At 31.9% G+C, this 64,866-nt stretch overlaps 2 protein-coding genes and 2 long non-coding RNA genes across 8 annotated transcripts; 1 reads left to right on the top strand and 3 right to left on the bottom strand.

Moving 5' to 3' along the window:
* Positions 1 to 13,438: 13,438 nt before the first annotated feature.
* Positions 13,439 to 19,846, bottom strand: LOC148234032 (uncharacterized). Its single transcript, XR_015809868.1, has 2 exons — positions 19,316 to 19,846; positions 13,439 to 15,425 (listed from the first exon to the last, which is right to left on the bottom strand). It is a non-coding gene; the product is annotated as an uncharacterized LOC148234032 (long non-coding RNA).
* Positions 19,847 to 21,529: 1,683 nt separating this feature from the next.
* Sdhaf3 (Succinate dehydrogenase assembly factor 3) lies at positions 21,530 to 25,569 on the top strand. 4 transcript variants are annotated; one of them, XM_088187407.1, is made up of 5 exons: positions 21,536 to 21,590; positions 21,712 to 21,863; positions 21,979 to 22,174; positions 22,812 to 22,989; positions 24,871 to 25,295. In XM_088187407.1, exons 3-5 carry the CDS (start codon positions 22,001 to 22,003, stop codon positions 24,969 to 24,971), a joined length of 453 nt encoding a protein of 150 aa, XP_088043533.1. In that variant the 5' UTR covers positions 21,536 to 21,590; positions 21,712 to 21,863; positions 21,979 to 22,000; the 3' UTR covers positions 24,972 to 25,295. The 4 variants fall into 4 exon arrangements, with proteins under 4 accessions (XP_088043532.1, XP_088043535.1, XP_088043533.1 ...); XM_088187406.1 differs by lacking the exon at positions 21,712 to 21,863 and having other exon boundaries at positions 21,530 to 21,590; positions 24,871 to 25,569; XM_088187408.1 differs by lacking the exon at positions 21,712 to 21,863 and having other exon boundaries at positions 21,555 to 21,674; positions 24,871 to 25,569.
* Positions 25,570 to 25,934: 365 nt separating this feature from the next.
* LOC148234030 (aquaporin AQPAe.a-like) lies at positions 25,935 to 51,557 on the bottom strand. Its single transcript, XM_088187405.1, has 6 exons — positions 51,472 to 51,557; positions 46,977 to 47,152; positions 28,654 to 28,878; positions 26,920 to 27,057; positions 26,770 to 26,850; positions 25,935 to 26,367 (listed from the first exon to the last, which is right to left on the bottom strand). The coding sequence occupies exons 1-6, from the start codon at positions 51,482 to 51,484 to the stop codon at positions 26,239 to 26,241; spliced, it is 762 nt and encodes a 253-aa protein (XP_088043531.1). The 5' UTR covers positions 51,485 to 51,557; the 3' UTR covers positions 25,935 to 26,238.
* Positions 51,558 to 60,811: 9,254 nt separating this feature from the next.
* Positions 60,812 to 62,224, bottom strand: LOC148234029 (uncharacterized). Of its 2 annotated transcripts, none has more exons than XR_015809993.1 (3): positions 61,850 to 62,224; positions 61,704 to 61,768; positions 60,812 to 61,604 (listed from the first exon to the last, which is right to left on the bottom strand). It is a non-coding gene; the product is annotated as an uncharacterized LOC148234029 (long non-coding RNA). The 2 variants fall into 2 exon arrangements; XR_015809992.1 differs by having other exon boundaries at positions 60,813 to 61,768; positions 61,850 to 61,893; positions 61,962 to 62,224.
* Between the last annotated feature and the right edge of the window lie 2,642 nt (positions 62,225 to 64,866).

Genomic DNA, 64,866 nt, shown 5'->3' with positions numbered 1-64,866 from the left:
CGGAGACCCATAATACATACATTACGATTTTTAATATGTGTCACCCTTTCTATTTATTTCTTTTCTCTATGATGCTGACAGTATACGATTTAATTAATCTAGCTAAACAAAAATCAGAATCAGACGTATATGATTTTGACAATTTAGAGCTGTGGCAGCAAATAAAACACAATTTTGTTAATCCTACTCAATATATTTTAATTTAAGCAATGTTTTTATGTCATTATAATGTTTTATGTTGAAGAAATATGCGAATTCACAAAATAAACTCTGTTAGAGCGTCTCCGTTCCTCAGCAATATTTTTCTTACTACCGTCGGGTACCAAAGTTTCAATATTCATTAGTGTGTGTTTTCAGATACATAGAACTCATTAATGTTTAATTTAAAACAAAAATTAAATAAAAGGCAGTTTTTAATCTATCATATGTTTATTCTTTATTTAATTACATTTACGCAACATACAAATATATTTCTTAATAACTAAAATGTCGTTAACTGACGGATTTTCAATTTAATTTTTTATAAGGTTTGCTGGTTGATTATTTGAGATAGACCAGAAAGCAAGACCGTACATCAAATCTAAGTTTATTATCAATAAAATGTGAATTAGCAAATAATATATAATAATAACAGACTCAGCTAACGCCATAGTATGAAAAAATTAATACTAAAAATTATTTATCAGTAACAATTAATAGTGAATACGCTAATAATTAATAATTTTAGATATAAAAAACAAACATTAGTAAAAATATAAGATAAAAAATAAAAGCACGAAATTTTTATTGTAATGCAAGTGCAATGATTATTTTTAGACAATAGAAAGTTTTTGCGAAATTGTCAAAATGGGAAATTTATAATACAAAAAAATTAATCTCGTGTTTTTTTGTTTTCGTAATTTTGTTTAGAATTTATTTCATTTCAAAAAATATAATTATATTTATTGAAATATATAAATTGTACATTTATATATTTCAATAAATATTATTATTTTCCCTCTTCTCCCTTTACGGTTCTACCGTAATTAAATAATGCAATCATTTTGTCAAAAGAAAGTTCAATTTGCTCGCCGCCGGTTGCGTACGGTTTAATCTTACAATACATGCTATGATCTATATCACCTTTTAAATGAACATATCTTTGCTTAAGCTTTTTGCGCATCTTCTCCCTCACTTGGTCGTCTACGATGCATCTAGTAGTGTAGTCTATCGCTACGGCTGCAACGGTGGCGTCGGAATTAGGGAGATATTGTCCTTGGCTTTGGCAAGACGCATTTATTGTAACCAGCGTGTCTACCGCGCTCTTCCCTAGGATTTCCGCTATCGCTGGAATATCTTCTTTCGAAAATACGGCACTCGCCAAACGTGTCATATAGAATTCGAAGTTAGGTTCCACCGCAACAAGTCTCACGATCCTTTCGAAGGTTTCAAACGCGATCAGTCCTGCTTGTTCTAAGTTGATGATGAGATGCGTAGGATGATCGACTATATCATGGTTTTTGTCAGATACCACATAAACCGTATGTCCATTTGGAAAATTAAATCTATTAGCGGTACCTTTAAGCAGGGGACCGTTTTTAGGGAAAAGTATATGTGTGCTGAAATCTAACGCTTTCGAAGCGACGTTAAGTCCCAACTCGTTGCCGAAATCGTAACAATGCTTTGCAAACTTTGCGTAAAGCTCGGCTATATCGAAAGATTTATTTTCGAATGATGTTCTTTCGAAAGGTATCTCTTCGTAAGATATCTCTGCATAGTTGGTCGGGCGGCTCGTCATCATCACTGAGTGATAAAAGAATACAAACATATAATAAGCATTAAGAACAACAAACTACTTTATTAGTGTATTCGAAATTAAAAATAATATGTTCACATTTCTAATTTTTATAAAATAATTTAAATAGAATGTAAAAAATTATAAATTAGATAAATGGCTATATTAACTAAATAAATTAATATTCAAAAAATATTGATTAGTTTTTGTCATGTATGTATGTGAAAAATTACCGTTTTAATATTTTCCCTTGCGGAGCATAAAAAATCCGTGACGTACATTCGGTGTACGTGGGAAAAATTAAAAAAAATAGTAATAAACACAAATAAGCAAAAGCATGTGCTGAAAATGATTTTAATTGACATTGAAAGTATCGAATATTTATCTATGTGCTTGTTAATTATATTGGTGCCACGCTCAAAAACCAATGCTTACGAACATTTGTTCTGCTTTTGGCCCTAACGTCTGCGAAAATGGCCAACAACTTTTTGCTACATAAATACGTTTTAAAATTTAAAACGTCATGTGTATCGGTTAATTGCGATATTTGGGGAATAAACACTCGTACCGCGATAAAAATTTTAAAACGTTGCTGGCCACTTTCACAGACGTTAGGCTCAAAATCAAAACAAATGTTCATAACAATCTGGTTTCTAAACATGTCGTTGATATATTGTCTACTACAATAAGATTGAAATTTTTTAAATTATTTTATAAAGTGGTATGCTAGACCGACGCAAACCACACAAAATTTAGAAAGATTATTTTTCAAACGCATTCTAGAGAATTTCATTAAAACGTAATAATAATAAGTATCCATGCAACATTTATATAATACGTGTTTTTTATTTCAAATTAAGCCTTTTAAAAATTAAATTGAACAATTGGATAAATTCATTTTATTGCACTCACGTGTACATAATCATTTGTAAAGCTTCTTTTGCAGCAGCTGCAGATAAATCCAAATATAATACATACTCATATAACATTTATTACAATTCGCTGAATAGCAGTGGCTACACCCTCGTTTATAATGTCCGCCTAATTGAATCGATTTGATGGATCCGCCAGCAAATTACTGGCAGAAAATTTAATTTTTAAAAAGATTTTTTCAATTGAATTCATTATTGGCGAATACGGTAGTAGAAAAATTAGAGTATGATTTGTATTGTTATAAATCTATCGATGAAAATCTATATTTATCGGTTAGGAGACTGACCGACCGTATAATTTGAAATTATTTGACGGAATGCTGACGAACAAAGTAAATTTCGCTATTTATATAATTATGTTAATTAGTAGTTACAGCATTACGAAAAGGGGTAATTAATTAATTTAAAAATAAGTATGCTGGTTCAAAACTAAACCCGCCGCGTAATGCCCTCAAAACCCGATTCTAAACCCCCGGTTTCGGGTAGCTAGAATTTCAAGTGTTAAAAATTAAATATTTTTTTTTTTAAATTAATATGCATTATTATTACATTTAAATTGTTTTAATTGTAAAAAAACAAGAATAAAATAAATAACTTTAATATTCTACCAACGAGTGCGCGTTTGAAATAGGTTTTTATTGTACTCTCGCTAAGCAACCTTCTGTGAGACGGCTGCGACGCCTCGATGATTCATTCGTTCATATACATATGACCTCTGAAAAGGTTTGTGCATAACCCGGGCGAAGTACACCATAACAATACTATAATTAGATTCTTGAACCGATTGATTCCTGGCTAAAGGGCGGAACACAACATAACTTGTAAACTTTATGTAAGTAATGATAAATCTTTTAAAGTTGTAAAATTCGCATTTTAAAAAAAAATGAATTTTGACCCGGACCGAGTTTCTTAAATTTTGGACCCGGAATCGACAAGTTTTAAAAAGGAGGAAACCCAATTTGTGTGTTCAACAAGCTCACGGCACTTCCTGGGTATGGTGAATATTTGCGTTGTCATAAACTAACCAATATTCTGCAATAATCTGCTATCAAGTCTTCGCACTGACAGCATCTTATACACTTAAAAAATACACTATATAATTTGGAGTGTATAACCTTTCATCCAACATCCAATTGTTCAATTTAATTTTTAAAAGGTAGAAATAAAAAATATTTAATTCGAATTGAAAAGGATTTAATTTGAAATATAAAAAGGTTAAAATTGAAATTAGAAACCAGTATAAATAAGATTACTCAACTGATAATAAACGTATGTATATTATCTAAAAGTCTACATTTATGTATTATCTAAAATATTAGTGAAAAGTATTACGTTAATTGTGGCTTTTAATTTCGTCGACCAACGTATTGAACTTTCGATGATAAATAAAATTTACAAAAAATATGTAATCATAAAATTACCGCCCGAACAAACGAGTCGCTTTGATTAGTGACATTGAGAAAAATTAAAATACATATATTTTTTTAATGAAAAACTAATTATATTGTTTTAAAAAGACTCACGTTTTCGCTCTTGAAGTTGCGCAGTGCACTCTGGCCTAACGTCTGGCGGCTTCTGTCCGCATCTCGTGCGCTAATACGGGGATCTTTTTTTTGGTCCGAAGGCAACGCTAACTTCACTAAGTCGGGCAGGCCAAAAGCGCCCCACATTTTTTATAAATAAAGCTTTTCATTTAAATAAAACACATTTTGATTGAATTATATCGGTGCCAAGCGTATAAACCAAGTTGTTATGAACATTTTCTCTGGCTTTTGGTTCTAACGTCTGTGAAAGTGGCCAATAACTTTTTGCTACAGTGAGCAGCTACATAAATGCGGTTTAAAATTTAAAACTTTGTTATTCAATGTGATCGACGGTATTGATAATTTTGATTTTTACTGATATTTGGAAAATAAACATGCTCACGGTGATAAAAAACAAAGGTGCAAACTTTAAAACATATTTATGTAGAAAAACGTTGTTGTTTGGTAAATGTTAGGGCCAAAATCGGAACGTTCATAACTAGGCTTACCATATTATGAAATTCTAAATCAAGACAATTAAAAAATATCATTTCGGAATTTTTTACATTTTGGGATGCTGAGATGTGCTAGGTTGGAATGCAGAATGGATGGATTGTCTCACATTTCTATTTTAACCCTTTCACCGCGATTGATATTTTTGCGCGCCTTTTAGAAGTTCTCTAATATGTGCGGAAGCTCCTATTAATACCATAATTTATTTAAATATCATTTCAATAAATTTAAGTGTTTTGCAACCTTAAATTATACAAAAAAAACATATTACAAGTCTCAAAGGTGCATGATACTTTCAAATACTTCATACATACTTTACCAAAAATTTGGTGATTTTCTTGATGTCTTCTGCAGGTGTCATCCGCGGTCAAGGACCAAGGGTTAAGAACATTCGTTGATTCGTCATTGTTGTTATTCATTATTGAAGTGCAGTGTGACACGGAACGTTCTTAATCTTCTTTTCTATGATTTATTTTTAAAAATAAAGATAATTATTATTATGAAAATTAACTTTGTTGTATTATTGTGTTTCGATTAGGTTGATTAATTATGGTTAATTTAATACTTTTACAATAATGTCTAAGCTCGAAAAGTAAAAACTTCTTTCCGCGCAATCCAAGGAAATAAATCATAATATTTACCAATTTATGAAGGACTCTTTGTTATATCATAAATCTATGTTAAATAAATATGTATTTTCTTTTTAAATAAAAAAATAATAAAATATTCTGGGGGGAAATTGTTTTGAGCCATAATGTACACGCATACAACCAGGTCTGCCGAGAGAGGGGGGGGGAAAAATATCTGGGCCCGTTCTCCTTGCAGGACCCGACTCAGGAAAAAATCATAGCAAGAATATATGCATAAAAAAAGTAAAAACCGACTTCAAATAATGAATCTGAACTAAATTATTAAGTATTTTTTGGTAAATTAATATTTTTACTAGTAAAGTCCAAATATATTTTCACCAGAAAATATAATTTAACTGATAGGCGCTGTAATGCTGTTTATTTATTTATTTTATTAATTTATTTAGCTTAATAGCTAATCTTTACATCTAACAAATTTAGTAATCATGTATAAAAAATATATAAAAAATACATAACAGAAAGAAAAAATAAAAATATACAATAATAAAGACTTAATATTATAATTTATTTCTATATGTACGAAGGTGTTTTTTTATTCCATTTATGAAACCCGTTATATTTTTGCTGTTTCGGATTTCTCTTGGAAGACTATTATATAAATCAAAACCTCCGTACATAACTCCCCTAGCCGTACTCGTTTTCTTATACTTAATTATCTTTAAATTTTCTCTATTTCTAGTATTATATTTATGTACATCTTTATTTCTTATTAAATACTTATTAAAATATTCTGGTAACATATTATTTTCTAACTTATATATAAATACTAAAACATTCATACTCAATATTTCTTGAACATTCAACCATTCTAATCTATCAATCATACTTTTACAATTAGTTAATCTATTTTTATTTAAGATTACTCTCATTGCCCTATTTTGTAATTTTTGCAACATTTGTTTGTCTAATTTATTTAACATATTTAATAGTGTTGCACAATAATTAAAATGGGGCAATATTATACTATTGTAAATTTTTTTTTTTGTATTTATACTTAATATATTTCTTAATCTAGATAATAAACCTATTTTTCTACTAATTTTTTTTAATATGTAATTACAATGTTCTTTAAAATTTAATTTTGTATCAACAATTACTCCTAAATATTTTATATTATCCACTATTTCTATACTAGAGTTATTTATTACTATTTTGGTACTATTATCTAACACATTTTTATAATTAATAAACATACATTTAGTTTTATTCTCATTTAATTTAAGTACATTATTCTTTAACCATATTTCTAATATACTTAATTCATTATTTAAATTATTTAAAATTTCTTTAATGTTATCACCTATGCAATACATTAATGTGTCATCCGCAAATAGATGAATTTTACATTTTTTCACGTTATTAACTATATCATTAATATACAAAACAAATAACAATGGTCCCAATTTAGACCCTTGTGGTACTCCATAAGACACTAATTTCTCTTCAGAATATACATTATTTATTTTAATTTTTTGTTTTCTTTTATATAAGTAATTATTAAACCATCTTAAAACTATATCACTTATACCTATACTCTCCAATTTCTTTAACATTATTTTTCTGTCTATTGTTTCGAAGGCTCTCTTGAAATCCAAGAAAACTGCTCCAATGATTTTGTTTGTATCCTTAGCCAACAGCCAATCATTTATCACTACTTGTAATGCAGTTTCAGTGGAATGCTTTTCTCTGAATCCCGATTGCTGTTCACATATTATGTTTTGAGAAGTAATGAATTCCTTTAATTGTTTGATTACTACTTCTTCTATTATTTTTTCTATACACGGTAGCATGTTGATTGGTCTCATTTCTTCAACTTTTTTACTATTTTGTATTTTAGGTATAGGTACAATAGTAGCAATCTTTAAATTTTCAGGCATTTCTCCTAAGGAGAGTGCTTTATTTATTAAATAATTTAATTTAGTTCCTATTATTTCCCATGTTTCTTTAATTATATTTATATCTAGTTCATCAGTACTAGTTCCTTTTTTAAATTTACATATTATGTTATGAATTTCATCTAATGATACTGATTTAAATTTACTAAATTTTACAATTATTGCTTTATTATTATATTGTACTAAATTACTAATCCTTGGTATTGAATTCACAATTTCTTCTATGCTCTCAATGTAATATGTATTCATTTTTTCTGCTATTATATAAGGATCTTGATATATATTTCCATTAATTTCCATTTTTATTATGTCGTTTTTCTGAGTTGGATTAATTTATTGTTTTATTGATTTCCACATCTTATTTGGATCATTTTGTATTTCATCTATCAATTTTTCATACCATTTCTTTTTAGCCATTCTTAATACTTTGACTGCCATATTTCTACATTGTGTGTATGTTTTCCATTTTTCATTAAATACTTTATATTCTATTTGTTCTGTTTTTAATATTTGAAAAATTTTGTATGACTCATCTCTTTTCTTTATAGCATTTTTAACATCATTAAATTAAATTTATTAATTAAATTAAAGAATTAAATTAATAAATTCTCAAATTTTTCCTTCGATTGATATATATTGAAATATATCTAAAGAAGAACGACTAAAGCAAAGTTAATTCAACGATTGAAAAACGAATTTGTCCAGTCAAATAAGGATTTAACCATGGAATGAAAGATAGAAAGCTAAAATTTTGCACAGACCCTTATGTTAACGTTCTTAAGGTGAGCTGAACAGTCTCAAGATAAGCTAGTCAAGATAATTTTTTGGCAAACATCTAGCTTCATATTAGTTGCGCGTCACTTTACAAAACTTGTAGAGAATAAAATTTTATACAAGTTTAATAAACTTTTTTTAAATGATTAGCCGTTTTCGAAATATAGCACGGTGACCGGAAGCGCACACCCGTTTATACTATAATATATAAATGGGTGCGCGCTTCCTTGTTGGGGCTGAATTGGACTAGTTAGTTTTTTTTTTTTTTTTTTTGTGAGGAAAGGAAATCTTCGAAAGACACCACCAGCCTCCAGTTTGCTGGTGATAGTGCCGGATTCCGCTGCTAACAGCGACCTACCGGCTAAAACCTCTCCCCAGCCCTCTCCTGAACGGCCGGTAGTATATTTCAAATATTGCACTTCGACTTGTCTAGTTTAGAGACTCTGTCCCGTTAGGGTCGGCTTAAAATTATTGTGTTTATCTGAAAGCTACGAAACCGAGACCTTCGCTTTCATAAACTTTCAGGTAAACACGCTGGTATAATAGCACTGAATTCAAATTTACAGCTTATCTTGTATTTTGGTATAGCAAAATATTTAATAAATAAACGACAGCAAATGTGTTCGTCATTATAATTTTATTGAAATATTTAAAAACAAATATATTTATTTACCAAAAAATAGTTCTTTTGTCTGAGAATGATATACAGAATATAGTAATGATTGATTATGGTTATTTGGTGTATTTTCACGATGTTTTGGAAAAAGTGGTGTGACGAACAGAGGCGGCGATTGTGTTCACTCGCATGACGATGGTGGAGGCACGCTACAGATTTTTGGCGGCACGCAGCATATTGGCGGCGGGGGTGGTTCACAGCATACTGGGGTAGGAGCTGTGCAGGGTGGTGGTGGAGGTGGTTCACAGCATACTGGTGGTGGAGTAGTGCAGGGCGGCGGTGGGGGTGGTTCACAGCACACTAGTGTAGGAGTTCTGCAGGGTGGTGGTGGAGGTGGTTCACAGCATACTGGAGACGGAGTAGTGCAGGGTGGTGGCGGGGGTGGTTCACAGCATACTGGTGTAGGAGTTATGCAGGGTGGTGGTGAGGGTGGTTCACAGCATACTGGGGTTGGAGTAGTGCAGGGCGGCGGTGGAGGTGGCTCACAGCATACTGGAGATGGAGTAGTGCAAGGTGGTGGCGGGGGTGGTTCGCAGCATACTGGAGATGGAGTTGTGCAGGGTGGTGGTGGGGGTGGTTCGCAGCAAATAGGGGTTGGGGTAGTGCAGGTTGGGGGTGGTTTACAGCAACACCGAGGCTCCGTTTTCGGGCATCGGTCAACACATGCCGAGAGACCTCCCTGTAATTACATATTGGAAATTAATATTTTATTTCAATAAAACAATGTTTTTTTGTAAAAATAAGTAGGTCTTACTTGGATCACTAGAAGGACGAGGAGCCCGCAGAGAGATGCTTTGAACGCCATCTTCGTTGAAGAGGAGAGAGCAGATTGATGACTTCTAAGGTTTGACTTCGCCTTTTATAGCAACCGTGAGTGCTATATGACGTAGGTAAACGTGAAAAAATGCGCTAAACACTATCAATAAAACGTTTTCTACGTTACCATTTGGTATCAATTTGGCACACATGAAAAGTGTTTTGAGAAGTTGTTATCTTCGATGCGTGCCTAACGTGTCATATGCTTTTTCAGCAATCAGTTACAGGTTGCAATAGAAATCTTACTTATTTTTTAGTATAGATCATCGAAAAATTAATCCCCTGAAATGTTTACTATTCCTTACTTTGACTAGAGAAAAGCACGAAACGAAAAATGAGTTTAGAGTACCGCGGGTTATGAATTGATTCTTACATTTTAAATTGCCATAAAACTTTTTGCCACAAAGACGGAATGTAATACCACTAAATATAAAAAAAACGATTGCACTGCATTCGGTTTTTTCACTATCCCATATATCTTTTCAGCTATATATCGTTGAAAACATATTTGTGCTTAGCAAGCTCGTTGAGAATCTGAATGGCTTGTGCAAGAGAAACGTTCTCGAGCGCTGGCGTCCTGACCGCAGGAATAAGGGACGTGGTAGAGACTTTCTAGCGACTTCTTCGCCATCACTGCTATAGATCATTAAAAATTCATAGATCATTAAATAAACTTTATAGGATAACGCTACGTAAACTACAGAGCATGATGCCTAGTACACTTTACAAAGTTAAAATATTATAAATTTATAAATAATAAATTTATGAGACAGTATTAATTAAATTTTTAAATTAATACAATAAAATTAAATATTTTAAATACATTATAAGTAATAAATATGATTTGTAAACAATAAATAACAAAATAATACATTCGTGTCCACACCACCTTTGAGGTAAGATGCAAGGTGCGTTTTTATTTAGACAGAAGCTACAATACTAGGTCCACCTCTAAATATCATCACCAGTCGGCATGCTCCTTTTTTGTATTTGTCCTCGTCTTTTGGTCTCCCAAATTCAATTTCCGGATCATTATCGTCATCCTCGTTTTTCGTCACTTTTGACTCAAGGACCGCAGGAACAAGTTCACTTTCTCCATCAAAACCAGTTGATTTTAATGAAGCGATGAAGCATGCTTGTTCTTGACACTAGCCACAAACTTTAGAGCATTGTAACCCTACTGTCTATAGATCGCGCCACAACATTTCTTACAATTGTAAAAGATTCAATAGTTCGTCCGGTGCTGGCGGCAATAATGTTGTCGGCTCCAGGATCTCGTTCTGTAAAACCCACCTCCATTTCTAAGGTTGTAAATCCTTTCCTAACCAAATTTGGACCTAGAAGTAGATCCGATTGATATCCTGACGAGCTGCTTCTCTTCTTCTTCTTTCATGTGGAAGAGATGATAATGGCACCGGTCTTTGTCAATTGATCTGGTGAATTGTGTGTACATCAAATTTTCAATACTATGTTCTGGTTTTGAAGCATTACACATTGCTAAAAGAACACGTATTCCATTTTCAAATAACATATTCGCAGGACAGTTCTTCAGTTGAAATAATTCAGCTGATTAGTACAAATTGGGTGCTTCTCGAACATATTTATAATTTGCAGTTTTCCTTTATTAAACACCGCGGATGTTGTGTCAAAATAAGATATGTTCTCTAAAACGAGGATATTGGTCTCCAAATTTCCTAAAACCAATTTTCTTTCAGAAATTTTTTTGCTGATGTGATTAGGTTCGTCTTATTAAAATAACTACCAGATCAATATCTTCTCCAACGATGATGGCGGTCTTTTGTTGTTCAGATGCTCCTCTATTGCTTTTATGTTTTTACTGTAGTCTGAGTATGCATCGAATACAACAACAATATTTAAACCGAAATGCGTTTGCAAATATTATAGTGGACGTTTTTATTGAGAACGATGGACAAAATACCATCTTCAGTCTATACGACGCGATGCAGAAGAAAACCACCATCAATGATGTATGTTACATTATCCTGACCAAGTTCGATATTAACAGGTTCCATGTTATTATACAATTTTGCTTTTGTAGTCTTTTGCATGCCAGCACTGTCAACTAGTGATGTTGGGTATAGACATAATTCATACATACTGTAGATATTCTTTAAGATGATCGTCAAACTTTTTGTTTACGGTTATTCTCTGAAAAAGTAGCAGTTTACAGCAACTTTCTGGTAAATATCTTGACTGATTTGTTAACCGTAAATAGTGGTAGAATTTTTTCTGCACACTTTAATTTTATTTCATTAAATTTTAATCCAATTATTTTTAACATGGTCAACATCATGTGCTTTGTGGCAGTTTATTTTGTCATTTCCCATAATTCCAGAAGCTATGGATACTATTTGCTTTATAAGAAATAGTAAACATTCCAAGAGATGATTGCTGAAAAAGCATATGACACGTCAGGCACGAATCGTAGATAACAACTTCTCAAAACACTTCTAATACGTCCCAAATCGATAGCAAATTTTTACGTAGCAAACGTTTTGTTGATAGCTTTTAGCGCATTCTTTCACGTTGACATACGTCATATAACATTCTCGATTGGTATAAAAGGCGAAGTCAAACTTTAGAATTCATCAATCTGCTCTCTCCTCTTCGACGAAGATGACGTTCAAAGCAGCTCTCTGCGGACTTTTGGTCCTTTTAGCGATCCAAGTAAACTCGTATTTTTTACAAAAAAATATATGTTATATGAAATAAAATATTAAGTTGTATTGTGTAATTTCAGGGAGGTCTATCAGCATGTGTTGCACGATGCCCGAAAGCAGAACCTCCTCGATGCTGCTCCCCATCACTAGCAACATGTGCCACTCCACCCCCAATTTGCTGTGAACCAACAACCTGCACTACCCCACCCCCAGTTTGCTGTGAACCAACAACCTGCACTACTCCACCCCCAGTTTGCTGTGAACCATCAACCTGCACTACTCCACCCCCAGTTTGCTGTGAACCATCAACCTGCACTACTCCACCCCCAGTTTGCTGTGAACCATCAACCTGCACTACTCCACCCCCAGTTTGCTGTGAACTAAAAACCTGCACTACCCCACCCCCAGTTTGCTGTGAACCATCAACCTGCACTACCCCATCTCCAGTTTGCTGTGAACAACCACCACCACCACCCCCATCACCAATATGCTGCGTGCCGCCAAAAATCTGTTGCGTGCCTCCACCATCGTCATGCGAGTGAAAACAATCCCCGCCTCTGTTCATCACACCACTTTTTCACCTAATAACACCTAATAACCATAATCAAGCAATATTATATTCTGTATATCATTCTTAGAAAAAAACAATTTTATTGTTAAATAAATATATTTGATTTTAAATATTTCAATAAAATTATTTTGACGAACATATTTTATTTATTAAATATTTTGAATATTACAATACTAGATAAGTTTTAAATTAGAATTCAGTGCTATTATACCAGTATGTTTTTGGAGTGTTTACCTGAAAGTTTATGAAAGCGAAGTTCTCGGTTTCGTAATGCGTGCTGCTGTCTTGCTGGTAAACTCGCTTGTGAAATAACTAACCAACTTAACTTTTATATTATACCTAAAAATCATGCAAGTTTTCATAAAGGTGAGTATCTAAACCATAATTATCCCTCTCGTAATAATGGAGATTATGGGAACATGCTTCCATACGACTGACTTGATTAAGTCGATTATCTGGTCAGCTAACTTCACCCTGATATACATCGGAAATGGTAACGTTTCTTTATAGCGATAAATAATAAAGTGATGATGAGACGCAAGGGTGACTCTAGACTACCCGATCCAATTCATCCTGTTGCGAGTAGGGATACGCGTGCTGGTTAGTTCTTAAGTCTGAATCCAAAAACACGTGTGCTTGTGTAAAAACTTTATTGAGCTCGGCGTGGTCCGATCGGAGCCGAATGGTATCAAATCCGGGGACATTTCCGAACGCTGTATGACGTCGTTCGCGAACGCATACAATAGCCCCCACCATGAAACATTAGTTTCATAATAACGGGCACATCAGCGAGCCTTACAAGTGTTTGTCCTCATATTACAAACTCTGTGAGGATGCAATGTTTAAAATAATAACAAAACAGATTAGTAATTAATGTTAAACTTAAATAAACATAAGGAAAACATGAATGTTAGTAGCACAGTATCAAAAACGTAAAAGATTTATGTTAGTAACACGATATACATGACACATCATATACATTTGGATTGTTTGTACTAGGTCGCTACAAAATACAAATTGCAAGCTTTCGTTCATTTTTACACGACAATAATTTAAATGTAAATTTAAAAAAAATAATTTAAATGTAAATTATAAAATACTACAAATAGTTAAAAAGGTTTGATACCCAACTAAATTAGCAGATAATGACTCAAAAATGAAATGTTTGATACATGGCTAAATTATAATTATTTGGTTTGTTACATGGCTAAATTATAAATTTAATACATGCAAGAAACATGTTACACATTTAACTTATCCATCATGAAACATAAAATATCTTGCACTGCGCACACTTACACTTTTGCCACTATTTGTTTTTGTCACTACACGAATTAGTTCATCGGAACTCTGTAACAAGGATACAGGTCATCTTCCTTAACGAAGCCTTTAGAGGCTTTGTGAATCCGACTGCAGCTGTACTCTCCATCCTTGTAGCTCTGACGGGAGCTCGGTAGACCAACAGGTTCAGAATTCCTGCACCAGATATTGCATCTGATGGTACAGCTGCGTCTTCCTGTAGGCCGAAGAGTCCTGCTGTGGAAGATCTGTTGAAGTGTGCCGATCAGGAGGAGGTCAAGGATCAGGTTTTTGTTTATGAGCAAGGAAACAATGTTTTTCGATTGTCTGCACATAATTTGTAACAGTATCAGTCTGCCTGTGCGGTACCGACTCGAATGTATACGACGATACAGGGGGATTCGAATGATGTACTTGAGGATTTGTTTCCTCAAGCTGACTGACATTTTGGTGCGCAAGGAAACAATCTTCTTCGATTGTCTGCACATGATTTGTCACAGTACCGGTTTGCCTGTGGGGTGCCGACTTGAATGAATGCGACGATGCAGGAGGGCAATGAAAGGATTAAGCTCGTAGAGTGAGGAACTCCATGAGCTTTCCGAGAGTAGGCTGAACGGATTCTGTTTGCCGACTCTCACATGCCTGTTTGGACAGATTATCTAGAAGCCGAACTACCATAGACACCACCGTGGTGTCCTCGATGTCTTGCCCTAACTTTTTAGAGCAGCAAAGTTCTTCAAGACTGTTTCCACCAATTCAAATAGGGACTGCGATGAAGCTATCTGAATTGGTTTCAGGTCCTGAAGAGCAGCAAGATGTTTAAGAACAGTTTGTCTAAAATCAAAACGGCCTAGAAGTCTTTCCCATGCGGAATTGTAGTTCTCGGGACTAAGCCGAAAGAGTTCTATGAACCTGGCTGCGCTACCTACAAGTGCATTTTTTAGGTAACAAAATTTGTGAATTTCACTTAGTGCCGGGTTATTGTGTACTAAGTGAGAAAAAGTGTCGCGGAAGGCCACCCACTTAGTCCGAGAGCAATTGAAAGTTGGAATGACAACTGCTGGCTGCGTTAACCTGTACTGGTTAAGAATTGGTTCCCAGTTTTGCCAGGTTGAGAATATTATAATAGCTATCCTTCGAATATTGATGGGATCAGCGGTTAACAGTTTGCCAAACCTAGTTAACTCGCTTTTGAGGCAGCCCTGTGGTTGATCAACAACTCCATGTTGTCGTTGACCGAAATTGATACAAATTATCTATAATTAATTAAATATGTAAACAACTGTTTTTTGGAGAGGAAGTTGGGTTAGGATGATCGACACTAACTGTAACGGGACCTCTCACTCCCGCGGTCTCCGACCAACTGAACTCCCGTCCACGTGCGCGTCGCTCCTACACCGTCTTGGCCATAACACCACACGCCCTCCTGATGTCTACATCACGAAGTCTTCCAAGCGGTGTGGGCGTCTTCGACTCCTCGCTGGTCGAGCGGTGGTCTCTGTCTTCTCGGACTGCGCCGTGGACTCCGCTTCTGGATCTTCCATTGCTGGTTGCTCGGATTCGGGTTGGAACGGCGCGCTCCACTGCAGCCAGGATCCTCGGGTCGTGTTAGTGTCTTCCGGTGGAGCCCGTCTCAGGTCTAATACGTGCCGCGGTACGCCATCGACAACTACATTGTTCCGCGATGCGATGTCCGTCACGTACCCTGAAGTCCACTCTTCCGTGCACGACGGGCGCGTAGGCTTGATCAGGACTCTCTCGCCCACCGTGAAAGGTGATTGCACTGGGGATGGCTCGGGCCTTGGTGCTAAGGGGTGTCTCCATTCGTACTTGTGTAGCAGCCTCGCTGGGGTAGAGTCCTCCTCCGCCGCATCTCTAGCTGCTATATTGTACCAGAAGACGGCCTGGAGTGGAGATATCTTGCTCCTAGCTGCGGTCCTCTTTATCGTCCTATGGTGCCTCTCTACGATGCCGTTTCCCTGCGGTCGGTACGCCGCTCTGAAAAGACGCCGTGCATTCCACTTCTCGCACATGACCGCCGTCTTCTCTGATCTGAACGACGTACCGTTGTCCATCAGCAGCTCCCGTGGGGGGCCCCTCTCCAAGAATATTTCTTCAAGGTGCTGCACTATCTCCGTCGCGCACTCTGATCGGAGTTCTCTCCAAATGCCGAACCTGGACGGACCGCAGTCCACGATCGTCAAGAAGCGACGACCCTCGTAGTGCGTCACGTCGACTGCCAGCCTCGTCCAATTTTCGTTCACGTTGAGCGCTCCAGGTTCGTGTGTGACCGGATGAGGATCGATCATGCGGCATCTAGCGCATTCACGCACACACTTCTCCACTTCTCGGCGCGTTATAGTGCGGTCCACCATCCGGGCAAGTTGAAGGCTGCGATCTACGCCGAAGTGGTGCAGCTCGTGCAGATCCTTAACAGAGGCAGCACAGACCGTCTCGCTCACTCTCTCTATCCAGCTCTTCTTCACGCGCGTCAGCGCATCCGCTTTGTTTTTCTCTGATGCGACGTGGTAGATGGTCACTTTTAATCCGTACTCGTCGAAGAGCTCTCGCAGCACGCCTATTCGTCTCTTCACCAGCATCTCCGCTGCGCCGGATGCTTTCGCTCTCGATCCCGCTCCGCAGGCCGACCGCAGCCAACTCACAACGGTTGCGGAATCTGTCATGATGTCCAGTCGCTGGACTTCCCATTTTATGGCGAGATTTACGCCTCTCACGACCGCGTCTAACTCCGCAACGTTAATGTGGCTCGCGTCAGTCGGCTTCCTCAACCATGATGCGTCTTCGACGATTTCTCCACCTACTTCAAGCGCGACGCCAAACGCAATGGAGCTTGCGTCACACCAAATTTTGGCGTAGGCCGTGTTCACTACGCCCCACGGTCCTCGCACCGGGTCCTCCTTACGCACGCGCTCCACAATCTCGCCAAGCATACGATATGCCCTCTTGCCGATCGCGTCTTCCCAGGCCTCCCCTTCGCACGCTCTTTTAACGTAGCTACACGCCACTCGTAGCCAGTTACCTACTGGGTAGTGGCCAACCAGCCTTCCGCATATAGAGAACAATTCTCGTCTGGTCATTGAAGGTCCTCCCTCTACATCTGGCACTGCGTTTCCCCGCCTGAACTGCAGCCGTCCGCTTCTGTCTCTCTCGATGCGGAGTCCCAGCGCTCGCCCTCCTTCCAGGCTCTCGGTAGGTTTGGCCTTAAGGCCGTACGCACTAAGAAGCGCCTCAACTTTGCAGACCTTCACGACGCTCTCGTCGACAATTATGTCGTCGATGTAGCTATCCGTTCCCCGACGCACATCTGGGTCTTGCGCCAGCACGTATTCTACGATCTTCGACATAATTTTTGGTGCGCTGCTTAGCCCAAAACCGAGCCTTGTTAGGCAGTAGGTGCGCCCTCTAAATCGTACGAGCTGGTGCTTCCAGAGGTCTTTGTGAACGCGCACCTGCAAATACGCCGCTTGAAGATCGATCAGCTGCAACGGCCCTTTCATACGCCTCCATTTCCGGAGCGTCTCGTCGCACGCCGGCGCGTCCATCCCAGGGTTGCACTTCACCGTGGCGTTCAATTCGCGGTAGTCCAGAACCGGTCGCACTTTGCCCTTATTAGGCTGCGCCACGGCCATAAGCGGCAGAACTCCGCCTTCTTGCCCTCTCCACGGTTGCAGCAGGCCATCGTCGATCCATCTCCTCACCTCAGCGTCGAACTGCTCCCGCAGCTCCGGTCGGTCAGTGCTTCCATAGTTCGGCACCTTGTTTCTCAGCAGTGCCGGCCCGTCCTTCCACTCCCACTTGATGGTCCACGCGTCACCGTCAAACTCCGCTTCGAAATCGCCGTCTTGAATTATCGCCCTCTGAGACGTCACTGCGGCTGCGGATATTTGTCTCCCTCTCGGGCGGTCCTCCCAGAACTGCCCCGCCGATCGCCGATCCCTTCCTTCAAGCACTTGTACGCCGTCCCGGTCGATGGTCACTCCTCCTAGCGACGCGATAACGTCCATCCCCAGCACCACGTCTGCCCCCGCAAACAATTCGCTGATTATTAGGTACGACGTACGAACACTTCTTCCGAGCACCTGTGTATCCGTTCGCACTGTTCCAACGCACTTAACCCGGGAACCGTCCACCGCAATGATTGACACATCGCCCTGCGTCGTCGCCCGACAGAGTCCCGCGCGCATCACACTTCGCGAACACCCAGTGTCTATGAGCGCCCGCACTCGCCGTCGACCGACAATTGCGTCAACGATCGGCAACGCCGCTATTCCCGCACCGAAGAGGCCGCCGACGCACCAGCCCCCCGCAGCCCGTTTCCCGGCTTCTTGCAACCTCTCGAGACGTGGCCTTCCTCTCCGCAACGCCAACACCGGATCACTTCAGCGGTCGACTGCGCCTTATCTGCGTCCCCGCACACTCGGGCCATGTGCGGTCCGCCGCACCGGTAACACCGTAAGCTCGCTCGCCGCGCCTGCCCGCCGGCAACGTCGCGTCCCGGCTTGCTTCGCGACGCTACCACCGCCGCCACGTTGGCGCTCTCAACGATATCGCCGCGGAAACCCGAAGGCGGCCCCTCGCGATGAGGATCCCTAGACGTACTCCTCAGCAACGGTCTCGTCGCGTTGATCAGCTCCGCCGTCGACAGTTTCCAGTCGGGGTCGCGAACTCGGATGGCGTTCGCTACCTCGGCGGGCAACCCGAACAGAAAATGCCGCATCAGGAACGCCCCGTCCGTGATTCCGGCGTTCGCGGCCGTGCGCCGAAGCTCCTCCATGAACACTTCGGGCGGTTCCCCGTCCCACCGCATCCCCTGCAGCTTCCTATATGCGTCAAGCGGTTCCAATCCGAACGCCTTGACCAGGGTAGCCTTCAGTTGCGTGGCATCCGTTCGCACACCTTCGACCGCTTGGGCGTAGACGACGCTCGCGCGTCCTTCCAGGAACAGCGGCACGATCGGCGCGATGTCCAGCACGCCGCGCAGCTTCGCGGCCATCTCCAGCTTCGTGAACCACGCGTTCACGTCCCCCTCGCCGTCAAACGGCTTCACAACGTCCACGAATCTTATCTCGCCCGCCATGACACGGCTGCCGAAATAGCTTGTAACGGGACCTCTCACTCCCGCGGTCTCCGACCAACTGAACTCCCGTCCACGTGCGCGTCGCTCCTACACCGTCTTGGCCATAACACCACACTAACCTTTCTCTCTTGCTGGATGCGACTGCTTCCCGGGACTCGGTGTCCTGGTGGTTCTTCAGGTGATTTGACTGCAGCTTAGTTTCGGGGTCAGCTGTTGGACCCAGTTTCACCCAGTGCGTCAGTTTCGGGGACCAGCTGGTGGACCCGCTGGCTCGTGCTACGAGCGACTTGACGCTCCCAAATTTCGATTCTGCGAACTCCCGAAATGGCGGTCATTTTTGATTTGAAAAATACTGTTGCGGCAAACGGCGTGTTTTCCCAGGAGTGTCTCGACTGAGGCACCCGACTGGCGTATTGTCGTAACCTGACAGCTGTAGCTTCGCGACGTGTAAACATCGTCTAACGAATCCGGGTAGAAGGACCAATGTGTTGCGTGTAGGGATACGCGTGCTGGTTAGTTCTTAGGTCTGAATCCAAAAACACGTGTTCTTGTGTAAAAACTTTATAGAGCTCGGCGCGGTCCAATTGTTCCGTGACGGCGATCGGAGCCGACTTGTATCAAATCCGGGGACATTCCCAAACGCTGTATGACGGCGTTCGCGAACGCATACAATATAGGCGAAACGGGCGTCAACACAGCCCCATCACAACTTTGATCGCTATAAAAATCTTCCAGTACGTTTGCTTCGCAAAGGCCACTCTTAAAAAGTATAAACGCAATAATTTGTATGTTACTCGATGTTTCAGATGCCAAGCGTTTAGCTATGTCTCAAAGAACTACCAGAGCGTCCCCATATGCGTAAAATGCACCGGCAACCATGCCACAACCAACTGCACCAAGAAGGATCGCGACACATCTACAAAACGTACTGGATGCGGAGGAGATTATCTGGCCAATTTTTTCTCAGATCAGATTTGATTAAAACGCAGAAGTGACGGCAATGAAGAAATCACCAGATTGATGCCGAACGTTGGCGGACCCAAGTACAAAATATGAAACTTGGACAACGAAGTGACCCACTCCATCTTACTATATGGGGCCTCTGAATGAGTAGACTCAACGAAAGTGGAGAAAGAGAGAGTCAGTTTAGCCCGAGTACAATGAAGGAGCGCCCGCAAATTAATATCGGGGTACCGTATGGTGTTAGAAGAGGCTACTCTAGCGATAGTGTGCATCCCGCCCATCGACTTACTTGCACTGGAAAGGCAGGCAACATACAACTGGCAGGCTAAGAAAGAAGCTAGAGAGCTGACCATGAGGAAAGGGAAGGAGCGGTGGAAAGAGTCTGTGGACTCATTGCCTCATTACAAACCTGTAGACGTGGATAAAAAGAGAGCATAGCGTACTGAACTTACATCTGACGCAAACGATCACGTACTACGAGGTTATTTATTTTTGAAAGCCACGGTCAATTTTTAAGGGACTTGCGAATCAACGTTCAATCTACCTGCGCAGTCGTTTTCTTCCAGTTTTTGGCTTTGATTTGTAAGAATAATATTCGTAGAACTGTTTTAAAACATTTTAAACAGCTTGGTGTGAACAATTAATATGCTTATTAATTTCTGATATATTAAATCAATAATATGCAATATGGGAATGCAATCAAATTATATTCGCTCTTTTAGCTTCACTTAATTTGCATTTTTTATATTGTTTAAAATTATAACGACAAATAAAGGCCGAAACTACGCAACTGAACTTAAGTGCGACTGAATAATTAGACCTGCAATTCTTTTTTAAAACTCAAGTAAACAATTAAAAACGACAAATTTCTTTGTATAGTTCTCAGAACTACGATTAAAACCGCCTGCTTAAATAATTCGGCCAGACTATGCACGTATAAGGAGTTACACACCTTTTTAAGGGGTGCCCCAATATTATGGTCAAGGCTGTACATTTATTTAGGTTTTACTATGACCGAAACTTGCCGACACTCTGGTAGCACTGATGTGACGTACACATTTTCTTGGCGACTTTGGCGGACTCGTATGGCCGATGCGTGCCTCGTGCATCATTCACCGAACATCCAATAAAAATACTACTGTAGCGGCTCAATCTATATATAATTGCTACCCGTCACCATCCGTCGCCAAAAATCTACCACTATGAAGCAAAACAAAACTAGTGACAACAATGAGATTATATAATAATTTACAATAGTATATAGTTAAATCTACATTAGGTATACATTATACATAATGATATTTTTATTTTGTGTATATTATATTAAATAAAATATTTTTGCCATGGTCAAAAATCATGCTGTTAGTTACAGAGACATTTATGAAACGCTAAAGATAACCTCTAACGTCTGACAGAAATAGCTAAGTAATAAATTGTGCAAAACATACACTATTTCTAAATTGTTAAATAATAATAAACGATTTTTGGTTACATGTATACACACATTTGGTAATAATTAAACATAAAATATTTAATTTTTGAACAGATAATGAAAATTTGATTGCTTCATCACGCCATCTAATTATTATTGAAACGGATAGGATAACTCGATTAAGATATTTGTTAAATGTGACAAGTGTACACTTAAGATGAACAAAATCTATTGATATAAAATTAACTAGTTTTGGATGAATCAATGTCAGTAAATCTTGATTTAATTATGTTACTAGCCATGGAGTTTTTTTCTATTATTGCCATTACATAACTTATTTTATGCTAAATACTATTTAACTAATTATATTTTATTTTTCAGCTAGTATAACTAATGAGTCAACATGTCTATGACAAAACTTCGGCGGGTCCGATGTTTGTATAAAATAATATTACGACTACATAGAGGATTGCCAAACGATATAAAATTATTGGGAGATAATTATGTTAAAATAGAGTTTAAACAACACAAGAGTTGTAATGAATATGAAGCAAATCAATTCTTGAATGAGTGGACAGTAAGTCGATTATCATTATTTTTTTAAATTGATTAGCTGGCTTTCTCTTCGCTATGTTGGGGTTTCATTCATATACATTAATCTTCTGTTGTATATAATATATGTATTATTTATAGTAGGAATCAAGAAATGGTTTGTCTTATTTTGGTATCATAATCACTTCAGCACTCTTTCATTGCTTCACATATTTCATTCTAAAGGCAGCGGTGAACAGATAAATAAATTTCCCGATATTTTAAATGAAAGTTTTTTTCTAATTAATTTTATCTAAATTATTTATTTTATTTATTACAATTTATTCATAAGATGAATTAAAAGTAAGTCTTAAAGAGACTTTGATGCAACCTGTATATGAATATATATTTAAATATTTCATTTATTTGCTCATTTATCAGAAATCTGACCATCATGACTATAGGTTTTCACAGTGCGTCAACATAGATTTTATACATAATAGTAATTTAAACGGTAAAGGGCCACTGCCTTCACAATGATTTTTTGGTGTGTTAAAAAACCCAAAACACTGTTAAAACAATAAAGTAAAAATTGTATTTTGCTTTAAAATTAATCCAAATATATGTTTTTTTTAAATTAGTCTAATAATTTAGTAAAATCTAAAGAATTCAATATTTTTTAGGACTATGCATGTCATCTATCTAAGCAAATGACCATTAAGAACACCATGGAGGAAGGTGATGACAGAATAGGCGAAAACATGAATCCACAGTTGATAAACACTATGAGTGACGATCAAGTTGTACAATTGCATGAATTGATGAAAGCGGCTAAGTATCGAGAAGCGACGACCGAAAAAAGTTAAGAATTAAAATATAGATTTAGTTTAATTTATTAAAATACATAAACTGTATAATTTTAACAATGCAATAAAATTGTTACATATTTACAGAGGCTTTGTTTTGTAGAAAAATCTTATTATATTTTCTTAAAATGTTCATTCTACAATATGCAATCATGCTTCATGACAGGCAGGGTCGCCGAGAACGAATCCGGGCCCTGGGAAAACAATAATTCCAGGACTCATGACAAAAATGACATTTTATATATTTTTACATCGTAATACAATTTCTTTAATAAATAATAATAGGTACGAGTTAACCCTTTCTATGCTACAGATAAATATAAAAATTAGCTACCGCTACGAAATATTTTCTGAAATCTTATTTTATGCAAAATGTTTTAATTAGGCAATAAAATTATTAAAAATATCTACTCATAATATTTACTTGATATTTAGTCGTGTTTTCTTTGCTGCTCAGTGTTGCCATATAGTGAATTTTCAGTCCAAGTCAAAACAAATAAAATGGTGCCATCGCTGTGAAAACGCTTGAATATCAAGCGTTTATTTAAGACTTTTTATAACAATATTACGAATAAGAATCGAATAAAGCACATCTAAACTGAAGTTTGCCCAATAGGACAGCACAAAAAACAATTATCCCTTCTCAGAAGTCAAAAATTCACGTCAAAAGCAATAAAATCGTGCCGTCGCCATCCCACTGCGACGGCGCCGACACAATTATTATTACTTACGCCGACTATGGACCAAAATTTGGTTTGAAGATACTTTTATCAGCCCACTAATATTAGAAGTCTATAGTAATATCAGTAAGGATAGCTATCATATTTTTAAAACATAGTGTAATATCGAAATGCAGATAAACTATGCAACTATATGTAAGATGCGATGTCTGTCTGTACTTATTCTTCCGCTTATTTTCCCCTGAGAGATGAGTTTGCTTAGTTTATATTTTGGACTAGACCTGATAAAATATCAAAAAATATAATTAGTTTTTGAACTTTTATTAGATTAGGTTTGGGTTTGAACAACAAATGGACGTTTTGCAACTGTCAAATTGAACTTCATAGACATTTTAGAGCAGCATATTAGCGCCTATCAGTTTAATTATATTTTCGCTATTAGAAATATATATATCTACTGGAGAAAATGTATTTGGACTTTACTAGTGAATCATATAATTGTACCAGCACCTGCCAGATAATTTGTATTTTCACTGATAAAAATATATATCTATTGGTGAAAATGTATTCCTATATGATTTTACTGGAATGATATTTTAAAAAATATTTTCGAGAATGTTTTTTCTACATTTTTTTAGGAATAACCACATGAAACTGAATGTATTATTTATTCATTTAGCTGCATTAAATCCAGTTGTCAAAAAACCGATAATACAATCTATAAAAACATTAAATTTAAGTAATTCAGCTGGTGCTGTTGTTGATTTTTCATTTCTCTGCTTCTTCCTTAGGTTTTCGATCTGAAAATTCAGATCGAATACCTAAATTTACTGCTACTAAGTTACATTCGTTGAATATTTCCTCTTATGTCTAATATTTTTAAACGTTCAAAAAGCAATAATGTTAACAATAATTTGCAAACAAATTTTAACACAAACGGAGCTGCGTTAAAAAACATCAATCCGTTCCTTTGAATAATAATGTTTATTGTGAAAGTACTACATAGAAAGTAGGTGCTTTTGAAGGCAATGTTTCGCTCCATTTTTTGTTGTATGTATAAAAACAGCTGAAAGAACTTATACCTGAAATACATCAGTATATACATCTCAAACAGTAATAGTTTAGTTCAGATTCATTATTTGAGGTCGGTTTTTACTTTTTTTTATATTAATATATTCTTGCTATGATTTTTTCAGAGTTGGGCCCTTCAAGGAGAATGGGCTCCGAGAATTTGTTCCCTCTCCGCAGGCCTGCATGTCACGTACATGCTCATTTGTGGGCATCACGCTGTCTCTAATTGTCTTCCTTGAAGATCGGGTAAAATTCTTGTATTTCGAACTTTTTGGAAATCACTCTCGCTGTCATCCAAAATCTAGTTCCAAGGACACGATTATTTTGAAGCTGGTATATGATTTTCATCACCTTCTGTTCTATTATAATCTTGATTTATTCTGACGTTCTTTTTTAATTGTAATATGAAGAGATATTTAAAACTGTTTTTTTTTTAATTTTGCAGAATGCTTAATTAAATGATCAAAATTATTAAAATATGTTTTCAGCTCTTCTGTTAAATGTAATTTTTGATTCTGATTTTCCAAATTATATTTTTTTATCATTAAAATTTTCATTGTTATAACTTTCATCATTATTTGTGGAATTTGATCGGAATTCTTCTGTTAGTGTTACTCTTCCTCATATAATTTATTAATTCGTTAATATCCTCCTTGTTTGGGTCCTCCAAACCCAAAGATCAAGAAGTATTAATTAAAATGTTACTTGACTGAGTTAATTACATTGGAATCAGAATCCAATATATCAAAATAATTATTCATATGCTAGATTAAATTCTTTTGAAATTACAAATAATTTATTTCAATGTTCTAGTCGATCTAAAATACTTATTTTTTCTTCTAAGGAAATAACTTTCATTTTTAATTTGTTTTTATCCCGCTGTTTAACATTAAATGAGTGTTGATAATATTTATATAGAATCCTAGTATAAACCAGATCCGAAGTTTAGCAGGAAGTCAATAATCCCTGCCGTCTTACTCAGAGCTCGGGACTTAAGACCATCCGACCGAAATGAAGCTGAGAGGATCAAAAAGGAATTGCACGTAGTATAAGAGCAAGCGAGACCAATGTACCGTTTCATGACCATACCGAATCATTCTTAGCGACCGAATGTGACGTAGTTCGCGATCTCGGTGAGTGGGAACAGTGTTGTTGCTATTAGGGGTAGTGTTATTTGGGTGTCTACTTATTTATACAAAAAAATATTATTTATTTTGTGTGTAATCACATAATAAATACACAATACAAGCATTGGGTTATATATTATACATCACACATATTGAGTATTGAAACATAGATTTAAGAAATATACCATTTTTACTATGTGACCATAGTATATGTACATTTCAACATATTTGTGTATATGTATATGTATGGAATATAAAAATTCTTCTAAAAGTACAAAATTAAAGTAACAAAATACTTTGGCGATATACATATTATATTATAAAATATAAAATGTACTCTCGCACAATACAGTATTATCATTCAAGTTAAGCCGTTCCGGTTACTTTTTCAAGCAGGATGTCTCGAGTTTCCTTCTTGACTGCTGGTTTCCTGAAAAAGTTGTGGAATATTCCAGCAGATACTGCTGATCCAAGCAGAGGTCCGACCCAGTATACCTAAACAATAAATCGATTAATAATCACATTGAAATAAGGGTTTGTTTTTCAAATTGGCAAAGCTTTTTCTAGTGACAACCAATTTGACAGCTGACAGCTGATTTGCGCTCAGTTTGGTTTGCCATTTAACCGTGAATAGACTTACGGCAAAACAACGCTTGCAAATTGTGAAAGTTTATTTCGAAAATCGTGTTTCAGTTCGCGAAACTTATTGTGCGCTACGTCCATTTTACAGTCCATCCGAACAAGTAATTTGAATAACCATGGATCGTTTTCGCACCTCACATATTCTAATATACGCTGTTGGACTTTCTCAAAAGACTTATCAAAGTCGACATAAGAAAACATCAACATTTATATCTCAATAATATTGTATCAAAAAAAGTATTTTTTGGAACATACCCAATGATGTTTCCAGTTGTTGTTCCAGAGAGCCGGTGCGAAACTCCTAGCAGGATTCATACTCGCTCCAGTGTAAGGTCCCTACACATGAAACAATTAATATTGACAATAGCATTAATATAAAGGATATGGAACTGAAAATAATATTACAGCAACTATCGCCAGTCCAGCGATTGTCAGTCCGAACTTGATCGGCACCGAGTCTGAATTGTGAGAGTTGACTGGGTCCCAAATGGCACAAGTTAATAGAATTAGAACGCTGGTCACAATCACTTCAATTAATACTGCCTGTAATTAATAAAATAAAATAAAGTAAATATTATTAATTTACCATAATATTATTGCATATATACACATATACATATATTGACATATCATCGTGGATAGATTTTGTAAATATCTCGGTTAAAAATAATCATAACTCCACTAAAAAACGTAGAGAATAACATTAAGAGGTGAAAAATATTCTATATTATAAATTAAAGTGACATAAAAAGTAAAATATAAGTTTTTTTGTCATTTATATGGAATATAACTTTCACGCGCCTATGCTATACCGCTTTGTCAGAGAATGTTGTAAGGGAGAGATGGGTGAGTATGTCTGACGGTGAGTATATCCCCTTTCCTCCCGCACGGATTCGCTTGTACGTGTGCAAGCGAAATGCACAAGTGCGTGTGACAGAGCGAGAGAGTTAGGACAAGATGCCTCACGCTCTGACGCACGCATCAGACGGCGTTTCAATGATGCGTCAGTATTTGTTTGCCTGTCATCGGGAGATTTATGTACGTCAAAGTGCAGAATATTCCTGCGCTTCTCAATTATTTTTCGACTTAACAAGTATATTTAATATTTTTACTTCATTAAATAATTTTAATATAAACTAATTTTAGTTTAAATAATATTTATAGCGATGGCCGAAAGATATAATGCTTCCGATAATTCAAATCTCGAATTTGAAAAATTTTAACTGTAGAAATTAATATTGAATGAAATTAAAAAAATTATATTTTTTGGTTATTATTGCAAGTTTTTAAAACAAAATAATTACCGTAGCTTTAATAATATCGTCATGAAACTTATTCTAAAAATAGACCTTGTAAATATCACGGTTATCTAACCCGCTTGTCTTGTTTCAAAAAGGCGGCTATTCATTTTTTTTAAGAAAACATGACTGTTAAATACATATTAGAGTATAAGTAAAATGTTTTGATATAAAAATTTAATTTCGTAATAATATTTTTTTACAACTTTTTTTAAAAAGTAGATTTAGTAAAAACCCCGGCAAATTTATTAGCTAGCCAAATCCGCCATCTTGTTTCCAAATGACGAGTATAAAAAACTAAAAAATCGTAATTCCGTTTCAAAAAAGTCTTTGAGAAAAAGTAAAAATCGTTTAAAAATAAAAATTTAAGAAAATGTTTTTTGGTCAATTTAATCCGCCATCTTTTTTCTTTTCTTGTTTAGCCAACTTTAACTCTTGTCAAGTTGTTAGTCAACTCAATCAGCAATTTTCTTTCAAAATGGCGTCTATTCAAAACAATAAAAACATCATAACTTTGGTAAGAAAAGAGCAGAGGGCCTAGGTTGGACCTTTGAGGAACCCCCAAAGGAGTGAAATATTTTTTCGACAATCGGCCGCTATTGGTTACCAACTGTTTACGATCAATCAATTAACTCGAAATCATCCGAGCAACCGAGGTTCGACAATTTTTTTAATAATAACCCATGACAAACCTTGTCGAATGCCTTTTCAAAATCTGTATATACGATGTCTACTTGAATTCTCGCATCAGGAGATTTTGTCATTCGGATATTTAAATATTATAATTTTTTTTTAGTTGCTAGTAAACTTTTCATTATGATTTTGTGTAGTGATGCATTACCTGCCCCAAGTTAACCAGTGGATCCGGAATAGTGACGCACATGCTTGTAGATTTGGCGAAAGCTTCTTCAGGCGTTGTTATCTGCAAAAGTCCGTAGCCTACTACAGCTCCGATCATCTGGGCTATAAAATAGACCAGTGCCATAGGAATCGATAAGGCGCCCCATATGACTCCGCATAGAGTCACCGAGGGGTTGATGTGAGCCCCGGATATGTGTCCGAAAATCTGGAATTAATAAGAAAGTAGTTTAAATTTTTTTTTTAAATGTGGTAACTCGCTAATGGTGGATTTACACAGTAACTGTATTTTAGTATTATTTTAACATACATATGTATTTAGATATATATGTACAATCGCTAGCAAAATATAAGTATATTTCATAGCACTTTCGGAGTCACTAAACAACTCCACTAAAATACACAATTATTATTATTATAATTAGAATAGGGATTACTATAATCTGCAGTTCTATTGATTCCGAACCCTAATAACCATGGGAGCTATTTTTGAAATTTTAAATATCCGTCTTGTATTTTCATTTCGCATACTGACTAGTATTATACTTTATAATCAACTCGAAATTATGATTGAATAGTATCTTAGTAAGAAGATTGACTTTCACTTTCCTTCACATTTTTTTATACTAGTCACTCCCATTCAAAAGCAGTTATCAAGATGTTGATCTATGAGTCTATCTCTGTATTTGTTTTAATCACGTTCATAGTTGAAATCAAAGACACATTCAATCTCTGCTGAAACGAAATGCCATATTGATTATTTTCACAAACATTTTCACGATACATGGAACAGTTTTAGATGTATTTGCTCTTATAAAATGATCTTATGGTCCAAAAATAGTCAGAAAAACGTTACTCAATTGATTTATTTTTACAGCTTCTCTTTCAAACATGGTAACTGTTGAGCTTCTTGGCTCAGGTTATTAAAGTTTGCAATAAAATTAATTTATGTTAACGATAATTTCACCTAAAATTTATTTTGCTGTAGTATCAACAAGAACAACAAAATCCTGCGGTCACTTGATAATTCATATTACAACTATCGTTAGTAGAAATTTGTTAAAACGACTTCAGAGGGAAATATTCTTTGGTAGTTTCTTGGAATCAAATTTAATTGCTTTCCAAAGTAAATGGAAACCAGATTTTGTATGGTTTTTAATAAAAATAGAAAGCGGTTCCTATCTATAAAATATCGTTATACGTTTCTGATATGTTTTCTGAGAACCCCTCCCCTACCAGACGCAAGGGATGTCGTCGGTTTTGAACTACACCCAAGGACAGTGGATCTTGATTCGTCGATCACAGTGTTATTTTTTTATATTATACATATATGTATATCTAATTTATAAATAAATAAAATTTTCTGTTTAACCCCTTCCATGCCATGCACATCATATGATGAGTAGCCAAATTGGGCCACCAGTGCGAAGCCCATCTGTATTTTTTTTATCGAAACTAAAGGGAGAAAGTTGTTAATATAACAACACAATATTTTATTGGTGAATATTATTGTTAATTGTAAATATATTTAAATAAAATGCAAATGTCTATTAAAAATTATACATGATTAACTATAGTTAAACAATACAATTTTAATATAACTGTAAAAACATAATTAAACAAATGTAAAAAGATTGATGTATTGTTTGTTATGACATATATAAAGAAACATATATAAAGTGTTAGTAAAGAAACAATTAACTCAATACAATATTGCCAACAAATGCTCAACGAAATCGATAAGACAACATATAGCACTGCAAAATAAGGTCATGAGAATTGTAGTAACGATAATGCTTTTTTTGTAAGAAAAAAAGTACTTTAACTCACATCTTGATTTTCAATAAAAAATATATGTTCAGTTCTTAACATAAATTTATTTTATTGTATTTAATAAAATGTTCATAGTAAATTTCAAAGTTTCGTCCTATTCTCGTACGATAAATCTCATCGACTTTATTTGCTGTATCTATGGAATGTCATCCTCTGAGTAGCCAGAGATCAACATACTTTGAAGGATCGAAAAATCTCAGAGGAGGTCCGATAAGTTTGATCAACTAAAATAACTTTTCAAAGTCCATATTAAATGCAACAGTTTTTCTGAATATGTCTTTTTGAGAATATATTCACGGAATCCACGAATCATTTCTATTTCAATAGTGCCAGTCTGATTGACAACTTTCTAATTTTCACTTCTACAAATGTCAGTTGAGTTTTACACACCAATGTTTTTGATCAAGTAGCATGACCAATATCAACTCATTGTCATTACTATCCAACAATTTTGTAAAAAATGTACTTGGATCAATGGAAGAATCCTTTCTTAAATCTTTTTCGTATAGTGAAACTTCACGAAAGCGAAGATCATGTACATTGTACAGCAGCAACAGTGCATTTCTAATAAGGTCTAAAGTTCTGTCATCGTTCTTTAAAAGCTTGTAGAAATTTTTTTATTTTCTCATTTGCCTTGTACAGGTTTATGTCATGTAAGTATAAGCTTAACTCTGATTTATTAAGAGCGTCATATGTCAATCTTAGGTCCAATACAAATATTGTAGATATAATTTTTCTTTTTAACCCATCACAAGTGCATTAATCATTATTATCTCTTATAGGATCATGCATTGCTTCTTAAAAACAATATATAAAGGATAGAAAACTATTTCACACAGCCAAAACAATACACAAGATGACACCTATCGAGTACGTTAAATTCTTTCAATTTTCAGCACCTCAGCAATTCTGAACATAAATGCAACTCTCTACCATTATTTGACTCTGTTTATTCCTGAAGTTATCTACTGATAAATATACTCACAATACAAAACTATAATAGAAGGAAAACTTTCCGACCGCAATTTTTTGCATGCCAGAAAAAACAAATTTATTTTTAGATAATCTTCTGTCATTCCATAAAAGGGAGGACATCGATACTCATTCTGCCGTTACTTTTCAAGATCTACTATGTCCAAAAATAAATTTATCATTGAACACCTGCGATACAGTTATCCATCGAAAAAAATTCCAGAACGCCGCTACATTAGCGCGAAACGCTCTAAATCAGTGCTCTTCAACCTTTTTACATCAGCGGCCTGGCGAAAATGGGAAAAATGATTCACGGACCGGCGTTATTTATTTATTTAATCTAATGCTATAAGATTACAATTTTTTGTTAGTGAGACATCTGCTGCTGCTTTTTTGCAAGCAAATTTGATATAATTTCTTGCGGTCCGCGGACCACCAGGTTGAAGACCACTGCTCTAAATCATCTCAAAATTCAATTATTCCGAAAACAATGAGAGTATAATTATGAAATTTGGTAAAAAGTTTATGAATATATATATATATATATATATTGACTAAAATCATAATAAAAATATGAGTTTTAGTACATTGAAAATGCATTTTATAAATATTATTATTCACACATTAAATGCTTTTATTGAACATAGAAAACAAATCTCAACTGCAGAAAAATTCCTAAGCGATCATTTTAACTTGACTGAGACACAATATATATGCGTTAAAGCAAACATACAAAAAGCACATTTTGGCCTCAGTTCAAGACAAAATGGACTGCTGCATCAAGAAAAAATATCGTTTCATAAACAATAAGCAAGAATGAGTATAGTCGACCTGTTAATAGAATCTGGAATTAAAAGAGGTAGATCTTGTAAAGATTATGTAGAATCTTCCGAAACAATAAAGAAAAGAAAAATCACACAATTGATTCGATTTTTTAGTGTAGATCAAATTAGATTTTCATATTTGCAAAGACTGAGATCTATTGATGAAACAACGCAAGCAAATATTATTGAAAAAGTATTTGTCACCTGAATCAATGAAAAATTTATTAATTCGACTAGAAGATGATATACAACATGCAAAACAATTATTGAAAGAAGAAGCCCTAGCATTTTTTATTGATATAAATATATCTAGAGACAGTTACCAACTATTAAAAAATGTTTTTGGTGGACAAAACTGTAAGGTTCTTCCATAATACGAAACATTAGCAGAAGCTAAAAGAGTTACATATATAAAAGCTAGGATTGCACTTCAAGATATTTTAAATCATATAAAATTGATTCTGTTGATGTAGAAGAATCTTTAGAAAATATATTGTACGTGAAATGGGCATGTGATGGACCGTTGGTTTGAGCTGAGTACAAATAAATTTTATCTGGAGAAAGTGAGATGATTTCAGACACCAATCTTTATATTGTTTCTATAGTACCTTTAAAGTTGGTTAACTCCCAAAACAATCGAATAATTTGTGAAAATGAAACGCCATTATCCAGCAGATACTGTCGACCATTTTTTATAGAATCCACTAAAGAGACTCCTGCCAAAACAAGACACAGGTAGAACAAATCGTCATTTCAGAATATTAAACCATTTCTGGCAAACTTGAAATGTTTTTGACCATGATTGATGGATTGACAGATACCCCTTCTTCAGCATGCACAGTATGTCTGGCAAAGTCAAATGAAATGAATTATATAGAACATATAGATTCGGACTGTCAACATTACATTGTATTGTAGAATTAGATTTATGCAGTGTATTTTACATATAATTTGGAATTCCTAAAATGGTATGCTCGTAGTGAAGAAGTAAAAAACGAGCTTGGTTTTATCATTGATGAACCTATTATGTCACAATGGTCATAATTTCATTTTTAATAAAAAGATAATCGTACTACGTACTTCTTTAAAATATAACTCTATACACATAATTAGATTGTTCTGTATAATATATAATATTTATAGCACTTATTAGAAGTCAAATGGAATATAATTATCCTATCTAGTCAATAAATTATAATATAATCTTAATCGTATAAATTACTAGAACGCCTACAAAATAAATACCGTAGTTATATTATTTATAAACTAAGACTTACATTAATATTCTATAATAATTTATTAAGTATTTTTTAATACCCAATTACATATTGAGCGTCAACAATTTTTTTTATAATTGATAATGATAATTTTAACTACTGTATATGCATATCACATTCTCGTGATTACGTCGGTTTGGGAATCAAATTATATATGTATTCCAAATTAGTTTTCAGTCTATCAAATTAATAAGGTAAATACACTATTATTTGTGAATAGAATTACATTTGAGAGAAAAATAAGATTGAAGTTTTTGCATTAATTCTCTAAGTGAGCTTCGATCGTAGATCGAGAGTCGGTTACAATAAATTGGCAACATACTCAAGCGACATCTTGTTATAGATTTGAGTTCTATAACCGTTATGCTAGTATTTCAATCGAGTATTATTTTTAGTGTTATAAAGTAGCAGTAGATATTATGTAAAACAAATTGCGTCACGACCACTTTTATCTCAAATTGCTCGCCTCCGTAAATTGTCATAATAATTATTATTGAAAGTTTGGAATTAGAAGAAATATTTTATTGATAAATTTATATTTATATTTTATTCAAGAAAAAAGTAAAATCATACGCATCTTGGGTCACTATTTATACTAAAAAAAAGCGACACGCAAAAAAAAACTATATTACTAAAATAAGTAATTAAAATAAAAGCACTATAGAAATTTAATTTAAAAGCATAATATAAATAAATGAAAACTTAAAGCAGATTCTGATTTAAGTGATTTATTATTTTATATCAATGAATAGTTAACTAGATGTGAACTATATATTGAAGAGCTCTTTAGCGATAATCGACCCCAAGTTTATGGAATGAAAATTGCCTATACGGGCACATCAAATATGGGGGAATAAGTTGAAAGAGCAGTCACAAAATATATGAGCACAATCCTACATAATTTGTTCCAGTTTCGAAAACATCCTTGCGTTTTATACTTGCAAATCCGTAAAAATTTCCGATCATCACGTTCGTTTGTATAATAAAACTTTTTCTGTAAATAACAAATACTTTTATTGCGATTTAAATGCTCAATTGCAATATTTTTTTATATGATCCCGACAAAGTATCTATGTATTTTCAGGGTCATAATAAACAAGTGTATCTATGGTATTCATTAAGATCTGTGCCTTGTTTATATACAGAATACATTAAATAAATTAGTATTTTTACCTTTAATATACATTTTTAGAAAATATATGTACTTAAATACAACTGTATCACTTTGCGATGTATTCAATTAAATTATAAATAGTTAATAATATTAATGAAGCTTACGTGTTTTTAAATTAAATTGTACTGTGGATATAAAAGTGTATTAGTCATTTAATACATACGATTACAAATACCAATTTCAATATATTGTTGTGTAAACAGCAAAGTTCAACAACTCGTTTACCTAAACGGCAAACTATAAAAAACGCATAAATATTCAAATGTGAGCTCCATCGAACAATGGTGTGATTATTGACACAAATTCACTAAAAAATTTCAATATGCACTGCATTTTTAAACGCTAAAGGTAAAAGTTCAAATACTATTGAGAAATAGTGCTTAACTTAAATTAGAATCGTTAGACAATGCTTTAAACGTAATTTAATCCTACACGTGTTGTCCATGTGGACGCATAAACTAGTTCCACATTTATCGATATTTATACACCCATACCTCGCTATACGGCCGCTCTTTATACGGCCTTTCACTATAATGGCCCTCTTCACTTAAGGCACGTTTTCGTTTACGGCCTAAAATGTTTCGCTATAACGGCAAAAAAACTTTTTTTCGATGTCGATTTTTAAAAAAATTTAAAAATAGAAATATAAGGTGAAGCAGCTAGCGCCGATGAGGCCGTATCTAAGGAATATCCCAACATTTTAAAGGGAATTATTGAAAGAGGTGGTCATAAACCTGAACAAGTGTTTAACGTAGACGAAACAGGGCTTTATTGGAAGCGAATGCCTGATTGCACGTACATTTCAAAAACCGAAAAATCTGCGCCTGGTTATAAGGTGTCTAAAGAACGATTAACTTTGCTACTTGGTGCAAATGCCGCGGGTGATTTTAAGCTAAAACCACTTTTAATATATTTGTCCGAAAATCCAAGGCCTCTTAAAGGACTAAATAAAAATCAATTACCCGTCATATGGAGATCCAACAAGAAAGCTTGGATGACTAAAGCTACATTAGAGGATTGGTTCAAAAATCACTTTTGCACAGAAGTGAAAAAATATTTGCGAGACAAGGCTTTGCTAATTTTGGATAATGCACCAGTGCATCCTACTAATTTATCCGAACTATCTGAAGATGTCATGATTGAGTACCTTCCGAAAAATACAACAGCTCTGATCCAACCAATGGATCAGGGTGCAATAGCCACTTTTAAGGCATATTACCTACGCCGAACTTTCCGACAACTTATAAGGGAAACCGATGGTAAATCTTCAATTACAACATTTTGGAAAAACTATAACATCAAGGATGCTGTTGACAGTATATGAAGTGAATCATGGAAGGAATTAAAATTAACAACAATGAACCATGTTTGGAAAAAAATATGGCCAGAATGTGTAAAAAGTACTGATGCAGAAGTTAATTGCCTTCCTGAAATTAGGCAAAACATTTTGGATCTAGCACATGATCTCGGCTTTGAAGGTTTGAACGAACGTGATATGCTTGATCAACTTGAAGCTGATAGGGACCCCCTTTCATATAAGGAACTCATTCAGTTGCAAGCAGAACCGGCATTTGATGAAGAGACAGAGCCTGTTGTATTCAAACAGCTAACATCAAAAAAATTGTCAAAAGCTTTTTCCTATTTCGAGCAAGGAATAAACATCTTCCTTGAAAACGATCCTGACGTCGAACGTAGCGCTAAAGTTTCTCGAGGAATTAACTCAGCCATTAGCTGTCTATTAATCACTGAAGACCGAAAGAGACAAAAAGGCAAGACAAACAACGATGGGCAATTTTTTTAAGCCAGACCCATCCTTACCAGCGAAAAATGAGAACGACAGTGATCTGCAGGTTACCATTTCTTCATTGTCTTCAGATTAAAGCCATTTAAAAAAAATATGTATGTATTCATACACATATTTGATGTAACATGAAGTTGTTTCATTTTTGTTTATGGATTATTGTTGGTTTTTGGAGTCTGTTATTATTTTATGTACAAATGTATGTATTATTGATTTAAATGAAATAAAACAATGAAATGCATTTTAAATGATAAACCATGTTACATATTTAACAGATTTGGAACCGATCCCATTGAATTTGTATGAATTTGTATTAGAATAATTGATTCGTTATACGGCTTTTCGCTTTGCGGCCAAGTTTCGTGGAACGTATCTAGGCCGTAAAGCGAGGTATGGGTGTATTATATTTAGCCTAAAAAATACATTATTACCATTTTAATTGATATTGAAATGAACATAGTGACACTAAATATTTCCTACATATATATATACGACTATATACTTCACTGAATGTTTTTTTACAATATATAAATGTACAATATACAAATGTATAGCAACTAAATTTAAAATGTAAGATCAACTTTAACAAATCTATTGTATTTGTTTATGCATGGTTTCACCTGATTTATTAACCTGATATAAAGCAATCCAATCGGTCTAAGAATTAAATGACAGGATTGATTATTGACACTGAAGGAAAACTGATAATTTATATATTAATATTAACTTTTTAAAAGATTAAAAATTTCCTCTGAATAGTCAAATGTATTCATTACTATTGATATTTTTATTTTTAAGTTCAGTTAGTGATTCATTAACAGCATTTGGTAATCGCCTGCATCACTTATCACAAAGCGTAACTATAGCAGTTAATCGAAGCAATGCATTCGATTATAGATGGACAGCTTTTTATTAAAAACAATTAAGACTTCAATCGTCTACTCATTGACTCAATTGCTGTATTAAAAATATGAAAATGTTGTTGAAAATATTTTGAGCTAAAATGAAATTCTACTAGTTTTAGAATATTTTCTCAATATAAAAACATGATATTAGGTCCTGATTCTTTATCAACGTTTGAAGGCACTCTATATTGATTTAAAGATCTCATTAACAAGTACCAAATAATCAGAATTGTAAGATTGGATCGCAAAGATTTTTTATAATAAAAGCAGATTCCCTCATATGACACATAGGATTGTTATCGCATTTTTAATAACCTATTTAGTGGAAAGATTTAAAACTAAAAATAAGATTAAATATATATGCTGCTTAATATAGATAATTTGTTAATGTAAAATATGATTTATAATTTTAATAAATCATTATTAATATATAATATCATATTAAATCATCTTAATAGATCAATTTGTTTTTATTTGTAATTTTTATCTTAATTTGTTGTGTAACTGTTAAGCAAATTTAAGCACGTTTAATAAATATAGTAAAGGCTCAGTATCTATTTTATATGAGAAATAGATTTAATTTCTAAATTGTTTTATTTACAATTTTTATTATTGTATATACAGGTAAAAACACTATCAGTTTAAATCGATTTTTATTGCTTTTAGATTGTATATCTATACGAAGAATAAATAATACATGGTTTTCTAAAGAAACGCGTCTTTGAAAATGATTGATATTATATAAAACTTTATCATATACTTTACTATTATATGACTGTAGAGTACGCTCGGGGTAAGGATTCCGGTTTGATATTGTGTGCGTGAACTGTGTGGCTCAAAACAATTTCGCTCAGAATATTTAATTTTTTTATTTTAAAATAAAATATATGTTTATTTAACATACATACATCTGAGCTAAGTTGTAAATTTGAACAGATAATTAAAAATATCTTATTTAATCGAAGAAACCAGACATTGCTGTCATTAATTAAATATTTGCAAAATTCAAAATCTTTCACTAGTCAAAAAAAGAATGAACTCTTTAGCTATTCTTCAAGAGCAAAAAGATATAAAATGGGGAAAGAAATTATTCGCAGATTGTTTAATGGCTCGACGACTCTATTAAATCATTAGAGTCCATTGAATAAATTAAAAAATAATCATTGACGCAACGATAAGAATAATAACTTTTTTAAGCCTTACAGAGAATAGTGTAAAAAAACCAACAACGTACGGATTAATGGAAAAATAATTAAAATATTTTAATCCATGGGTAAGAGAACGAATAACTTACAGTGTATATTTGAAGCCTTGATAGCAATTAGCCCAGATATGCCCAAGAAATTTTGTTCTCTAAAATTTCATTTATAAATAAAAAACAGTGGCACGAGTTTAGTGACCAACCCATGGGACAGTGGGCATATCTGGGGTAAACCAATATCAACACAAAATTATTTAAAATAAATTACTAGAGAAGATCGAACTTCTGTGCCACACTGCACTTTAATGACGAATACCAGCGTTGACGAATCAGCGACTATCATTAAAAGAAAAAGCGAGACAACGAAGTACACGCTACATCGCTTCTCCCTCTCATATACATGTACACGCACACAATAACAAACCGGCATCCTTATCCCGAGCGAACTCTACATAGTCCACTAGCTTTCTGTTTACCAGAACAATATATATATATATATATATGTTTCTGCAAGCGGAGAGCTACTCATTTTTTTGGGGACGATGAGAAAAAAGCTAAACGATGCGAGACACAAATTGTAAAGCCCAACACAAACAGTGGCATTCAGAAATAAATAAAGCTCGAAGGTTAGAGTGGGCCGGAACACACCGAAATTGGACATCTGAAAATTGGGCGAAAGACATTAGGTGTGATGAATCAAATTTTAAGTTAATTTTATACTAAAAATGGTTAATATAAAAATAAAAATAAAAATCAAATTTATTCAAAAATTTCTAAAGCATTATTTTTTATAAGTAATCACATTTTTTTTTAATTTTTGCGACCCTTGGTATAGTACATGTGCGTCGAAGAGTCGGAGAAAAATATATAGCCGATTGCGTAGTACCCAAAGTCAAATAATTTGGCGGAAGCGTTATGGTCTAGGATTACATGGATAGAAAACATGTATACATGCGAGAGTAGTATCAATAGCGACATTTATATTTCAATGCTAGAATTCACTACAATGGATTCCTACCGGAAAATATTTCCAAGCACATTTGATTCCAGCCATTCTTTGCTTTGCGTAAAATAATTTGACGTTTGTAAAATGGCTTACACAGTCACTGGACCTAAATCCTATAGAGCATTTATGTTCAAAAGTAAAAGAAAAGGTTGCCCAACACAATTGCAAATCCAAAATTGAGCTGCGAGAATAATTTCAGATGGAACTGAGAAAATGTCTCCGTACACCTGCTAGTCATTAGTTAACAGTATGCCAAAAAAGGTTGCAGCTTTAAAGCTAAGGTGTGCATACTAAGTATTAAAAATAAGCTTAAAATAAACACTTTAAATAACCTTAATCGGGTTTCTATTTATATTTTCGCGATTTTTTAAGATATAACACAATTATTGGGGTGCCCTATTATTATGACCAAGGATGTATATATATAAATTGTGAAAAAATACAAACAAGAATAAATAGCTTATTTTAAAAATAGCTGACAGAAACTGTTCCATTCAAATATAAATAGCCACTGAGAAAAAGCTATTTGTCACAAAACATATTTGTCAATGGAATATTATTTTGGAGTGGTTAATTACGCATATCATTCGTTGTTGTTTAAGAAGAAAATAATAAATACATTAGCGATTAAAGCCATAAAAACATCTTTATTACATTATAATAAGTTTTATTATTATAGTTTATTATCACTTCCAAATATATCAGTTTGCCCGATTTAACTCTTGAGCAATCCACAAGTTCAAACATCAAGTTTAAAAGACTGTAATTATTGTTTAAATATTATATATTATTAATCAGTTGTTAAAAAATAAACTCTTTTTATACGAATAGTGTTTATATAACGAGAGTTGAAAACAATGATTACTAATTGTATTTGTCACGACTATATGCAAATTCAGAAATAGTTCTTCAGTCATTACGCAATCTAAATCATGATGTTTTTAATCACTCTAGTATATATAATAAAGCGTAGTAAGGCCACGCTCTCTGCATGCAATAGGAAATGTAAACGTAGAAGGTGAACAATATTTATAATACAAAGAACTCCTGTATTAATATATTTTTAATTGAAATTCATATTTTTATTTAATAAGTTAATTTTTAGCGAAGTAATTTTTTAACACAGATTGTTAATAATCATAGTCTAAGTTTGTAAATAATTTATTTTGTGTATTATAAATAAAATATTAAATGTTTACAATTACAAAACAATATAACATGCTTAATGTTACAATACTTTTAAATAGCTTACAGTTTTTTGACACAAGTTAAATAAGATATTAATTTTTAACCTTAAGCTGTATAGCTTAGAAACTTTAAAATCACTTGAAAAATATGATAATGAGAATTTTGATTATATTTAAAAAAATGTGTTAAACCTTTTTCATTTCAATTATTATACAATATATAAGTGTTAGTGTTAAAATATTAATAAATGGTTAGTAAAAAAGAGTAATGAAGTTTGATTTATAATTAAATTATTAATAAAAAATACAAATTTCAAAATAGTAAGGTATTTCTTTTATGTATTTTAAATCTAAAGAATATGATATTAAGCACTAACTTAATATTGATTTGAATTCATAGCAGAAATAAGTTAATGTATTATACATAACAATACTCAATTCGACAGTAGTGAAACGTCCATTTGCTGTTCAAACCCAAACCTAACCTAATGAAAGTTCTAAAACTATAATTTTATTAGGTCAAGTTCAAAATACAAACTAAGCCAACTCATCTCACAGGGGAAAATAAGCGGAAGAATAAGTACAGACAGACATCGCGTCTCACATATTGCTCCATAGTTTGTCTGCATTTCAATATTAAAAATATTATAGCTATCCATACTGCTATTACTATGGAATTTTAATATAAGAAGGCTGATCAAAGTATATTCAAACCGAATTTTGGTCACTAGGAGAGCTCAAAAACAATTATCGCTACTCAGAAGGCAAAAAATTCACGTCAAAAGCAATAAAATCGTGTCGGCGCCGTCGCAGTGGGAACGCTCGGTAACGAGCGTTTCCACTGCGACGGCGACGGCACGATTTTATTGCTTTTGACGTGGATTTTTCACTTCTGAGTAGCGATAATTGTTTTTTGCGCTCTTCTATTGGTCAAAATTCGGTTTACAGTGTGACTGTGTTTTTATATTAACTTTATGTTATAAATTAATATTTGTCGTAATTCTACACAATATATGTAGTGTATGTAATTGGTTTTTATTTTAATATAAATATTTGTCATAAACACTTTTTATATTTTTTTAATATTTGATAGCTATGTTTAATATTATACATTTTTACGTTTGATTTCTGTTTAATAAAAATATAATTGATATTTCTATATAATTTTACACATAAATAGATTTTTTATTTAATGTTAAATATACCAGTGCTTTAGACGTCTATTGACGTCAACCGTTTTATGTGTCATTATAGGGGTCATATTAAAAAAAATATAATGCCATCCTTGGATTAAAGGCAAAAAAATATTTTCGCTATGACGCTTCTATGCAAACTTTGCGAATCAGTGTTGCCATATCGAATTTTTTATCACTTTACCTCAATGAATAAGTTTAGTTTTAATCACACGTGCTTGCAATAAACTCTTAGGAATGCAATGAAAAAATTAATAGATTCAGCGTCTCTGTTTTTTTCTATAGTTTTCGATTGTTATTTTTGTGTGCAGTGTTTTATAAGAAAGTGATAGTGTTTTTTATAATAATTGTTTTAACTTACAATTAAATATATATTATCAGAACTGACTTTTTATATTATTGAAATTATTGTTTTTCTAAAAATAGAAGAGTAGACAGATTGATATGCGAGAATAAAGAGATAATTTCTCTGAGAATGCACACTACGTTATCACTTATTTTAAACTTAAAACCCCAATTATAGTGATATGTTTATTTTAAAAACAAACATCGGGCAAAGAATAACAGCGCTTATGATATAAATAAAATTATTTTAAATGTTTTAAAATTATTCGCCAGTTTCAGTAGATAATAAAAAACTTTATTATAAAAAATGTTACGTACAGTTAATAAATTTACTGAAAACGCGACTCATTATCCGGTAAATATTATATTTAATAATTTTTATTTCGCATAAAATTTGATTTCAGAAAATATGTCACAACGGTGGCTAATTTTTATATTTATTTGTAGCATATAAAGGGTTAAATTATATTATGATGTTAAAAATACATAAAATTCCATTTTTGTCATGACGCCCGGAAGCATTGTTGTGAAATTATAACCATGAATAAAAAAATATCCAAAAAACATCCGATATTGATAAATAGGAATATTGCTCCGTGATAATGCGAGACCTCATACTTTACTACTATAATTACTGTTGAAAAATATCCATACCTCCCATATTCCCATGACCATTACTCTAAAGATACTTATGTAAATATTCAAACTTATTTCTTACTAATCAGAATGATGAACCTTTACAGTCTTTACAACCACTAAAAATGAATATTTTTTTAACATTTTTGTAAATGGAACATATGTTTATTAATACAATAGTAATTAAAAATAATTACAGCGTCTTACACCTGAATAAAAAATACTGACTATATATAACGACAGCGAAAAAAAATATCAATATGAAATATGTTTCAAACTCTATTTACGAACGGAAGCCTATAATTATTTTAATACTAATGCAATAAAACGTGTATTATAATATTAACATTATTTTCAGCAGTATGTTTAAGCATACATAAAGATAGTGACAGTGATACTGATATTTTCTTACTTAGTTATGTTTACTTAGTATCATTTTATTTTACTTGGAAAATTAGCATTCAAATCAGTTGGAAACAGTTGTTTAAATATGTTTAATATTTGATTCGTGTATTATAAATAATGTTGATTTTTGGTCAATTCATTGAAAACTGCGAAAAATAATTAGGTAAGAGACACTTTCAGGTCTTCCTTTCTATATTGCTTTCCTTTCAATGTCAATGAGAATTTTCCATGCCACGTGACCGTTTCATATTCTATTTGTATCACAAAAACAAGTATATTTCTAAGGCCGAGCTTTGAACTGGAGGGTCATTGATATGTTTTTTTCAAAGTACGGTTGAAATAATATTATGTAATACTTGAAACGATGACCTTTATGAAAAAAATGTTTTACAGATAAGAGACGTTATTTAACATTTCTTGTATAAAACTAAATACGTAATAATATATTAATGTACCAATGTCACTAATAAAAAGATTAGATAGAGCATAAAAATATAGGAAAGACACACTATTGGAGAAAACAAATCATAGATAGATACACCATTGGACAGATCTAAATCAAAATTCGAACTATGCTCAAATATCTTCCATCTCATCTTATCTTGTTTTTAATACCACTTTTGATTATAATATGGGTAAGAGCTTCATCGTACATAAATGCTAACCTAAATGGATGTCAAATTTCAAGTGGACATATGCAATTAGCAATAAAGCTTTTTAAGATGTTGCACATCAATTGAGAAGCTCTATGGTACTGTGTGCCTTGTATAACCACCTACTGAAAATAATTCAAATGACACATCTAACATAAAATATTAAATAAATGTTTTTCAGATACATGTACGCAAAGAAATATAAATATTATCAAAATTTTTACAATGTATATTAGGCTACGATTCTCTAGAATCACCTCAGCATTTTGACAATAATTTATTCAAGCTTCTAATAAGGAATATACAGAATCTAGGGATTCTAGAAAAAATGTTTTTGTATCACCTAATTACTTGGGATTGTTTATTATTTGAAGGACTGCGTGCAAAAACAAGAGTATTGAACAAATTCGTAGACCATAAGTAAAATTTTTTTGAGGTCACAAATTTTATTTGCCAAAAAATATATGCCAACAAAAATGAAGAACCAGTAAAATAGCGAAATACCATTATATTATCAAAAATTATATTTATTTCTGTGACGCCACAATAGCGACCAAATGGAGTGCCAAGCGATGCGATGCAGACCGTGTACTCTCACAGTCTCAATGACTGCCTCATGAACTTGGCTTATGGCTTGTGATTTCCAATACAGATTGAAACATCACGCATTCTTTGCAAAATTTAAGTACGAGTTGTGATCAAAAAATACGGTGAATGAATTTTTATATAGCAGCAACTGCTGTCGCTACATTCATGTGAAGTAATAAGTATGGTAGCGTGATTCGTTGAGATAGTCAGTGTCAAGTTTGAACAAGTTGTCACTTGTTAGCCAGCTGCGTCGTGTTTACCGTGTCTGTCGCGCATCATGGATTTCGAACAACGCGTTAACATTAAGTTGCAAAAAAGTGCTAAAGAAGCTCATGAAATGTTAAAATCAGTGTATGGCAATATTGTAATGATTCTGAAGACTGTTTACATGTTGTATGAGCGATTTAAAAGAGGAAATGAGTCGGTTGAAGACGAGCAATGGTCGGAACGTCCTTTAACCTCAAAAACAGACAAAAGGTTCAAAAATGATTCGTTCAAATAGACAATTGACTATTAGAGAGCTTACCAAAGAACTGAACATCACGTACGGGTTCTTGCAAAGCATTTTAACTGATAGTGTGAAATTTGTTTTTTTTTGACTGACGAACAGAAGGAAAATTGTAAATCAATTTGCACATTAAAAATATGCATACGCACGTGCATAAATAAAACCATCATTTTATAAAATTATGTGTTTTATTCATACCTCTAACAAGCCAGAAGCATAAGTGCAAGTACCAGAAATAATTTTATTTCAACTACGGTGACGATTAAAAAACGTATATCCAAGGGTGGCAACAAAGTTTTAAACAAAAAAGGGACTCGGAAATGAAAAAAAGTTTGTGCACCACTGGTCTAGACCCTAAGGAAAACAAATAAACCCTACATGTGACTGGATAATTTTTAATATACGTAGCTAATTTAAAAATCCTTTTTTCTTTTTAATAAATAATAAATATGAAGCTAAATCAAAAACAGAGATATTTCGACTATATAAAAGATATTTTTAGATATTATAAATTGTATATAAACAAGAAAAATAACCTTGCTCTAATATTATATTAATTTTGTATTTTATTTTTAGTTTCAAACATTGTTTTTTTTAGGATTAAAAATACATTTGAAGAACAATTAACACTTGAATTTGCTAATCAATGCAAAAATTACGTTTAACTTGATAAAAATGTTGTTTTTTATCAAGTCATCTATTTTTTAAAAATAAATTTTAGGCAAAGTTGAGACGTTTTTAGAGGCAGTTAACGCCTAGAAAATATTCAAGCACAATATCGTGTGAAAATATTAGATTTTCTGACGTCATACGCGACACATATAGAATCTGACGTTAAAAACATCATCGAAGATCCACCAATCATTCCTACAACATTATTTCGAATGTTGACATTGACAATTTATTTCTGAACACAGAAATAACAAAGCCGGGATGTTATGACGTCTCGACTAATAATGCAACATCTAAGCTTACCTATGACTTTTTTTAATAATCAAAACAAAATTGACCCAGGTCGTGTATAGACACATTTGTAATAAAAATGTATATAATCTATTAATAAAATATGTCTTCTTAGTAGTTATTGGGTGTATTTACATCGTTGCAACGCATTTAGGTTAACGCCTGTCATGTTACAACGAAATATTTACAATAAATAAAAAGAGCGTAGTCGAAACATTTATTTGGTGGGCTGAAAATTCGCTAGTTGTCCGTTGACCTCATTTTCTTGGCCTTAACAATCACATTTAGCACTTGGTATTAAGAACTTAGTGGCTAATATTTTATTAATAACTGTATGTTACGATAAAATGTAAAAGAAAGTACCCTGCATCCATCCGGAAATTTACCAAAGTATCAAAAGTTGATAAATCGGATTTTGGCAATTAATGTATAACATAATAACCCAAGAAATTTTTTAATGACTATAAAAGTACGGTAGTACCTAATACGTTTATCAAATTGAAGAGTGGCAAAAGATCAAAATTACAAATAATTTTTTATCATAAGTTCTTGAAATAGTATATAGAGACATTCCATGCAAGAAATAATTTTGAAAATTTTACAACTGCGCAATATTTGCGATAAGCAAGAAATGCATTTACTTTATTAAGCAATTTGATAACAAAAAATATGGCATATTGGTATTGAAACCCCTACTTTTTACTATTGTACAATAGTTACACATAACATAGAAAGAATAAAACGCAAATGCTACATATGCATTGAAGTAAAAATCGCTGCTGTTGTGTCCTTAACATATACTCACTGTTTATAATCGTTTGGACTATATACTGACCTGGATAACGAACATGACAGCTATGCCGAAAGACAAGCAGAGCTGGAGGTGTGGTGGAGCTCCGTATGCCCATCCCGGAAGACAGCCCATACAGCCGATGAGTACCAACAGCATGGTGCCGATGGCTTCGGCCATGAACAGCTTCAGCGTATTCAGGGTCATGATCTCTGATATGCCTAAGGAAAAATAAACGTTACTCAGTAAGGGATAGAGAGCAATTGAGAAAAATTCAGAGATAAATAAAAAAATCATTCAGATACAACAAGTAAATTATTTTTTATTATTCAAAAAATATATATATTTATATATAGTATGTATATATATACATTTTTTTTAACTAGAGATTTCATAAGTTACTGATAATTCGTAACCATGGCTGGTGCATCGCAGCCGAAATATAGAAAGAATCCTGATATTCCAAAATATTAATACTGGCGAGCCTCTAAAAATCATATATACATATATATATGTGTGTGTAAATGCATTATTTTTACACCGGATTAATTTGCAGTATTTGTAAAAATAATAAGATTAGATAAGCAGTACTCTATAAGTAATCTTAATATGTAATAAATTTTGTGTCAACGATATCGTCAAGGATACGATAAAAATCATTTTGCTTAAGTGGAGCTGATATTTTTTGTGTTAAAATATAATAAAAATCAACTGGCACACAAAACTTATGTTAATCTGATTGTTAAATTATTTTTTAAATGTTATTGAACGTTCTCTTTAATTTCTTAACTTTTTTACTACACGGTTCAATAATGATTTTTTTGCTCTTTGTTCAAGTCGTGTTTCTTTATGTATATACATTATATTTTTTTAATAATATATATAAATTTGTTTTATAACAGTGTCGGGACCATCCATAAGCGTCGCAATTTGTTGCGAAAGACTCGCTAAAAGATCCTTGTAACTTTTTTCAACATCAGCGTAAGCAAATAAACATTTATGCGTATTTGGTCGGACGTCCATTAATTGCATTAAAAAAACGTGAACCATACTTTAACAAAAACAAGTTTCCAAACCAAACACAGCGTCCCTGAATTATGCATTCCAGAAGATGACGACATACCCAAATATACTGATTTCGTCTTTACTGTTATTCCGTTATATACACGCCAACGAGTCAGAGTTGGACTTCTCCTATTTCCTCAATGGTATATAAGCCAGAACTGCCATTTAAACATGTAAGCTTTCTTAGAATAAAATAATATAATATATTACAATTTCTCTAATAGATTACCATTCTGAATAAAAAGATGTCATTTCATGACCTTTTATAGAACAAAAACACCAATTTATTTTGATTATGAAATGGATTCTAATCTGCTTCATTGCACAGAAGTGGTAAATAATTTAGATGTCATATTTGAAGAGGGCTAGAGATCTACATGTGCATGGGAGATTAATAAAATTGGATTATTAATTTTTATTTTCCACAAAATTCATACTAGATATGCTGGGATATGATTTCCTCGAGTCGTGTCGACTAGTAGAAAATATACAAATCCAGAGATTCTGAAATATATATTGTGCTATTTAATTAGCAAAATTTGTTATCTTTGTAATATATTTTATTTAAAATATTTTTTATGCGCTGCGTGCCTGTTAAAATAACAGTAGGATGGTTGATCTTAGAATTGTGTTATTGAAACGATGGTCTAACTGTAGAGTTAATCGATAATTTCCTATGTCATTAAATTCCTGCAAAGAGCTTTTGAAGATCATTTGGGATTATTTCTGTAATCATTTGTGCTCTACACATTGCGTAAAAAATGTTCGCACAACACTTTCATTGGCGGCGAGCCACAATTATAAATCATTTCGTTACGAAGCGTGAAGCGGTCGCTTTATGGCAGATTGATTGAATACGGAATATTTAATATCCTAATTACTTCTTCATGATAAAATAAACGAAAAAATCTAAATTTTTTATAATTATTCGATAGCAAATAAAATTTATATGTATGCTCAAATATAATTATTCTGAATAAAAAAGATTATTCTAAAATGAAACTACTACTTCATAAATTGCATAAAATAAATAAAATACGTTGAATGTAATTTTTTCAGTATTTTATAGCTTTGATAGTTCACAAAAAAATTGTATTTTTCCCTAAGTATAATTTTAATTATAAAATATTAAAATTAAGTTCAATGTTTTTTTATTATTTTTCAACATCAACTTAATTTAAACTATACTAAAAATTAGTTGCCAATTCAATTACAGTGGTGCTGCAATGTTGAAATTATATTAGAAAATAACAGTATTTCTTTTATATTTTTTTTCATTATAAATTTAATAAAAAAAAAATACTTATTGTCAAACCCAAACTATATATATATAATAATAGCAATAAAACACTAAAGTTTTCATCTATTTTAATTGATATTGAATCAAACACGCTCCAGCGTAAATGCAAAAAACTAGTGTTTCTAAAACTTTTTGTAATATATCACTTGCAATAAGTAAGTTGCATTACTTTAAGATATATATATTCTCATGTACACTAATTTTTCATATCGGCCTCAACGATAAATAACTGTTAAATTATATGACTTTTACTGTACATGATTATCGTTGGTTACATTATTTTTTTAACGGATATTATATATTAATTAAAAATATATATTTTATATAATATAAAAATCGAAATGTTTTTATTTATAAATCAGGATACTGAGTACTTGGATAAAACCTTTGCCTCTTTAGAAATTGATAATTATAATCTAAAGTCCAAAATGCAGCGGCAAATGAATTCAATAACTTATTTCCTCATAATCGATCATAAAAATATATTAAAACACTATTTTAGTATATTGTCAAAAATAAAATAAAAGGAAAACGTATAATTATAATTGGTCTTTGTAGCAAAAATATCATTACGCATTAAAATGTTATCATTGGTTAGATTAACTGTTAAATTATCAGTTTTACTGTACGTGGTTTACTGTCAGTTAAAAATTTTTGTAACGGGTATTATGCATTAATTTAATTGTAGTTTATTTTTAATTATCATTAAAATTTGTATAAATAAAAAATATATGTATTATAATATAATCCAAAAAGCTATATGATTTTATTTATAAATCAGGTGAGTACTTTTTAATTTAATATGTTAAAAACATAAAAATATATATAAGATAAGTTAAATACATATTAACTGTAGAAATTTAAAATAAAATAAAACTTCACCTCTTTAGAAATTTATAATTATAATCTAGAGTCCGAAATACAACTGCAAATGAATTCAATGGGTACGTTGAATTTTATTTCCTCACAATCGATCATAAAAATATATTAAAATACTATTTATTGTCAAAAATATAAAAAAAAAAATTTTAAATTGTGGTAGCCAAAATATTGTTGCACAACAAATTATTATTATCTATTATAATTATTGTTAAATTATATCACTTTTATTGTCGGTTTGATAATTTTTTAATGGATATTATACATTAATTTAATGGTAATTTATTTCTCAGTATCATCTAATATGGTAAATAAAATACAAATAAACTGTAGAAATTTTAAATACTAAGTATTTAGATACACAATTCCTTTTTAGAAATTTATAATTAAAATATAGAGTCCAAAATACAGTTGCAAATGAATTCAATATGTTCGTTGATTTTTTTTCCTCATAAACGATCATAAAAAAATATTAAAATACTATTTATTGTCAAAAATAAAAATAAAAAAATAATTGATAATATGAAATAAATATAATTTTAAATTGACATATCTTATCATTGTAGCAAAAATATTATTGCACATTAAAATGTTATCATCAGTTAGATTAACTGCTATCACTTTTACTGTACAGGGTTTATTGTCGAATATTGTGATCACTTCCATTGTAAGATTATACTATTAAAAATAAAAAATCATTTTGCAATGATAAATATAAATTGTGATAATCTTTTTACATTTAATGTTATTATAAGTTAGTTTAACTTGTAAATTACATCACTTTTACTGTACATTTAGCTCATTTTTCTAACGGATATTAAGCTTAGTTATTTTGTATTATTCCTAGGCACATTTTAAAATGTTGTTTTCATGTTTTAAATAGCAAAGTTTTATAAATACCCGACTTTTCGTGTCATCTATTTATACTCGTACTGGTAACGACCTTTTCGTGAAACAATTCAACAAAGTTCATACGACAAAATGAATAATTTACATTATAAACATTAATACTCGATAACCGGTTCACTACATATTTGTATTATTTTTCAATGCAAAACATTCACTGTTTAATATACATTTATATCGGTTAGTTTAACTGCATGCCGCAATCGAATGTTGTTAAATCACAATATAGTAAACATTGATAAAAAATATTATTATGCTATGTTATCTAATTTTATAATAATAAAAACATGCGTTTTATTCATGTGAGGTTAAATAAATTTAATTTTAGAAAAAAAAAACGATAAAAAGCAGTAATGATATTTTAAAATTATTAAAAAATAATGTATTTACCGAGTTTAGACATATTGTCCGGATGTTACAGGAAACTTGCCGTAGAAAAAATGACGTGTTACCGCTGCGGGTTCAAGTTTTAGAATGACCACGTTCGAATCGTTGAGATAGCAGTGAATGATAAAGTTTTAATTTCCTACCGCATACGCACACATTAAAACATTTTGTAAGTATAAAAAAATGGAGAAAAAATCTTGCCTGACGTTGTTTATCTCTGTTATAAATTCCGTCGTGATACTTATTGTTGTATTATATGCGATGGTTTAAACAGTTGACACAATAAGACAAGAATAGCATATAAGTAGCAGTCACTTTAGTGACTTCGTTACTACTATTTTTTATATATTCAGCCTACAATATATTTTTTTAATCTTGATAATGAATATTTTACGGGTGAAGATTGAAAAGTATATATAATATAATAATAATTACTTATTTACAATTTCAGCTGTATAATTATTTTTTTCAATATTATATATTGAATGGAAAAGTTAATGATACAGCTGAAAAAGTATTTCTTTAGTAATAAAAAACAACATTTTTATTACTAAATATATAAAAAAATATTTTTATTATTACTTAATAAAAAAATAATAATTACCTAAATTCGAAAACCATTTATTTCAATATTAATTTATTTATTATAAATCTGACAATAAAGATGCTCTTTATATAGTGACGCACAAAACAAGAAACGTGAAATATTTCACATGAATATTATCAGTTCAGGTCGCAACGGCTAAGAATCAGGGACGTAATCGCGATTCTCTAGAGTAGTGGTTCGCAAAATATTTTTTACGGTCGCATATATATATGGGGGTTTTATTTACCAAGAAACAGTAGCAGTAAAATATCGAAATAAAAATATATTATCAAAATTTATATTTATTTATGTGAAGAAGATAGCCCTAATAACAGCCAGATAGTGTCAAAAGACGCGATGCAGATCGCGTACTCTCTCAGTCTCTTAGCGACTAACGGATAATTAGCACGCAATAATCTAGAGGACGATTTACATCTTGTGATTTCTAATACAGATCCGAATATAAAATAAATCATGAGTTCATTGCAAGCGTAAACTCCATGTTGAATTGGTATAATTAAAGTTTTTAAATTAAAAAAATATTCACAAAAATGGGTGTTGAAACGAAAATAGTTTAACAGTACATCTTATTAACTTAAAAAAATACGCGCTTAGTAAAAGCTACTAAAATAAAATTAGATACACAATCAAAATCCTTCTTGTAAATATATAGGGATAGCAATAATACCAGAATTTTAGTAATACCGATAGAAAAAATAGCCAATACTGGTATTACCTGTATTATCATTATTCTTTTATTTTTTAATAATTAGTAATAAAAAGACAAAAAAAAATAATGTAATAATTCAGTCAATTTTATGCTGTAATATATTGTTAAATGTTGATACATGCTTGCAAATTTTGCAAAAAAAATTGACATTTTCTTTGAAGATATTGAATATAGATGTACTATTGTCATCTTCATATTTTTTGGGAAATGTAATAAACAAGCAGGCTATATTTCGATTTAAGTTGCCGAGACGTTAATGCATATTTTGTGTTTCAATGAATAAGAAGCTTTTAAATAATTTTCATTTTCATTCATTTACTATATTTTCTGAAAAAATATTTTTGAATAAGATATTTGTTTCAAATCTTAATTTTGAGCTGCGTCAAAAAACTACAATCTGTCCCTTTGAATAATATTTTTTATTGTGAAAGCTTTTGAAGGCAATGTTCTACTCCTTTTATGTATTGTATATATAAAAAGGACTAAAGGAACTTATACATGAATTACATCAGTACATACATATCAAACAACCGTAGTTTAGTTCAGATATTTATTTGAGGTGGGTTTTTACTTTTTTATATATATATATTCTTTCTATGATTTTTTCACATTCTGCTTATTCTCTAGTCTAGTGGATTAACAGCTAATGTCTACTCTGTAAAAGTTAAGGACTTAATAAATTCAATTTTATTCAGGAAACTTTTTTGCTTTAAATGTACAGATGCAGCACGCAATATAATAATCTCACATCAGGGAATAACAATTTAAAATGTGCAAATTTTAATTAATAAATAATATCACTTAATTGTTAAAAAATAATAATTTTATTTTTATAATATTATAATTACATTTGTTGTGTTACAAATGCTGAAATTTTCAATAATAAAGAGTAGGAGTTGAAAATAACTCAAATACGATACCTATGGTATTCTATAACAAATAATATAACTCACATATTGACAACACCATTTGAGAAACCGAGGTTAATTAATTTTCAAAGAAGAAGTTCATGATTGACTTAGTCAAATGCTTTGTAAAAGTCAATATAAACCATGTTGATCTGGATTTTAGTATCGATAAGCTTAGTCGAAGTCTTAGAGAAGTATAAGAAGCTAGTGACGATTGAACTATTATGGATATACCTGTGTAGAATTATATTAATTAGTCAGAGAAACTGATGATGCGTATTCAGATAAACGAATGGGTTTCTCGGTGCTTTTCATAATGTGTAAAAGACATATTTCTTTTTAAGTATTGATATTATCAAATTCTTACAAAACATTAAAACACAAGACAGCAAAAAACTAATTAGGAGTCACTATTCCAACTGTGAATATCTTTAATTTTATTCTAGATCTCAAACTGAGATTTTAATTATCTAAAAAATATCTTATCGATCTTAGCAAAATGATAATATAAAAAAATAGTTTACACCTTATAAAAAGCTACATTGATATCAATTTTTTTTGCAATATTTCACAGAGTATTTGAGTAAATCAAATTAATTTTAAACTCCCCTATTTCTTTATGTTCATAGAACAATTCTACAGATATTGTACGTTTATAAATTGTAAACATTGTTTTATGTATTGTATAAGTTTGCTAAAATATTTATATATTATATGAAACTTCACAACTGTACTAAAAATACACAAAAATATAAATATGTTTATTTTACACTTTAAATGAACTGTAGAACTTAAAATTGATATGCTCAATCAGTCCGGATGTAATCTACGTTTGGTCAAAAACACACGTTCTTAGAATATAAAAATAATTATTTTTAAAGAACAATGAACTGCTAATTTAATCCATTTGATAATATACAAAAATATTTGGTGTTTTTAAACTTTATTAATACATTTTTCTCAGATAATATTTCAATATTATAATCGAAATAAACATTAATATGCCTAATGTGTTATGATAGTAAAAAATAGTATATTATATAAAAACCCACATCAAAAAAAATCTGTAAAGAGAAATAATTCCATAACATATTTTTTATCAGAATTTCTCTAAATTATTTTACATCATCGGCATATTTATGTCAATGAAAAACGCGAAGAGCAGATGGCTCAGAATGATCCTTTGAGGCACTTTTGAAGGGGTGAAATATTCTTTCGACAATATTTCGCCTCTATAGGTTACGAACTGCCAACTATAGCTCAAAAATCTTAAGAAAAGATTATTTAAGCAACAAAGGCTCAAACATTTTATTAATAATAAGCCATGACAGATTTTTTTTATTATGTGCTTAAAATAATTTTACAAATAAAGAATATGGTACGTTTAAAGTTTTATGTATTGTATTTATATATCAGTTAAAATAATTATGTAATAGACTTTGTCGAAGGTTTTTTTATAAATAATATTCCGTCATACTTTTGATAAAAGTGATTGAAACGTAACTTTGGATAATAATTTCGAATAATATGGCAGGAGCTGACAGGTCTATAGTTCATCGCGTTTTTCAACTGTGAGATTAGGAAATTCTAAGAAAACCTAATAATAATTTTATAATAATCACTAATTTCATTCTGCAAGACACAATATAAATTCAAAACGGGATTTGAACTCAGTTCTTTCAGGTAAAACTCACCGGTCTATCGTGCTTATATATTTCAACGTTTTTAACTGTATATTTCTAATTTATATTTAAATAACTGGCTCAATCTCGAATGAAATTTGAAAAAATCTTAGAATGAAACAATTTCTATACTTAAGCAACACAGGATTTTTTCTCTCAATATACCCGAGTGACTAGTGCCGCTCCAAAATTCATGGTACTTTATTTTATTTCAAGATGCAAGACAATTAGAAAAATATTTGTGAATAGAATGTATGACCAAAATACGCAGAATTTGTACGTTGATCGAAACAAATGTCGAAAAGGCCCATCATTTATTATCGTTTAACGCTTACCTGAAAAACAGGTGTGCGTCGCAAATTTTTGTGAAGTTTGTATTACGTTTTTGTATTTATTGTCTCAAGTCGCTAATATTTCATTTGAATCAATTCAATGATTAGATTGCAAATTATTTATTTATAGTTATTAAATTTATATGCAAATCCGCACCAAAAAAATGCTAATACATATCCGGTCTTAATATATATAAAATTCGTTCCAATCATTATAAGCTATTGACTATATAAACTGATTCATAAATTTTGCTGAATTATCTTAATTTTAGTGTTATGAAAAAGCAGAAATGACCTCCCTAATCAAATTAGTCCCCCAATTAAGCGCACCCGAATAGCACGTCAATCTACTGTATTTGAATATTCGAATAGTTCGAATATAATTGCAAAGAATAAAGGAGTAAGAAACTAGTAGATGCAAAAATGATCGTCGGCAGTATTCCTGCATCGTATATCAAGAAAACGACTTTAAAAATGAGTAATTTTAATGTCGTAAATTTAACAATAAGATCAAGCGTTTCTGAATACTTAAGAAACTAACCATAAATACATTGAATTGACTGTTTATTTCCATGATCTAAAATTAATTAATAAATTATATGTTTTAAACAGAGACTTGAAATTAAACTAAATTTGTGATGAACTCAGATTAAGAATTTATAGTAAATTTTATTTAGTATGATCAAAGTCACATAAAGAGTAAAATATATGCAGTATTTATTGTTATTTTTTCACTGGACAGAATAGTTTATAATATTTCAGAAAACAGTAACTGCATTTCAGTATATATGCAACTTCACTTTCAGTTGACATAGACGTGTTAACTACGAACTTGCAAATGGAATGTATATATTTGAAATCAAACTTGCATCTCAACTAATTATTTATAAGTTGTACCTGCATAAAAAACATTTCTAGTAGCTAAGTTTTGATTCACCGGTATCAAAAAACTTGGATCAGTCTTAATTTAAAATGTTATGTTAAAAAGTAAACATTACTGTATCAATATCAATAGATAATTAATTATGTTACATAAATATAAATTTAAAATTTTACTTACGTTTAGCGTAAAAAAACTCGAGAGCGGTTGAAAATGTTTGAAGAGCATTCATGTCTATATTTATTGATAATGAATGTTATTGTCACTTCTGTTTATAACCCGATAATAATAATTGGTAATTTATATTCTATTATCGACGTTTTTAATGCGTTTATTACAGAAAACTTTTCCATGTATTCATGCAACGTTAACTACGTTACGAACAACGTTAACCAACTGAACGAAAGAATTGCCGGAAAGTTAATATGCGAAAATTTTATTAGTGTATCGTGAAAATATAATTTAATTTGTTGGCTATGGAAAAAATGGTTGATATACGCATATAGTATAAATAGCAAACAAGACGTTATTGGCCACCATATTTTTTTCTATATTTAAAAATATCATGTTACAGAAAACAAAAACGTTTTGCCGGACAATAAAATCATTCAATACATAATTAAAATTAAATAAATAATAAATTGGTAAAGTTTGGCAATCGTTACTTTGATAGGAAGCTCACTATCAAATTATTATTTTTTTGTTAATTTATGCCAAACAGATATGCCGTATTTAATATATATATATATATATATGTAACACTCGACTTTTTGATAATAGAGTGGAATGTACTCAAACTAGTATAAAACGATTAAATATGTTTAATCATAATCATACAAATAATGTAAGCGATACTTTAATTGAAAATCCACAGATGTTTAAACAATAATTGAGATTGAAAGTACATTTTTATCTGTCAATATTTGATAATAAAAAAAATGTCATCGATGTTTGCTGACAACATTTTATTTATATATTATTAAAAAATACTTGAACAACGATGAATTGTATCATAATTTATTTTGCGCCAAGTTTCAAACCAAAAGTAGCAGAGTTACAAACCAAATTTAGAAGCAACTAGCATTTATAGCTACTAATTACAAATAGTTATAAGTTATTATAATTTTTTTTAAATAAGACCAAAAGATGCACGATTTTTATCAAAGACCTTCATGAGAAGTTTTATTTATTTTGTTATGTTATCATTTTATCACTTGACACAATTACATTTGAAATAATAATTTAATTGACTTTCGAATGATAAAAAATACTAGATTCAGCTACAGTTATCATTTGTTTTTCGTTATATATATGGCATGATACTTTTTTAATTATACTATGAAATTGCATATTTTTTTTAAATATAATAAAATGACATTAGTTACCTATCCTACTAAAAAAAATGTGATTAATTTTTAATTACAAATATTATTTTATGTACTCCTGTATTTTTACTGGTACAATTTACTAGTGGTATAATCAATGACTAATACTTGAAAGACCATGGTTCGAATCCCATATAAGCCCTTATGTGTCTAGGATATTGGAATTAGTGGTTATTATATAATTTTAATTTTGACAGATCATAGCATATTTTTTTTTATATTTTCCTAATTTCACTATTTTATATATATTATGTGATAAAAATCTGATAGAGAAAATCAAAAAATATAATAAATAAAACTAAAATAAATCGATTTTGCTTTTGCCTTCTTATATTTGTCTATACATGTTTTGAAACATAAAATTAAAATAAAAACACATAGAACAAGGCGTTATCATATTACATCAGATAAACGTAAGAAAACAAATATTCAAAATATTTCTCGTTCATTTCTTCGCAAAACTTCAAAAGACCACAAACTTAGCTTTTGTGTTCATAAAAAATATTTTTATGCTTAAGAAGCGATTAGATCATTTTTTGACAACCGTATCTCAAAAATAACAAACTAATGCTGCCCTATGTACTTACACTTACCGGTGTACCCCTTTCGACGAACAACCGATCACGCGTTGAGCAATGTAATTGTAACTTTTACTTTCATCAATAACTTAGGAATGCCGTTCCAGCAGAAATGGATATTTTTTATGCAAAAGATTATGGAAAACAATGTTTCCGGGCCTCATAACAAAAATGGCATTTTATATTTTTTTACCATCGTAGTATAATTTCTTAATAAATAATAATAGGTATGAGCTAACCTATTCTATGCTACAAATAAATATAAAAATTAGCCACCATTGTGACTTATTTTCTGAAATCTTATTTTATGCAAAATATTTTAATTGTGCACCGAAAATTATTAAAAGTATCTACTTATAATATTTATTTGTTTTATTTGCTGCTCAGTGTTGCCATATAGTGAGTTTTTTTTTCAGTCCAGGTCAAAAGCAATAAAATTGTGCCATTGCGGTGAAAACGCTCGATTAACAAGCGTTTATACTAAGACTTTTGATAACACTATTACGAGTGAGAATCGAATAAAGCACATCTAAACCGAATTTTGACCAATAGGAGAGCGCAAAAAACAATTATCCCTTCTCAGAAGGCAAAAATTCACGTCAAAAGCAATAAAATCGTGTCGGCGCCGCCGCAGTGGGAACGCTCGTTACCGAGCGTTCCCACTGCGGCGGCTCCGACACGATTTTATTGCTTTTGACGTGAATTTTTGCCTTCTGAGAAGTGATAATTGTTTTTGCGCTCTCCTATTGATCAAAATTCGGTTTGAAAATACTTTTATCAGCCATATTATATTAGAAGTTCATAGTTATATCGGTAAGAATTGCTATCATATTTTCAAAACATAGTGTAATATCAAAATGCAGACTATAGAGTAACATGTGAGATGCGATGTCTGTCTGTACTTATTCGCCCGCTTATTTTTCCGTGAGAGTAAATATACATATAGAAAAGTTGAAATCATATAATTTTTACTAGCACCTGCCAGATAATTTATATTTTCACTGGTAAAAGTATATATCTACCGATTAAAATGTATTCCGATATGATTTTAATGAAATGATATATTTTAAAAATACCAACTTATTTTTACATTGATATTAAAACTTGCATTGATAGTAAATATAATTTACTGAAATATTCTAATTATATTATATAATACAAACGTTGAAACATTTCGAAAGAAATTCGCCTGCGGCGCTATTTACTTATGATATAAATTTTCAAAAATACCTAAAGTTCCGAAAAATTATTTTAAAATGGCTTAGAAAATGAATTTAATTGTATGCTCATTTACCAAACCATTTACCGATTTACCGAAAAATCATTGCCTATCGTGCTATTTATTCTAAATGTGTTAAAAATGACACTTTATGCTTAGAAATAAGTTCTAAATGTTTTTTTCTTGCAAACAGTTTTAGTTGCTTTAATGTACTTTTAGTAATAATATATTATTAATGAAAAAAAATTATAAAATTGAGAAAAAAGACGACTTTTTTTGATTGAACTATTAAACATGTATATTATAATATTAGTGATCCTTTGATCATCAACTTTGTATAAAGGAGTTAATATGAGTTGTAATAAATAATTACTGTTGTGTTATATAAAAGTTAAAATACTGACAATGAATATTGATTCATTCATATTTTAAAAGCATAAATTCTCGATTTTTTGGATATGCAATACATATATTATTATATATGTATTAAGGAATAATATAAATATTATTAAATTTAAATTAAATGTTATTTAAGAACTGATTCATGTCTTATAGACTATCTTCACTGTTACTATAAACAATCTTATATATAATTGTTCTAAGCCGCTTCCGCTTCCGGACGCGCATAACTTTAAACGAAACATTCTCCGTTCAATTATCTACTCTGTAAATCGTATCACTTTGTATTAACAGTGTGTAACAATACACGTAAACAAAGGAAATATATTTAATTATAATAATAAATAACAATAAAAATTAAAATTGAATTTGTTCCGATTGATTTTCGAGCCGCCGGTAATGCGTTCTGTTGTTTCGACCAATCAAAAATAAGCATTCAAATATTCAAATAGCGTCGACCAATGAAAAATAAGCATTCAAATTCAAATAGATAGTACCGTGACAACACTTTTAAATAATTATTATTTAATAATAAAATTTTGCTACGCGACAATAATTTTCATTAATTCGTCATTTGACTGAATAAAAATGAAATATATACATAATGTGTTGAGGATTAGAAAAATACATTGATTAAACTAGATAAACAATCATAAATAAATCTTCGTAATGAAATTTTCAAATTTTGAATTCCCGGCGACGGGCTCCGAGGCCTAAAAGTGAGTTTTTGCTTTTATAAATAATCGGATTGCAAATTAACTAGGTGTGTTATAACTATGAAAATTAAATATATACATAATGTGTTGAGGATAAGAAGAATACATTGATTAAATTAGATAAACAATCATAAAACAATCTTTGTAATGAAATCTTCAAATTTTGAAATCCCGTCGCCGGGCTCCGAGGCCGAAAAGTGAGTTTTACTTTTATATTACATAAACATTATCATTGCTTTCCGATTTAATACATATATACGTTAGATTTTAAGAATTTTAAATTAACCAGTTATGTTTTAAACATGAATGTGTAATATATCCTTAGTATGTGAGGATTGAAAGTTAACGTCGATCAAATCGGCGCTGTCGGACAGCTTATAAATGTGTAGTTTCTTGGATGTTATCTAATAAACGACATTTTACAATGATTATAAATATGTGATTGCATACCTGGAATAATCGATAGCCAAAATATCTAAGAGTGGGTTATTTTTAATTCCGATGTGGCAAAATATGTACAATTTTTGTTCTGTGCCATCATTCCTCTTTCTGAATAGCCAAATTTAAGATATTCAGTTACATCAAACTTATGTAGTATGTTCTTTATAAAAAGATAATACTTGCTGACAGTGACTTCAACACGAGAAGATTAACTCTTTGTTTATATATACCAATTCTACGTTGTAGCCATATAGGTCATCAAATTGTTCCATCATTGCTTCTGAAAAATAATTAAAAAACAATAAGACTCCTATCAAGAGTAAACATTGAACACATTATTACTACTAATATAATCCATAAATTAAATTTAAACGACAACCAAAGAACACAATTGATGGATGTACTGTAGAGGATTAAACACGTAGATTGGCATCTTTTCATCTTCTACAAAATTGTCACAATATGTCATATATTTTTTATTATTACTAGCATTGTAATATGTTTAATTAACTTCGGTATGTATACCTTTAATTGCCAAATCACCGCTGTTTGTCTTTTAATATTAGATCCTGGAAAGTCAATAGTAATTTTGTTAGAATAACCGTGTTATATTATTCATTTATAACTAAACACTTACTGGCACACCCGCAATTTATAGTTTTGTCTATAATTTCAAATGCTGCATCACTTGAATCATCTTCAATTGTCACTTTGTAACAAAAATCCCGCGATTATAACATATTTCTTGCCAGATCTGACAGAAGAACTGTCAAAGCAAATTTGGGAAGTCCCGCGCTTGAGAACGAACTAAATTGATTTTAACGAGCGAAATTGATTTTAACGAGCGAAATTTATTTTAACGATTTAAATTGTATAAAATTTATTAAAATATGTATAAAAATCATCATATACAAAAAAAAATGTTTTTTAAATATTTTTTTAGTTTATAGATTTAAAATATAATATAAATAATGTGGATATGTATTAGCTTCTCCATACAGAAAAAATATGTACCTAAATTTTGGCGAACGTTGGCAATTTAAAGTTTTAGTTTTTAGAGAATTTTTAAAACTTTGCTTTAAAAAATATTTTAAGCAAAAAGGGGCAAAGTTTCAAAATAAGGACTATTCATTACCAACCAACTACTAAGCGCACAGTATTGCAAAAATCCCTCTTACTGACGCCTTTGAAAGTAAACTACACAAAAATGTATAACACTAATTTAAATATTTTTTAAATTAAAAGTTTCAGAATAAAATTTCAAGATTTATTCAAAATATTTTTTTCAACATTAAAAATATTTTTTATTTTATTATGGATTTTAAATATTAATCATTTATTATAGATTTTAAATATCATTAGTTCATTATTAATTTTAAATATAGTGAAAACTTTTTACACTCATTAATTATTAAAATATATAATGCTGCGCAGAAAAACATTTACTTTAAAAAAGATGTAAATCAAAATATTTTTTAATCAAAAAAGACAAAGGTTTCAAAATTATTAATATTTTTAAAACGCACTTTTGGTCTAAAGTTACAGATTAGGTGCTTGATATCTTTAGTTTATTGTTTCTTTCTCATTAGTAAATGTAATTAAAAACTGACTTTTATATTTACACATAAAACATAGAATTCTTTTTTTTAAATTATAAAGTAACTTATGGTGTCACCAAAGAACTTTTTTATTACGAAAATTTAAATTTATGATATAATTGTGTTATGCAGCGTTAAAACTGGCACTCAAACACATAAAATACGCTAAAACACAATCAATGACTTATAATCACTCACATTGCACTAACTATATATGATCGATTGTGTTGTAGCGTTAGTAAGGTGTAACAAAATATTTTTTCATATCAGTAATATTTTTGAGCGGATGTGTAACCGATGCTATTTATTATTATTATTATTATTTATTAAACTGTAAACCTACTTTTAAATGATACAAAATGTTACGTTTTAATATTATTTTTTATGTTGAAAACATTTTGATATTTTTTGTTTTAATAATATTTAGTAAAGTTACAAACCTATTTTAAAAAATATTACAACGAAATCTCTTTGTAACGAATACCGAAATAACAAAATTCCCAGTATAACGAATCTTTAATTTGTCCCCGAAAAACTTGCATACAAAATGTTTTCATTATAACGAAGACTGATCTCAGTATAACGAAATATTTTGATCCGAATTTAAGAATGACGTTGCAACTTTACACAATATTTCTCCAAATTCAGTTCGTTCTTGACGTGGTGTGTGACAGATGTGTTCAAAAGCGACATTACAGGTGTTTCGCTGACCCTCAAACTTTTTTTATAAAACATTTTTTTCACAAATTTTATTGTTTCATACGGTATCCTTAAAAATGGGCAAAAAACTATCTGTCAACCTTATAAGAGGTTATTTCGATGTTGTAGTAATGTGATAATTAAAAATAAAATATATCATCTTCCTTACGTTCAATATAACGAATTTTCAGTATACCAAAATTTATTCATTGGTTCCGTGAGCTTCGCTGTATTGAAATTTCATAGTACAATTTTTAACTTATTATTATCTAGCCAAGTTTTAAACCTATTCATAAATGATATACAATATTTAGATTTATCATTAAATATCTAAGTTTCAATATAACGATAAAATCTAACGTTGTAAATCTAATAAATAATATAAAATGTTTTCTTCTGGAAATATTTAGTCAAGTTGTAAACCTATTTTCAAATGAATTGAAAATGTTAAGTACTTTTTTATAGATTGAACTATTTTGTCTATCATTGAAAATCCTAAATAGTAATGTCCAATTTGAACCATTAAATTTTAAAAAATGTTTAAAAAAATCAGAACGAAGCAAAAATTATATTTAAAACCCAAAAAGTTGAGGGTCCGGTATTCGCACACTCGCTAGCTATCGGTACCTCGCGATAGTGAGGTACCGACAGCTAGTCTTTATATAAATAGCATGGTACGTATAATATTATCCGTAGGGCAGACATACATAAACTAAAAAGCTGATAATAATATTGATAATAGCCTTTACTAAATGGATCGTGGTAAGAAAAATAGTACAAACATATAACATATACAGTTCAGTTTAATTGGATCATTGGTTTATCGGAACATCCGGTTATTTGGATCAAATCCCGTGGAACAGAAACAAAAAAGGGAATTAATAGCAATTTACTTCGGATATTAGGGACACCATTCCGTTTAATAAGGACAGTAAATAAAAATAATGAAAAGGTTTTACAAGCTACAATTGTTATTAATTATCCGGAATTTTTGACAATAGACGACAATTTAGCATGTTACAATGAAAAGTATGACTGTAGATGCAATTGCTGAAGTCATTAATTTAAAGCAGCAAACAGTAAGCGAAGACGGCGACAATGATGAAGTTTACGTCCATTTAAGAACGAAAAAGTATGTAAGATTATACTGTATGGATGGAAGTTTCAGGACATAGATTTTTGGCACATCGGTGGTTTGCTGTTTCGTACGGATTGAACACAATTGTATCAAATAATTGTTTTTTA

Source organism: Plectrocnemia conspersa, unplaced genomic scaffold, assembly GCF_051122295.1.
Source record: "Plectrocnemia conspersa isolate PC_06_02 unplaced genomic scaffold, ASM5112229v1 ptg000006l, whole genome shotgun sequence".
Lineage (NCBI taxonomy): Eukaryota > Metazoa > Arthropoda > Insecta > Trichoptera > Polycentropodidae > Plectrocnemia > Plectrocnemia conspersa.
The sequence above is the reverse complement of the archived record's forward strand: the minus strand, read 5'-3'. Positions and strand labels throughout refer to the sequence as shown.

What these genes read in the sequence shown, in the direction of transcription:
- LOC148234030 (XM_088187405.1), bottom strand. An exon ending in CTGGACTGGCGATAGTTGCT is followed by an intron (nt 26,851 to 26,919) that starts GTAATATTATTT and finishes TTTCATGTGTAG; the next exon opens with GGACCTTACACTGGAGCGAG. An exon ending in ACAACTGGAAACATCATTGG is followed by an intron (nt 26,368 to 26,769) that starts GTATGTTCCAAA and finishes TTTATTGTTTAG; the next exon opens with GTATACTGGGTCGGACCTCT.
- Sdhaf3 (XM_088187406.1), top strand. Translation starts at nt 22,001, where the DNA reads ATGTCTATGACAAAACTTCGGCGGGTCCGATGTTTGTATAAAATAATA. An exon ending in AATTCTTGAATGAGTGGACA is followed by an intron (nt 22,175 to 22,811) that starts GTAAGTCGATTA and finishes AATATTTTTTAG; the next exon opens with GACTATGCATGTCATCTATC. An exon ending in AGAAGCGACGACCGAAAAAA is followed by an intron (nt 22,990 to 24,870) that starts GTTAAGAATTAA and finishes TGATTTTTTCAG; the next exon opens with AGTTGGGCCCTTCAAGGAGA.